This window comes from Cnephaeus nilssonii (assembly GCF_951640355.1).
Source record: "Cnephaeus nilssonii genome assembly, chromosome: X".
NCBI classification, from domain to species: Eukaryota; Metazoa; Chordata; class Mammalia; order Chiroptera; family Vespertilionidae; genus Cnephaeus; species Cnephaeus nilssonii.
In genome coordinates, this window is record NC_137071.1 from 111755846 (window position 1) to 111827934 (window position 72089).

The window sequence follows — 72089 nt, forward strand, 5'->3', positions numbered from 1 at the left end:
AATTGTATTTAAAGGTGAGTGGAGAGGGATGTACAGTACAGCTTTTGTGAAAAGTAGGTATAGAGTGTTGACATATTCATCATGAATTCTCCTTTGGTAATGTACTTTTGCGAGTGTTAGTATGATAGATGACAAATCTTTATGACTAATTGTTGCATTATAACATTTTATATAATTTCTGCATAGATGATATTTCAGTAAACCATCACTCATCTGTGTGAATCTAGTACACATAAAGTACAAAGTTAGCCTCTTAGAAAGTTCTTATGCTAAGGTAGTGAGGAAACTACATCAAAGAACAAAGTTACCCACTTTTCTCCTTAATAAGGTATGGTGGGAAGATTGATTTCTGATGGAAATTTTTAACATGGGTATTTTTTTTTCTCAGTGAGTAGATAATATTATCAGTTCCAGTTACTTAGTAACTTAGTTAAGTTATATTCCAATAAAGAGTCCATTGAAACCAATTAACTTTGACCCTTAGTTTTAAAGTAAAATATGTCAGGTCAGGTATTTCATGAAACAAAAATATCTCTATAGGGTGCCCTGAGCTCAATACAATATGTCACTAATGCCCTGGGCAGGAAATACTTAAGTTCAAAATGATGACCCAATAAGAGCCTGAGACAACAAGGAATGATACAGTTTTATCCTTTAGATTCTAGCTTCTAAAGCAGAGAAGTATACTAAGATATTATGGAAAGATTTTCCAACAAAAATAAAGGGTGAAATTAAAAAGAACTTTCACAGGGTGTGACAGAATCTTAGCAGGTTAGAACAGTGGACTGAAACTAACAAGATGAAGTATAATTAGGACTAATGAAAAGCTCTACACTCAACTTCTCCCTCTCTCAAAAAAAGAAAAAAAAAAAGACTCAAGTGAGGAAACCAAGGTTGAAGTGACTGCTTGTGAAGAAGCCTAAAGGGTTTAGTTTACTGTAGTGGCAAAACCAATTAGTCATAACAAAAAAAACTAATATAATCTGTGAATACATTATATATTTTCTAGAAGGTTACAGTCCCACTATTATGGATGTTCACTAGATTACATACATGACGTGGTGTTTTATGGGGATATTTTAGGGAGAATATTGACAAATTGGAGTGTGATAAGCAAAGGTGACCAAAGTGGTGAATAGTTTCTAAAAACAATGGTTGAAGGAACTGAGAGTGTCAAATAGGAGTCGAGAATAGAAGGCATAATAGCTCTTTTTGTGACTTATGAAGTGGTTACATGTAGAAAACAATGGATTTATTTTTTGTGGCTCTAGAGACTGTCACTATGACCAAGTGACTTTAAAAGATAAAAACATTTATGGGTTTTATGAATTGATTCCTGCACTCTGCCAGGAGTTGTACTAGATGACCTTGCAGATCCCTTCGAATTACAGCAAAAAGCTTCTGAAATATATCCAGCTGATTGTTAATCCTCTCCTCACCTTCAAACTTCACTATACAAAATTCAGTTGTCTGTAAAAGAACAAAATCACATCAAATCAATTTGAGCTGGATTTTATATCTATACTTTTAAGGTAACTGTGTTGCTTTGTCTTCATCTATTTGATTTTTCTCTATATCTTTGTCCTTCTTTCTTTCTTCCCTAATTTTTAAATTACTCTCTGAAGCTGCCATTATTCAAACTCAGTGAGACCTAAATTATAATGCAGTTATATGGTATATATGAAGGCCAACTCTAGTGTTGTGGGCTAACTATGGAGACATAAATCTATGAACTGTGGATTTCAAAAGTTGAATTCCCTTTTTGTTCCTGTATGGAAACTAAAGTTTAAGTCCTGGAAGGAAGAACAACCTTTGGGTTGATTTGTAAGATATCTAAGAAAGTACAACTACAACTCTGAGTCCTGGGAAAATAATTGCTCCAAAAAAAAAACACGACTATTATTTTGCCATTTTATTTATTTATTTATTTATTTGCTTACTTACTTACTTACTTACTTACTTACTTATTTATTTATTATTGATTTCAGAGAGAAAAGAAGAGGGAGATAAAAACATCAATGATCAGAGAGAATCATTGATTGGCTGCCTCCTGCTCTCCCCCTACTGGGGATTGAGCCCGAAACCCAGGCACGTGCCCTGACTGGGAATGCAACCATGACCTCCAGATTCATAGGTCAATGCTCAACCACTGAGCAACACTGGCCAAGCTATTTTGCCATTTTAAAGGTAGCTGTTGAAGCAACAGCAGTGGCAGCCAAAGAAGTTGGGTCTTTGCTTGGAGAAGACACAATGAGGATGGCAAAAGGTTGCTTGACAGAGGGGCATTAGATCATCCCATAATCTCGATTAGCCCTACTGTGCCCAATACAAAAACTCTTCAGGGTAATAGAATTTCAGCTTAATTGGTAGAAGATATGTGCAGTCTATCACTATAAAAATAGTATAAACTTACTAAGCATATGGAAAGATGATTAATGTCACTACTCATCAGGGAAATGCAAAGTAAAGCTGTATCACTAAACACCCACCAGAATGGCTAAAATTCAATATATTGACAATACCAAAACTTTGTGAGTAGGTGAAGCAACTAAGATTCCTATATTTTGCTGGCAAGGGTAGAAACTATTATAATCAATTTGAAAAACTATTTCACAGTTCCTTATGATTAAACATACATTTTATCCTGTGACCCAGCATTTTTCCTGCTAGGCACGTTTTCTAGTAGAAAAGTAAATTTGTGTACCCAAAGAGGCTTGTAAGAATGTTTAAAATAGCTTTAATTATAATACCCCCAAGATGGAAACAATCCAAATGTCCCTCAACAGGAGAATGGATAAATACATTATGCTATATCTATTCATTGCAATGTTTATGAAACATGCCACTGAGTTGGCTCTGACTCGTGGAGGCTATATGAATGATTTCCACAATGTCCTATCCATAGACTCATACTGATGGCTTCTTTTATGGAGTCAATCCATCTCATATTTAGTCTACCTCTTTTCCTTCTGCCTTCTATTTTCCCCAGCATTATTGTCTTTTTGAAAAAGAACCCTGTCTTCTCATGATGTGCCCAAAGTAGGACAGCTTTAGTTTTGTAATTTTTTCCTCTAGTATATTTCAGGAGTAATTTGCTCGGGGTCTCTAGTATTGTTCTAGTACTCATTGAATTAAAAAAGAATGAATTATTGATAGATACTAAAACAAAGATCAAGCGTTAAACCACTTTATTGAGGTACTAGAGGCTTGGTGTATGAAATTTGTGCATGGGTGGGATCCCTAGGCCTGGCCGGCAATCAGGGCTGATCAGTTTCCCTGCCTCCCTGCCTCCCCCCTCCTTCTTCCCTTGCTGCCCGCATCTGCTACCACCCAACCCCGGTTCCCTGGCCCAGCTCAGGGCCTTGCCCCAATCGGGCGATCGGGACTTGCCAACCAGGGGGAGGGACTGGGAGGTTGGTCTGCAGGCCCTTACAAGGGAGCAGGCCCTTGGCCCCTCTGGGAAATGGACTGCATCTGCCACCACCCACCCCTGGTCCCCTGTCCCAGTCCCGGGGCCCAGCAATGATCGGGTAATTGGGGCCTGCCGGCCAGGGGAAGGGATTGGGAGGTTGACCGGCAGGCCCCATCGGCAATTGGAGCCTGTGAGCTGGGGGAAGCTCCTGCATTGAGCATCTGCTCCCTGGTGGTCAGTGCACATCACAGTGACTGGTTGTACTGGTTGTTCCGGCCATTCTGTCGTAAAGGTTGCTTAGACTTTTATATATAGAGATTATTGACATAAATAGTATACATATTAAATGTATTCAATTTAATGAGTTTGGCGATACGTACACATCCATGAAATCATCACCACAATCAATGCCATAAACATACCCGTTGCCTCCAAAAGTTTCTTCCTGCCCTCTTTATTGTATTGATAAGATAGATTGTGATAAAAACATTTAACATTATTAAAGCCCACTCTTTTAGTAGATTTTTTTTTATTTTTAACATATTTTATTGATTTTTTACAGAGAGGAAGGGAGAGGGAGAGAGAGTTAGAAACATTGATGAGAGAGAAACATTGATCAGCTGCCTCCTGCACACCCCCTACTGGGGATGTGCCCGCAACCAAGGTACATGCCCTTGACCGGAATCGAACCTGGGACCCTTGAGCCCGAAGGCCGACGCTCTATCCATTGAGCCAAACCAGTTAGGGCAGTAGATTTTTAAGTATACAATTTAGCATTATTCACTATAGGCACTATGATGTGCAGTAGATATCTAGGACTTATTCATCCTGGAATACTCAATTTATACCATTTGACCAATATTTCACTCTTTACCCCACCCCAGCTCCTGGTGGCCACTATTCTGCTTTCTGCTTCTATTAATTTGACTATTTTATATTCCTCATATAAGGGGGGTTATACAGTATTTGTTCTTTTGTGTCTGGTTCATTTCACTTAGTGTAATATCCTATAGGTTCTTCTATTTTGTTGCAACTAATAGGATTTCCTTCTTTTTCTAAGACTGGCCAATAATACACAATGAGGAAAGAATATTCTATTCAATAAACAGATGAATCTTATATACACAAGGTTGAGTGAAAGAAATCAGATATCAAAAAAGTATATATTGAATAATTCCATTTAAATTAATTTAAAAAACAATCATGACAGTGGTGGCGTGGGCTTAGGGATTGTAGTGAGGGATTGATGGGGAAAGGGTAATAAGAGAAATTCTTCTGGGATTATAGAAATATTCCATATCTTGATTTGGGTTTTGGTTACATGGGTGTATACATTTGTCAAAACTCATTAATTTTTTACACTTAAGAAACATGCATTTCTCTATCCATAAATGTTACTTCAATAAAAATGTTAAGACAAATAGGCCAATAATTAGGAAGTGGAAACTTTCATATAAATCAAAGCAAGAACCATGTTCTTAGTAGCTTGATATGGAGATGCAGACAGTCTCCCTAGGTAGGCCCCCAACACATCACCACACCTAAGTACCCTCAGCATACAGAAACTCTGGAGTTGCCACTGGTTGGCTTATATGGAAATTAACAGCTTAGAAGAGGATATGCTCCTCAGAGGTCAAGAGATCCATGGATAGTCTGGATATTTGACCATTGAAACATGTACCCAATCTAAAGGAGGATCTAAAGAATGAAAGGGAGTCTCATATGGAAACATGTAAAGAGTAGGGAGAGTTAGGAGAGATTAAAGCCTTCCATGTGGTTTTATATGGCAGCCATTTGTTAGGAAGGAAAAATTATGGCTTTAGAACCAGGCAGGCATGGTTATAATTCATGCTTTTTCATGTACTCAAGACTTCATCTGTGCACCAAAAACGTTGCCGGTTCAATTCCTGGATAGGAAATGTTTTCAAATGAATGGGACTCTATCAAACCAAAAAGCTTTTGCATAGCCAAAGAAAACATTAACAAAACAAAATTTGCAAACAACAGCTTCAACAAAGAGGCAAATATCCAAAATATATAAAGAACTCATACAATTCAACACCAACAAACTACAATCCAATTAAAAAATGGGCAGAGGCCAAACAGACACACTTCTCCCAAGTAGACAGACAAATGGGCAATGGATATATGAAAGGATGCTCAACTTCACTTCATTAGCTATTAGGGAAATGAAAATCACAACTGCAATGAGATATCCCCTCACACCTATTATAATGGCTTTTTATCCACATGACAAGTAGTAACAAGTTTTTGGAGAAGTTGTGGAGAAAAATTGAGTCAATCTTGATTCCTCCATTGCTCTCATCCCTTCAAACATAATGAAGTTTTGCCAATACTCTCTTGTATTTATCTCTTAAAATCTTATCTTTCTCTCCAACTCCCCACTAATAGTTTATCACCACCAGTATGAAATCCAAAATGCTTATCACAACCTTCCTATGCTCATTTACTTAACCAATATTTTTTTGTGCTGCCAACTCTTTTCTAAGCATGGTGAAACATGTTTTTCATATTTAAGCCCTGGCTATTACTGCACTGTCATCTCTGTTAACGTGATCCAACCTCCTTCCCTTTTTCATGCTTGAATCATAACTGTTCTCTTGCTTCTCTGTCTTTGCAGAGACTGCTGTAATTCAGGGTTGTTGTTTTTAAGAATCATTTTAAGTGTTAAGTGGAAATAATTATATGCCATGTGACCCTATATTGTTTGTGGCCATACAAGGGTAACTGGATAAGTTATTTGATTTTTTCTTGTGGACAGTACATCTGCATTTTTATCAGTCAACATAAGGAAAGGGCTAAATTGGCCTGAGGAGTTCTTATTGAAGTTGGGGAATGGTGGGTTAGATGGACTTTATGTGAGAAATGGAGCCAAGGGTTACATGTCTGACCAGGATGTCTTCCAGCCTAGCCAAGAAAGGTGGACTATATTGGGTTTGATTTACCCAAATACATTTGGAATACACTTACTCAATATTTTCACCCAAATCCCGAGTTAGGCCAGTAAAGGAAATATTTTGAGGCTCAAATATTTTTTGACCCTCATTACAACATGAGGATGGTCCCCTTGTCTTTATGGGTAGTGTGCTAATACTGAAAAGAGGAAAGAAAAGAGGAAGAAATTTTAACATCTTTTTGTACTTTTTTGTGTTTCTTTAAGCTTCTGATTGTGTAACACTACTGCTAGTTCATCTTCTTTACTAAAACTCAGCTTGTTTTATCAATATATCCTTTAGTGGGTGTTTCCCAAAGGCTGCAACGTCTATCTTTAAAGAGATTATTTTTCAATCTAATTTTCTAGCCTAATACTCCACTCTGACAATTCCTGAGTCTTTTGCTATCTTGTTCCACTCTCATTTAGGAGATCTCCTCAGGATTTTAAAAGCAGCATGGAAATAAAAACATATCAATTTCCTCCACTCCTAGGAAAGCTAAACAAAATCCTAAGTGTAAGACATGCGACCTGATGTTTGGTTCTTTCCTCTAACATTATACATTTTTAAATTATTATGAAATCTTTGTTTTTCAAACCACTGTTTCATCTCCTCATAAAAACTGTATTGCTGGCAAGCAATTGCTCTACAATCCAGTTTTTAAAACAAGAACAAGAACAGCAACAAGAACTATGTATATAAGACTTATTATGCACTGGGCACTGTTCTAAATTGTGTGTGTGTGTGTGCGCGCGCGCATGTGTGCAATATAGTCCTCATATGAGTTTTCCTATGAGTCAGGCACTACTATTACTCAAACTTTACTGATAGAGAAATAGACACAGAGAAACTAGGAGACTTACCCAAGGACACATAGCTAGTAAATGTCAGAGGTATGCATTTAACTTAGGTCATCTGGCTCTCAAGTCCATTCCCTTAACCATTATGTTTTACTGGTCTCCCTTTGACTATCAGGCTGAGGTAAATTCATCTGACATTTCACATTCTCTCCCTAGCAGACCTTCAAGATGCTATTATTAAAAACACAACTTATAATGTCCTAGTCTACACCCCATATTTAAACTACAATACAGTAACCACTAGCCACATGTGGTTATTGAGCACTTAAAATATGGCTAGTGAAACTGAGCAACTGATTTTTTTATTTCATTGAATTTTAATTAATTGGAATTAAAATGAAAATAGCCATACATGGTAGTGACTACTAGATTGGACAGTGATGTAGAAGTGGCTTTTCTTTAATCAGAAAAGAAATGTTGACCAATCATATACTTGCCACTAAAAAGAACAACAAATACATAAAGAGTGTGGCCCCGTTTCTTCCTAATAGAATAGGACATATTTGGGAATCTAAAACACAGGAAAAAGTAAAGAGCAATTAAATGTTGGTGTTGAATTGAAAGTGATACTGGGACAAGACAGGCCAAGAGAAGTAAGGGCACTGAGGTAAGTCACAGATAGGCCATGTTAGGGCCTTGGCAAACAGGTACAAGTTTACAGCCAGAGTGCCAGGGGTGAGGACTAAGAGGAAAAGCAGGTATTAGAGTTTTGGATGTGAACTAAAGCAGAAGGAATATAATATTGTATTCTGATTATAATTAAAAAATAAATTTAAAAAATTATGCCCTCGCTGGTTTTGCTCAGTGGATAGAGCATCTGCCTACAGACTGAAAGGTCCTGTGTTCGATTCCGGTCAAGGGCACATACCTCGGTTGCAGGCTCCTCCCCAGCCCGTGCCCTGGTTGGGGCACGTGCAGGAGGCAACTAATCGATGTGTTTCTCTCACATTGATATTTCTCTCTGTCTTTCCCTCTCTCTTCTACTCTGTCTAAAAATTAATGGAAAAACATCCTCAAGCGAGGATTTTAAAAAATATATTAATAGATAATCTAATTAAAATCAGATCTTATTTTATTGGATATATTATAAAGAAATATAGAGCAATGACATTTTAAAATGATAATATGAAATATGAAGGCATGTAATATAGAAAATCAAAATGATATGATTTGATCATATTTTCCCTTCAGTTTGGTTATTGGAACCATCCTATACCACTGCTTGAATCCCTATGGGCAGTGCTAATAATTTGAGATAGTTTTTTACTTACTTTAGTCTAAATTTGTAAGTGCTACTAGAAAATATCAGCTGGCTTGAATAAAATTGCATTCTCGGTACCAGCTAGCTATGAAATTATTGGCTTTTTGAGGGTTTTCAGAATAATAGATGAGATAATGGTAGGTTTTTAAAATCCCAGTTTAGATTAGATTTTGCTGCATTTAACACCAATGATTTTGCAGAAGCTTTTATAATTCAGTTCTATTCTTTATGAATTCCCCACCTTTAATCCTCTTTCTCCATTTTCTCAGCAAATAAAATCTGTCCCCTTTTCTCTCTCTCCTTTTCTCTTTCCTTTCCTCCCTTCTTCCATCCTTTTCTTTGTCTCTCTCTTACACACACATAAAGACATGCTAAAACATAGTCAGATAGAAAGTGGACGGACCACAAGCCATCCTTGTTGAAAGCTCAACCCTCAATCTATTTATTGCAGATTGTGGAAATGCATGATAGACCTCTGTGTTAAAAGTTATTCGGGGCAAACCAACACAATGATTACTTAGTCATATAACTATCACATTCATTTAAAAGTCTTACTAATGTTGCCAAACTAGCTCAAATATTTGAAAGAATGCTATCAGTCTCTCTACTCTAAGATCCTTCTGGGGGGAAAAAAGCCAAAATATATTCATGCATTCTTGTTGAATAAACTCTTTTGCCATGTTTCCTGAAATGTTTATAGTTATTCCTTCGGTTTAAATCATTTCTTAAAATGAAGAAAGACTAGGGTGGGAAGTGTTGCTTTAAAGAAATATGTATGTGAAAAAGATTTATAATTTGTAAAGAATTAGGGGATGTGATATTTTTATAATGAAGCATTACTCATCATTAAACCCCTTTCTGGAATAATGGATTCTTAAAACTATGGATGAAAATTGATAGTTTTGAATGGTCAGTAATTTGGATTTATGATATGAAAGGCACGGACTTACTAAATTTTTATCTATTATGCATTTAGGGCTTCTATATAAGACTTTGTTAAACCAAACACTCAACTAAGGGCTAAACAATGTTTGACAATCACTACTCTAACAGGAAAGTCATACTAGTAAAATTTTGCATTGGAAATTATCATAGAAATTATGTCTTCCAATCATCCTCTATAATAAAACGGTAATATGCAAATTAACCATCACTCCGCTACATAAGCCACACCCACCAGCCAAGCCACGCCCACCAGCCAATCAGGGTGAGTATGCAAATTAACCCCAATCCAAGATGGCTACAGCCACAGAGAGCAAGGTTTCCCAGGTAACAGAGCAAGCCAAGCTTTCCATAGCCATTGCAGGCCTAAGCCTCCACTCAAGCTACAAAGTTTCAATTATAGAAGGTAAACAAATTCAAACAAATGGCGGCAGAATGGAGCTTGAGAGAGCAGGCCAGGGTTGCCGGCGGCAACAGGGGAAGCAAAGCTTTCTGCACACCCTAGCTGGGCCCACTTAAGGCTACAAAGTTTCAATTGTAGAAGGTGAATTAACTGCCACAGAAATGGCTGCCGCCCCAGGCTACAAAGTTTCAATTGTAGAAAGAAAATAAATTCCAGATACCAGGGCCTCCCCTTGGGTTGCCAGGGGGCGTGGCCGGCCTGCAAACCACCACAGGCCCCTCGCTCAGGCCGCCCCACACCCCAAGGGAACCCCCACCCTTATCTGTGACACGTTTCAGGGCAAACCAGCTGGCCCCCACCTGTGTACCAGGCCTCTATCCTATCTAATAAAAGAATTATATACAGATTGATCATCACTGCAACACACAATATAGCTGCCCTCATGTGGTCAAAGATCCTGCCCCCATGTGGACACAAGATGGCCACTACAAGATGGCCAGCAGGGGAGGGCAGTTGGGAGGCACCCGGCCTACAAGGAGGGCAGTTGAGAGGGACCAGGCTTGCAAGGGAGGGCAGTTGGAGGTGATCAACCCTGCAGGAGAGGGCAGTTAGGGGTGACCAGGCTGGCAGAGGAGGGAAGTTGGGGGCAAACAGGCTGGCAGGGGAGCAGTTAAGCATCAACCAGGCTGGCAGCGGAGTGGTTAGGGGGTGATCAGGCTGGCAGGCAGAAGCGGTTAGGGGCAATCAGGAAGGCAGGCAGGCAAGCAGTTGGGAGCCAGCAGTCCTGGATTGTGAGAGGGTTGTCCGACTGCCCGTTTAGGCCTGATCCTTGTGGGATCGGGCCTAAACGGGCAGTCGGACATCCCTCCAGGAGTCCCAGATTGGAGAGGGTACAGGCTGGGCTGAGGGACAACCCCCCGCCGTGCACGAATTTCGTGCACCGGGCTTCTAGTCTCATTTTATAAGGAAACTGAAGTATAAACAGATTATGTCACTTACCCCAGGTCATGTACCTAGCCAGTAGCCATAACCTCATGATCTTGGCTTGTAATGTGTTCCCATTTCCCAGAAAGATTCTTCCTGTGTTTCTTGGAACCATTAGATACTAAATTCTACTAGAGAACCATGACATATAGGCCAAATCTAGCCTCCAGAAGTTTTTATAAATAAAGTTTTATTGGAACACAACCACATCCATTCATTTTCTATTATCTGTGGCTATTTCTGTGCTACAAAAGCAAAGTTGAGTAGTTGTGACAGAGACCATATGGTTCGCAAAGCATAAAATATTTCCAACCTGACCTGAAGCCTAAAGTGTATTCTATCCTGTAACATCCCACTGAATGGAATCAGAAGGAATAGGAAAAATGAATTCAATGACATGTTTTGTGGCTTCACGCCAGCAGAGCAAATCCTTGAAACGACCATCTTCCAATTAGCCTTTTCCTTGAATGCCAGTTTTCTAGTCACTCAAGGTTGCTAAAGCCTCCCCTTAACACACCATTTGCCAGGCCATCTGCATACAATTGGTCTCCCTAGTAATAGTTCCAGCATTATTTCTGTTCACTCTTAGCCTAGCTTCTGATTTTTAAAGGCCCTGCATGCATTTTTATCAGAAGAAATTTTGCAAAACACAGATATTCAAAATATAGGAAGATTTTTATTTTATTTTTTAATGGAGAAGCTGCTTCTTCACAGGGAGCCAAACTCCAGATGGTGAGATGCCTCACTTGCCTTATGGCCAGTGGGATATTTTGCAATAAATGCAGAGGTAGGCCTGCTGACACTAATCAGTGTCCCAAAAGCCTCTAAAAGCTTAAAGGAATACTCCTGCCTATGTGAAAGCAGTTGTCCAGTCTTGGTCCCTGACTAAGGAAGTACTGTGGGGATAAGAGTGGGTGGGGATTTAAAGGGCTACATTGAAACTATAACTGTGCTTCATTCAGAACCTGTGTCTGTTTTTTTCTGGGATATATACCTTGATAATACTTTTCAATATTGTTAGCTAATGCTAATAATAGCATTTACTATTTGACAATTTTTGGTACAGATTGAATGTGGGAAATAAGCATTGTTTTTCTTCACATTGTATATGTGATAAAGTTGATCCTCAGAGAGATCAGGTGACTTGCCCAAGGTCACCCAAGTAATAAACACCGATTTTTTAAAATTACAGTTTACATTAAATACTATTTTCTATTATTTTCAGGTGTACAGCATAGTCATTAGACAATCATATACTTTACATTCTGATCTCCCTGGTATTTTCAGTTCCCAACAGGAACCACACATGTTTATTACAATATTACTGACTATATTTACTGTGCTGTACCTTACATTCTCATGAACAAACAAAATAGAAATAGACTCATAGATACAAATAATAGACTGATGGTTGCCAGAGGGGAGGGAGATTGGGGAACTGGATGAAATAGGTGAAGGGATTGAAAAGTACAGATTGGAAATTACTAGCCTGATTTTTTTAATGAGCAATGATAGAAAATCTTATAATGCTAAGATGCAGAAACAGAAAATAATATTTCTGTGAAACAAGATGCATTTTAGAATTGCCTAAAGGCTGTTCTAAAATCATTGTACTTGCTGGTCTTTTATGTATAAGACATTCAGGTTATAGTCAGAAGTTGGTAATTTTACAATTGTTTTAAACCAATTCAACTGATATATTCTGGGTGTGTTCCAGGGTCTGTGCTGGGTTCCAGTCACCTAGAGGTGGTAATAATACAGTCACTGTTCTCAAGGAGTTCACAGATTATCCATGAAGATAGACATAAATAATTAACAAACATTTGTTGAATGACAAATGAAGTGCTGGGATTACTGTGATGGCTGAGAAGGACATCGGACCTGTCTTCATACATCTCACAGTTCAGTTGGTAAAGCAAACATATAGACAGATACAGGATGTGTTTGATGATGAATAAAATAATAGAAGTGGGTATAATGTGGAGTTAGGAATTTGGCAGATATACAAATTGGGGAAGGACATTTCTGTCAGGGAAACCTAGAATGTGCAAACTCATGGATATTTGAGAAAGCACAATGTTTAAAGGGATTTATAGGTAGTTCAATTCTCCTATAGGATAAAAGGGGTGAGAGAACATGTACTAGTACCTGGACACAGACAGGTGGAACCAAGGTGTTACCTCCCCCCACATTTAACCAGCATTTACTGAGTATCATTTGTGTAGGGCACTGGAATATGATCAGTAGGATCCAAGAGAAATAGAAGATATTTCTGTAAAATCAAATTCTAAAGATAATAGTTTGCTTCTGCAGGTAAAAAACAACTAGGGTACATAAGCAAGGGCATGCATGTGTGGTCCACATTGAATATTTGAGTTTGGGGTTTTGGAATGGGCTTTCCTGACTTGGATGGAAAATTCTTATTTTTTTTCTCTCTTCTCATAGTCTTCTACTTATTTTACTTTATGCCATACCCCTTTTTTCTGTTTTTAAATCCTTACTATTTATCTACCTCTTGTTTGTACTTTATCCTCTCCCTTTTCTCCACTTTTTCCCCCTGGGGAGTATTAGGGAAACCCTCAGAGTTAATCTCTTTCTCCATCTCTTCTCTCTTTCTCCTTCTTTTCCTTCCCATCTCTATCTATAACAGGTAAGGACTTGGAAGGATAATTAGAGAGAAAAGAATAATCTTTTCAGTTATTTTTCATTCTAGCCTCAAACAGAGAAATGGCACAGTCCCCTCATGTGCTAAATAGAAGGTTTTTGGACTTAAATCTAAGCTGTGCTCAATTATGCCAATGTTATGGAATGTGTCCATGTACATGTTCTCTCACATTCTTTTAGAAGTTCATTGCTCCCCCATTTCCCCCTGTAAATTGAAAGGGACTTACATTTTTATTATTATTATTTTTAGTTAATCTTTATTGTTCAGATTATTACAGATGTCCCTCTTTCCCCCCCTCCTCCCAGCTCCTCTCCACTCGGTTCCCACCCCACCACAGGCCCTCACCACCCTATTGTCTGTGTCCATAGGTAATGCATACATGCATATAAGTTCTTTGTCTAATCTCTTCCCATACCCGCCCACCCCCTTCCCTCTGAGAATCATCAGTCTGTTCCATTTCCATGCCCCTGATTCTATTCCATTCACCAGTTTATTTTGTTCATCAGATTTTTTATTCATTTGATTTTTAGATTCAATTGTTGATAGGGATGCATTTGTTGTCATTTTGTTGTTCATTTTTTTTTTATCTTTTTCTTTTTCTTCTTCCTCTTCTTAAAGAATACGCTTCAGCATTTCATATAATACTGGTTTGGTGGGGATGAACTCGTTTAGCTTTTTCTTGTCTGTGAAGCTCTTTATCTGACCTTCAATTCTAAATGATAGCTTTGCTGGGTAGAATAATCTTGGTTTTAGGTTCTTGCTATTCATTACTTTGAATATTTCTTGCCACTCCCTTCTGGCCTGCATAGTTTCTGTTGAGAAATCAGCTGACAGTCATATGGGCACTCCCTTGTAGGTAACTAACTGTTTTTCTCTTGCTGCTTTTAAGATTCTCTCTTTGTCTTTTGCCCTTGGCATTTTAATTATGATGTGTCTTGGTATGGTCCTCTTTGGATTCCTCTTGTTTGGTGTTCTCTGTGCTTCCTGGACTTGTAAGTTTATTTCTTTCACCAGGTAGGGGGAGTTTTCTGTCATTATTTCTTCAAATAGGTTTTCAGTATCTTGCTCTCTCTCTTCTTCTGGCACCCTCATAATTTTGATGTTGGTATGCTTGAAGTTATCCCAGAGGCTCCTTACACTATCTTCATATTTTTGGAATCTTTTTTCTTTTTGCTCTTCTACTTGGGTGTTTTTTGCTTCTTCCTATTTCAAATCATTGATTTGATTCTCAGGATCCCCTAGTCTACTGTTGAATCCCTGCATATTATTCTTTATTTCAGTTAGTGCGTGCTTAATTTCTGACTGGTCCTTTTCCATTCTTTTGGCATTCTCACTAAGATTCTTGAAAGTCTCACTAACATCCTCAGAGGTTTCTGGAAGATTCTTGAGTAGCCTTATAACTGTGATTTTGAACTCTATATTCAGTAGTTTGCTTTCTTCTATTTCTTTCATTTGTGACATGTTTCTTTGTCTCCGCATATTGAGTAGCTTTTAAGAGTTGATAGAGTTGCCTTGTGTAGTAGGTGTCCTATAGGGCACAGTGGTTCAGGCTCTCCAATCACCTGAAGTGGACATTCTTGGTGCACCCCTTTGTGGGCTGTGTGCACAGTCTTGTTGTAGTAGAGCCTTGATTGCTGTTGGTATCACTGGGAGGAATTGACCACCAGGCCAATTGGCTGTGGGGACCAGTTGTGACTATAGTGGGAGAGCTGCTGTGCAGTAGACACCTTTATGTGGCAGGACTTGCTTCAGGGGGGCTTTGGTGCTCACTGAGTCTGCCCCTTGAGTGTGTCACTTATTGATGTGAAGAGTTGTAATCTGGTATGGTCTCACACTGACCACTGGGTACACTGGCTCTTGGGTTTTCAGGGAGGTGCAAAGTCACCCACTGCCTGGGGACACCCAGCAGAAGCTACAGAGAGATATGCATATTCCTCCTCTTTGTATTGGGTTCGGAAGTGCCAAGATGAGGCCCAACTGTGAAGCAAGGCAGGCTGGTCCTATTGCTGGGTCGTGGGCTTTTTATTGATAGGTTTGGGGTTCCCTGACCCTGCTGCAGTTTGTTTGACAAAGTTTTAGCCTGATTAAGGACAGACCATTCATATGCAAAAGCAGCTGTGCACAGCTTGGGTGGGGTTTTAAATTGGGTGGGGCGGGATTTCAGGGAATCACCAGGGCAGAGCAAACAGAAATTGCTGCCAGTCAGTCCTGCACTGGGGAGGTCCCAGCATGGGAAAAATGACTGCTGTGAGCACCTCCATCTGGAAGAAAGTTGCCCCCAAGTTCCTGCCCCAATGCCAGACAGTCCACTTTCTCCCTGTATGTGTTTGGGTCCCTCAGAGGCCTCTCCTAGCGCTGGAGCTCAGAGGAAGTGAGAGCTTGTGAATTCAGTTCATGGTGCCAGCCTTTTAAGAGGAGCAGCTGGGTCTCCAGCAGCCTGTGTGTCACTCAGCCCCAAACTGTACTGATTTCTATAGTCCGTAGTTCTTACTGCCCATAGGGACTTCTTTCCCCAGCTCTGGAACCCTGGGCTGGGGGTCTGGTGTGTGGCTGGGACCCCTGACTCCTCTGGGTGGCCTCCACAGAGGCGATCTCCCTCCCAATTAAAAAAGTGGCACACCTGGGTGCCGGACCAGCCTGTTCCGTGCCTCCATAACTCCTGCCAGTCTCCATGTGCTTTATTCTTTACCTCTATAGTTGTAGTACTTTCACTCAGCCAGCTTTCCAGTGGTTCTGGATGATAGTTGTTCTGTATTTTAGTTGTAATTTTGATGTGCTTGTGGGAGGCAGCAAGTATAGGCGTTTGCCTATGCCGCCATCTTGGTTCTCTCTACAGGGACTTATATTTTATTATCACTTCTAGTTCTGAATTTTTCTTTCCACTGACTTCTCATTCTCACTGGCCTCTTTCTCACTGTACTTTTTTCCATGTCAATCCAGAGCTTGGAGCCCACTCATGTTTCTTTTATTTCCACAACAAATACCTACATAAGCTTTTGTATGTGGCCAAATGTCACAGTATCACAAATAGCCTTTTTCCTCTCTTTCCCATCACAAACTTTTATCAATTTTAATGCATGAAAGTTTAACTTGCTTTTTTTAAAAAAAACTATTTTTTCCAATCCAGGCCCTACTGGTTTCACCTTTTTCACCTAATTTACCATTAAGATAATTTGTTAAAATATTACTTATTTTTGGAAGGATTCTGTCCAGTTATTAAAATAACACTTCATCATGGTACAATAATGGTTTAAAAGCATACCTTCTTTCTGAGGGTTCTGCAAAGCCCCTCAAGGAGTCCCCAAGGGACTAGGCAGAAGATTGATGCTGAGGCAACAGGGCTGTAGACATCCACTTTAATCTCTTATGTTTTTTAAATTTTTGTTTATTGTCTAAAGTTTTACATATGTCTCCTTTTTCCCCAATTGACCCCCCCCACCCATTCCCACCCAGGGCAAGCCCCCACCACCCCAGTGTCTGTGTCCATTGGTTATGCTAGTATGCATGCATATAAGTCCTTTGGTTACTCTCTAACACCCCCTCCTCTGCCATTTGTCTCTGGATCTATTCTTGTTCATCAAATTATGTTGATCATTATATCCCACATATTAGTGAGATCATGTTATAGTTATCTTTCTCTGACTGGCTTATTTCGTTTAGCATAATGCTCTCCAGTTCCATCCATGCTGTTGCAAATGGTAAAAGTTCCTTCTTTTTTATAGTGGTATAGTATTCCATTGTGTAGATGTACCACCGTTTTTTAATCCACTCATATGCTGATGGGCACTTAGGTTGTTTCCAAATCTTAGCTATTGTAAATTGTGCTGCTATGAACATAGGGGTGCATATTTCCTTTCTGATTGGTGTTTCTGGTTTCTTGGGATAGAGTCCTAGAAGTGAGATTACTGGGTCAAATGGAAGTCCATTTTTAACTTTTTGAGGAAACTCCATATTGTCTTCCACAGTGGCTGCACCAGTCTGGATTCCCACTAGCATTGCATGAGGGTTCCTTTTTCTCCACATCCTCGCCAGCACTTGTAGTTTGTTGATTGTTGTTAATAGCCATTCTGACAGGTGTGAGATGGTATGTCATTGTTGTTTTGATTTGCATCTCTCAGATAATTAGTGACTTTGAGTATGTGTTCATATGTCTCTAGGCCTTCTGTATGTCCTCTTTCAAAAAGTGTCTATATAGGTCCTTTGCTCATTTTTTTGATTGGATCATTTATTTTCATTTTGTTAAGTTGTATGAGTTCTCTGTAAATTTTGGAGATTAAACCCTTATCTGAAATATCATTGGCAAATATGTTCTTTCATTCAGTGGGCTTTCTTGTTGTTTTGTTGATGGTTTCTTTTGCTGTGCAGAAGCATTTGTTTTGATGTAGTCCCATTTCATTATTTTCTCCTTAGTCTCCATTACCCTACGAGCTGTGTCTGTAAAGATATTGCTACGACATATGTCTGCTATTTTGCTGCCTATGGAGTCTTGTAGGATTTTTATGGTTTCCCGTCTTACATTTAAGTCCTTTAGCCATTATGAGTTTGTTTTTGTTTGTGGTGTAAGTTGGTGATCTAATTTCATTTTTTTTTGCAGGTATCTGACCAAATTTTCCAGCACCATTTATTGAAGAGACTGTCTTGAATCCATTATATGTTCTTGCCTCCTTTGTCAAATATTAATTAAGCATAATGGCTTGGGTCGATTTCTAAGTTCTTTGTTCTATTCCATTGGTCTATATGTCTGTTCTGGTGCCAGTACCAGGCAGTTTTGAGAACTGTGGCTTGATATCTGGTGTTGTGAGCCCTCCAAATTTGTTCTTCTTTCTCAAGATTGCTGTCTCTATTCAGGGTCTTGTTTATTCCAGAGGGATTTTTGGAGAGTTTGTTCTAGATCTTTGAAGTATGCTGTTGGTATTTTAATGGGGATTGCATTGAATCTGTAGATTGATTTGGGTAGAATGACACTTTAATGATGTTGATTCTACCAATCCATGAACATGGTATGTTCTTCATTTGTTTATGTCTTCCTCTATCTTTGTTTTCAATGTCCTGTAGTTTTCTGAGTACAGGTCTTTTACCTCCTTAGTTAAGTTTACTCCTAGGTGTAGGTGTTTTAATTTTTTGTGCAATGGTAAATGGAATTGTTTTTTTTTTGTTGTTGTTGTTTGTTTGTTTGTTGTTGTTGTTGTTGTTTTTTTCATTTCTCTTTCTGTGAGTTCATTATTGGTGTATAAAGAGGCCATAGATTTCTGGGTGTTAATGTTGTATCCTGCTACATTGCCAAATTCATTTATTAGGTCTAGTAGTTTTTTGTTGGAGTATTTGGGGTTTTCTATGTACAGTATCATGTCATCTGCAAATAAGGACAGTTTTACTTCTTCTTTTCCAATTTGGAATCCTTTTATTTATTTTTCTTGTCTGATTGCTCTGGCTAGCACTTCCAGCACTATATCAAATAGGAGTGATGAAAGAGGGCATCCTTGTCTTGTCCCTGTTCTCAAGGGAAATGGTTTTAGTTTTTTTTCCCATTGAGTATGATGTTGGCTGTAGGTTGACATATAAGGTTTTTAGTATGTTGAGGTTTGATCCCTTTATTCCCACTTTGCTGAGAGTTTTTTTTCAAGACAGGGTGTTAGATTTTGTCAAATGTTTTTCTGCATCAAATGATATGATTATGTGATTTTTGTCTCTCAATTTGTTTATCTGATGTCACATTTTTTGATTTGTGGATATTGTACCATCCTTACATCCCCGGAATAAATCCCACTTGGTCTTGGTGTATGATATTTCTAATGTAATGCTGAATCTGATTTGCTAGAATTTTGTTGATGATTTTGGCATCTATGTTCATGAGAGATATTGGCCTGTAATTCTCTTTCATTGTGCTGTCTTTATCTGGTTTTGGTATTAGGGTGATGCTAGCTTCATAGAAGGAGCTTGGAAGTGTTCCTTCCTCTTGAATTTTTTTTGAATAATCTGAGGAGGATAGGTTTTAGTTCTTCCTTGAATGCTTGGTAGAACTCTCCTGTAAAGCCATCCATATAAGGGCTTTTGTTTGCTGGAAGATTTTTTATCACTTCTTCAATTCATTGGGTAATTATAGGCCTATACAGGTTTTTTGATTCTTCCTGATTGAGTTTTAGGAGCTCATATTTTTTCTAATATTATGTCCATTTCATCCAGGTTGTCCATTTTGTTGCAATAGAGCTGTTCATAGTATTTTTTCATAATCCTTTGTAGTTCTGTGGGAATGGTTGTTACTTCACATCTTTTATTTCTCATTTTGTTTATTTTGGTCCTCTCTCTTTGCTTCTTGGTGAGCCTGGTTAGAGGTTCATCAATCTTGTTTATCCTTTCAAAGAACCAGCTATTGGTTTTGATGAACTTATACATTTTCTTTTTGGTCTCTATGTCATTTATTTCCATCTGACCTTTATTATTTGCTTCCTTCTGCTTACACTGGGATTTTCTTGTTGCTCTCTTTCTAACTCATTGAGATGTAGAGTTAGATAATTTATTATTATTTTCTCTTATTTTTTTTGAGGTAGGCCTGTAGAGCTATGAATTTCCCTCTCACTGTGTCCCATAGATTTTGGATTGATGTGTTTTCATTTTCATTTGTTGCCATGATGCTTTTTATTTCTTCTTTGATCTCTTTGGTATCCCAATAATTGTTTAATAGCATGCTATTTAGCCTCCAGGTGTTTTGTTTTTTTCATTGTTTTTATTGTAGTTGATTTCTAATTTTATGCCATTGTGATTTGAGAAGATGCTTGATAAGATTTCTATCTTCTGGAATTTGAAGAGACTTTGCCTGTGTCTCAGTATGTGGTCTGTCTTTGAAAATAACCCATGTGCACTTTAGAAGAATGTATATTCTGTGGCTTTGGAGTGAAATGTTCTAAAGATGTCAATTAATTTCATCTAATCTATTGAGTCATTTAGGATTGATGTTTCTTTGCTGATTTTTTGTTTAGAGAATTTGTGCAGTGCTGTTAGTGGGTTAGTAATGTCCCCTACTATGACTGTATTGCTGTCAATATCTCCCTTGATATCCTCCAGAAGTATTGTTTTTAATGTATTTGGGTGCTCCTGTATTGGGTGCATATATGTTTACCAGAGTTATATCTTCTTGTTTGATTGCTCCCTTTAGTATTATAAAGTGGCCTTCCTTATCTCTTGTTATGGCCTTCAGTTTGAGATCTAATTTGTCAGATATAAGTATTGCTACCCCGGCTTTTTATTTTATTTTTTCATTTCCATTCGCCTGAAAAACCTTTTTCCATCCTTTCACCAACAGTCTGTGTGAATCTTTTGTTCTGAGTTGGGTCTCCTGTAGACAGAAGATATATGGGTATGTTTTCTTCTGCACTCAGCTACCATATGTCTTTTAACTGGGGCATTTAATCCATTTAAAGTTATTATTATTATTATTATTATTATTATTAATCAGTCTATAGTGAGTTTCTTTCTGGGCCAACAGTTCTTTTGAGTCCTGGTTTCTATGTCCAACAGTTGTTAATGTGTTCATAACAGCAATGATATTTCAGTTCTGGATGGTGGACAAATGGTGGTATTGCAGGTCCGACCCTCTCTGGTTTGGTCCTGGGCAATCTGCAGTGACACATATCTGCTGACTGCTAGTATGGCAAGGCATCATCAGCGTCTTCCATCTCTGGACTGTTTCTCTTCTGACTTCATGGCTGGAGCACTCCTGTCAATTCCTCTCTGTTGCAGGAATCCACATGTCTCGGAGTTGTTTTCTGAAAATATACAAACATATTCTCGACCAAAAGTTAATAAAGGAATATTTTCTATAAATTTGACTTGCGATCCTTTTTCATTTTTTTGCCCAAATGATTTTCCTTTGGCTTGTTTTGACACCATGTATGTTTTACCTGGGTGACTTGCTGTTAGCATTACAAATGAAAGTTAATTTTCTAAAGTAAAAATTTTCTAGATGTAATTTATTTGCAGGATATTTTTCCTTACATGATATTCTTCTACTATCCCCCCTTTTTTGGTTTAAATATTGGGAGGCTTTTGGAAATTTTATGCTGTAATCTTGATAGCTTTTAAATTTTACTTTTTTGGACTAAAATGTGACTGTTTTAGGTTCATTATATGTTACGCAATTTTACCATGAGATGAACTACCAATAAAAATTTTAGTTAACACTTTAGTAACAGCTTTTTTGTCCAGTACGATTGATTTTTCTAGAATATTCGCTTCTTTCGATTGGCCAATTTAAATTAGTCTGAAAACTTGACTACTATTTTACTGTCAAATTTAATACTCTAACAACCATCTTGTTTTACCCTGTAATTATTAGTGGAGAGGATTATTTGCCTTCTTGAGTAGGCCCTGAGCATTCCTGGTGCTAGGCTGGATTTAGATATCCTAGACCCCAGTTCCCCGGATCATGGGTGCAAGACATCTCCATCAAGTCTTGTTGCAGTGAGAGGGCATCTGCTGTCGGCCAAGTCTCTGTTACCTGGGTCCCGATTTGAGCTGGGCATGGGAAGCTGAGCAGCCATGGGGGCAGGAGATCTCCTTCAGCAGGGGTGAGGGTTCAGGCCCCTGCAAACTTGGGGGGGTGAAGGTCTGTGCCCCACTTCTGTTGACCCCCAAGTTCTCTCCTGATGGCCCCTGTGCGACTGTGCCTGTCTTAGGTTGTTCCTTCCCTGAGGAATCTTACCCGTCTCTGGCTAACCAGCCATCCTCTGGGGCCAAGCAGGGTGATGTGAGGTTTAGTTCTGTCTATTTGGTCGCCTATGCCCCCATGGCCTTCATGCCCAGCACCTGCCTTGGGATCCCCTCGCCTGCTGGCAGGGTCCCAGCACTGATCACATATCTTGTGGAACCCAGGTTTGTTCTCCAAGGAGGCCCAGCTCACCCCACTGGGCGAGAGACAGATCCATGGTACCATCCATCACGCGGTTTCAACCTTGGCATGAACAGAAGCTCAGGCAACAGCTGTGGACAATTGGATTGTGAGAAGCAGGTCCCTCTTTGCCCTTTAGAATGCTCAGGTGCCTTCCCAGGGGGCCCTCTACATAGTGGAAGGGATTAAACCCTTTCATGTCCTTTTTAAATTGCTGCCAGGCATTCAAAGAATTAGTTTGTAAGTTTGTTTGGGGTAATTATATAATATGCTGTTGTAATTCTAAAATATTTAGAGATGTGTTACATTTGTCTCCAAGCACCAAACAGATGATTCCCCCCCCCCCACCATGGGTGTGAAGAACTATTATAAGTAATGGGGGTGATCCAAATCTGGAAAAAAATTTAATGACAGTGTAGAATAATATCATGTAAGGATATTCTTTGTTCTAGTCCATAGCAATACCCTTTCAAACTGGCTGTCTATTTCTTTTTGTATAGACAAGGTCTTAGTTACATTTTCTGCACTTCTACTGCGGGCAAGTAGTGATAGTAGTGACACCCTTTCTTTGGTGTCCACACAAGCCAGAAACCTCTCTTTAATTTTACACACAAAGGGGCATTCTTTTGATTTTGTGTCATACAAAAGGGAAGCTGGGTGGAGACTCCTGTGTATTTATACTTTCTTGCCCCACCCATGGACCTCCTGGATGACCAAGGTGTTTGGTATTATTAGTAACTACATTAGTCAGGGGATCAGCCCACATGAGTGGTCTTACCCATGAAGAGTCAGGAGCATAAGTCCAAAATACTTACCCTCTTGTCCCGGGTAAAATTACCTTACATCTGATGATTGCTAGCATGGCTGGAAAGGCGTTCTCGTGCATTCTTGGGTTTCTGGTTACCTCACAATTTCTTCCCTGAGGTTTGACATTCTGATTGATGTTTCTCTGTTTCTGGATCTATTTTCCCCCCATCAGTTTAAAGTTATTATTGATTGATACTTGTTTGTCCCTATTTTTATTCTTTATGCCTGTGTTCCTTCTTCCCTTCCTATTTCTTCTTTTTACAGCAGACCCTTTAGCATTTCTTACATTGATGGTTTGGTGGTAATTAACTCCCTTAGTTCTTTTTTTGTCTGTGAAGTTCCTGATTTCACCCTCAACTTTAATTGATAGCCTTGCTGGATACAGTATTCTTGGGTTCAGACCCTTGCTTTCCATGACTTTGTATATTTCATTTCATTCTTTTCTGACATGATGTGTTTCTATTGAGAAATCAGTCGACAGTCTGATGGGAGATCCCTTGTAGGTAACTTTCTGTCTCTCTCTGTCAGCCTTTAAGATTCTTACTGTGTTGTTGGTGTTTGCCAATTTAATTATAATATGTCTTGGTATTGGTCTTTTTGCGTTCATCTTGTTTGGGACTCTGTGAGCTTCCTAGACTTGTGTGAGTTTTTTCTTCTTCCCAATATCAGGGAAGTTTTCTGTCATTATTTCTTCAAATAGGTTTTCTATTCCTTATTCATTTTACTTTCCTTCTTGTAACCCTTATTATGTGGATGTTGTTTTGTTTCATGTTGTCCCAAAGTTCCCTTAGGCTCTCCTCCTGTTTCTGAAGTGTTTTTTGTTTTTTTTTCAGTTGCTGCTCTGCTTGTGTATTTTTTCCTACCTTGTCTTCTAGCTCACTGGTGCGGTCCTCAGCTTCTTCTAGTCTACTGTTGATGCTTTATATTGTTTTTTTTATTGCAACAATATTATTTTTCATTTCCTCTTGGTTCTTCTCCATTTTCTCTTGGTTCTTACAAATATTGTTGAATTTTTCTTCCATCCTTTTCAGCATCCTTATGGCTATTGCCTGAATTCTTTCTCTGACATATCGCTTGCCTCCATTTCATTTACTTCCTTTTCCAGTGATTCCTCCTTTTCTTTTGTATGGGGGCTGTTTCTTTGTCTCCCCATGGTTGCTCCTCTCAGGGTGTCTGGTTATGTAGCTCTCTCTCTCCTGCATTGACTTAAAGGCACAAAATACAGCATGACAAGACACAATGCACAGGGTACCAAACACAAATGTATTCATGATACCAATAATCCCAAATAAAGGTGACCACCAGAGAAAAGAGAGTTAGGGGAGAGAAAAGAGTGCAAAAATGAGAATGAGAAAAGGAAAAAAAAATGTAAGAGAAAATAGAAAGAGAAGTAAAAAGAAAGGGGAAAATATATGTACTAGTATATGGGGAGAAATCTCCAAAAAAAACAACAACTAATCCAAAAAATGCAAACAACAAACACCCAAATAACAAACACCCAGATGAATCTGAAGAGGAAGAGCTTATTTCTAGAAGGTAAGGTCAAGGAATTGAATGAATGAGGAAATGGCCACAATTCAGTATAGAGGAGGTAGAGTGAGAATGAGTGTATAAGAAAAGTAAAAAAAAAAAAAAATACGAAAAACAAAACAAAACAAAAAAACCTTAGAAACAATCAAATAAACAACAATAACAAGACAGAAAGAAAGAAAAAGGAAACCAAATTGGCTAGTTAAGAAAGAGAAGACAGAAGTGTGCCTGGACTTAATGCAGGGGAGAGAAAATTAGATATATGAGTAAGATAAATTTTTAATAGGGAGTAAAAAGAAAGGATAGAGAAAAATTAAAGGAGTAACAGGATAAGAGAAACAGAACAAAAAAGGGGAAAAGTGAGGAAGAGAGTGTTGGCATAAAGGAAAAAAATTGAGATTAAGTAAAATAATGCTAAGAGAACAAGAAAAATAGAATGTAGAACACTAATCCCAAAATAAAATAAAATAAAATTAAATTAAATTAAATTAAATTAAACTCAAAAAAGGTAAAATAATGGTAGTAATAATAATAATAATAATTCTGTCTAATAAAAGAGTAATATTCAAATTGACCGTCACTCCAAGACACAAATGGCTGCCCCCATGTGCTCAAAGATGGCTGCTCCCATGTGGACACAATATGGCTGCCACAAGATGGCCTGCAGGGGAGGGCAGTTGTGGGCAGTTGGGGGTGACCAGGCTGGCAGAGGAGGGCAGTTGGGGCAGACCCGGCCAGCAAAGGAGGGCAGTTGAGGGGGGACCCAGGCCTGCAGAGGAGGGCAGTTGAAGGGGACCAGGACTGCAGCAGAGGGCAGTTGGGGGGGACCAGGCCTGCAGGGGAGGACAGTTGGGGAGGACCCAGGCCTACAGGGGAGGGCAGTTGGGGGGACCAGGCAAGCAGGGGAGGGCAGTTGGGGTGGGAACCAGGCCTGCAGTAGAGGACAGTTGGGGGGACCCAGGTCTGCAGGCGAGGGCAGTTGGGGGATACCAGGCCTGCAGTGGAGGGCAGTTGGGGAGGGGAAACCAGGTGTGCAGAGGAGGACAGTTGGGGTGGGGACCCAGGCCTGCAGGACAGGGCATTTGGGGGGACCAAGCCTGCAGGGGAGGGCAGTTGGGGGGCCAGGCCTGCAGGGGAGAGCAGTTAAGGGTGACCGGGCCAGCAGGAGAGGGCAGTTGGGGGCACCCAGACTGGCAGGTGATGGCAGTTAGGGGTTACCAAGCTGGCAGGGGAGGACAGTTAGGGCAATTAGGCTGGCCAGGGAGCAGTTAGGCATTGATCAGGCTGGCAGGGGAATGGTTAGGGGGTGATCAGGCTGTCAGGCAGCAGTGGCTAGGGGCAATCAGGCAGAGGCAGGTGAGCGGTTGGGAGCCAGCAGTCCTGGATTGTGAGAGGGATGTCCAACCACCTGTTTAGGCCCAATCCCTCCCCCCACTCCCCCCCCATGCATGAATTTCATGCACTGGGCCTCTAGTTAAAAATAAAAATGTTATAATAAAAAAGTAAAATCAAGTGAGAAAAAAATTTAGTTTCTTATGTAAAAGATTAAAAAAAGTGAAGTAGAAAAAGTCGTTCACTTCCTATACTATTCTGCTTGGCACATCTGTTTTCTGTCAGTTAGTCAGCTCAGTGTTGAAGTTTCCTGCGATCCACAGCTCCTCTGTGTCATAAGCCACAACTTTATTTTCAAGTGGGCGGGATCTCTCTGCTCACTTTGTTTCTTGGCCTGCCTTCAGTTGTATTTACACAAGAGTCAATTTCTGACACAACCCCTGGGTGGCAATGTTTCTGTATTAATTTCCAGGAGTAAATGGCCCCTCTACCTAGTGTTTAGATTCTTCTTTCCCTGCCGCACTTAATACTGGATTGGAGGGATGGACTGATCCAGAACTGGTTTCCTGCTCATCTCTCCTTATTATGATCCCGTTTCTACAAAAACAACTTTCCCCTGCAGTCTTGGTGAGTGTTTTTAATTGGAAGATTGCATGTACTGGACATAGTAAGCAAAAGCAAGGAGGTAAAAAAAAAAAAAAAGACAAAGAAACCACATGACTCACGTCTTTTCCCCCTGGCACTGCACTGCCGATATAGAACTTCAGGCTGCCTTTCTGGGCACAGTTTCCCACAGCTGTGGGCTTATATCTATAGTCCTCATCTGCCAGCAGCCCTGTGGACCCACTTCCACTTTTGAGGGCTACACTGACTCCAAGGGCCATGGGTTTGGTGGGTCGCAGTCTCCTTCTGAGACTGTAGTCCCTGTTGTACATGTTTCTCCCTCCAGCCTGGATCCCAGATCTCACCACTCTCTAGGTCAGTGGTTGGCAAACTCATTAGTCAACAGAGCCAAATATCAACAGTACAATGATTGAAATTTCTTTTGAGAGCCAAATTTTTTAAACTTAAACTTCTTCTAACACCACTTCTTCAAAATAGACTCGCCCAGGCCGTGCTATTTTGTGGAAGAGCCACACTCAAGGGGCCAAAGAGCCGCATGTGACTCACGAGCTGCAGTTTGCAGACCACAGCTCTAGGCGATCTCTGACCTTTCTGTCCACAGATTGCCTCACCAGCTGTGTTTAATTCACCAATTCAGGGTGGATGTTATTCGATTCAGCTGTTCCTTCTATCTGCTCTGTGAGAAGGTGCAGGACCTGTCCGCATATTCAGCACCACTTTGTCTCCCCTGGACAAACTTTTTAGGTGCCCACAGCCGGGGAGGCTGGAGTCTTAGTGTTCATGGGTTCACAGCTGAGGCAGCTGGTCCATGGGCAATGTGGTTGTAGGGTCCCGAGAAATATCCATGGTCTCCCCAGTTGAAGGTAAGGCTGGGTTTCTGATCACAGCCGCTCTTCCCTTCAAGATGGTGTGGTCTCTGCAGCAGAGCCAGCCCCTCTAGGAGAGATTTCAGCAGTAGTACAGGCTTCCTGGCCAGAGGAGCCTGTCTGCTAGTCCCCAACAGTCCTGTGGAATGAAGCTGTCCCTCACTCTCAAATACAGACTCTCCCGGCACGTCCGTGCACTCTCCTTTCGCTCTCTCACTCACATACTATCTTGCATCCTGCTGTTCCATCAGCCGCCATCTTTCTCTTCCACTTTAATCTCTTTTACATATTCAATTTCTTGACCACTGGGGGTAAAGAATAATTTTAATTCCTAAAATAAAATTTGAAAATCACTGCTTTAACAGCTGAACTTATTAACTCTAAAAGATAGTATGCATTCCAAAAATATAACTTTGTTCCAAAAGAAGTCAGAAAACATCAAGGATGTTGGATCTATCCTATTTATTGGAAAATGATTCAAGCTGTTTGGAGGTCATGACAAATCCCCAAGGTTGACATAAAAGGGAGCAATAGATCCTTTGGAGAACTCATCAGAGGCTAAATCATTGGTAGAATGGACTCAAGGGCATTATGACATTTCTAGGAAGAGAATCACTTTCGATTTATGGCATACTTTGGAGTCCTGCTATATCATGTGATTGCATAGGACACGAAGACTTGCCAAGGGGGAAATTAAAGATACAGCTGTACTTGAGAAGCCCAGTTCTTAGTTCCTGCTTTTACTTTCAGCTAAATGTGAGTGATGGACAGTTTGGCATTTGAGTTCAAGATGATTTTAATCTTTGATGCCATCCTAAAATATTTTTTCCTTGCTTCATATATTCCCCTGACTATGAGTGTACTTGGCAATGTGAGATGGGACTCCAGCTGTCTCTCAGATAGATTGGTTTGATATGCTATCATTTAAGAACAAATATAATTCTATTAATTATGCATTTCTTTTTCTGATTAACTCTTGTGTGTAATTAAAAATAACTGATGAGTTTCCTGGAATTTAATAGAATTTCATGGTGTTTTGATTTGTTACTTAAATTGAGGTAATTTATACACATCTTGTCTCATTTATGGATTAGTATCTCATCTAAGATAGAAGTTGTGTTGGCTATATCTTTGTGTCCTTCATAGTACTGGGAAGATATTAGGTGTGCAGAAATAATTTGTTGAATTGACTTTGTGCCAAACTGGACCATGGCCCACCATATTATTTCATGTGAAAAAAGGGGGGTCCTGTTGAAAATAAGTTTACATTGTTTAAGGGATTAAGAGGAAGGGAACTGACAATTTTATTAATTTGCTTTGTGTTACACTTTATCTCTGGAATCCTATGTCATCTCATTTAGTATTGTGCTTATACACCAATACCTCAGGTTTTATGGTAGATAATAGGATCTTCCTTGCCATGATGTTGGATTTTTATTCAATTTAATATGCATACTATGTCGTTCATATCTTGCCTTTGCTGCTATGACTTAATCATTAGGGCTTCCTTTAGGGCTGAGATCTGAGAGATAGGGCATCCATTCAGTCCCCAGTAGTTTGGTACCACCCATTTTGGCTATTTTTATTGGGTTTAATGAATCTACTTTACTGTATTCTGAGATCATCACAAGGCACAGAGTATTAAAAAGGAAATTAATGAGACATACAAATAACTTTGATACTGTGTCCTTGAAGTAGCCTCCAAATATAGCTCCTTTCTGTCATACATCCTTCCCTTCCTGGTTCTCTAACAAGTCCTCGTTTCCTAGTTTCTCTATGATCATACCCGAGATCAGGTTAGAGATTTCCCTATTAACCTTACCATTGAAAGAACTGGTGACTCTGTCTTGCCCTTAATTTCTTCTCCAACATGCAAAAAGCAACACCTCAAGCCTAAGGCTCCTGAGGTTCATGGATATATCTCATCACAGTTCTCAGTGTTACAGAGTCCTTCTCTTAGTTTTTACTTCCTCCCTTTTACTTTAGTTTTCCTTCCATACAGAGGCCTGAGATCCTTTTATCTCTTGTCCTGCTGGCCCCTGGCAGCACTTAAACCCAATAACTCTAGTTAACATGCATCTCTACTCATTTGCTTCTCTGAATAGTTCCACGTAAATCACAGAATGGTGAGAAGGTCACATATTGAACAGAAGGACCCAGACAATAGGGAGAACATTTCTTCCCAGCAGGTAAACTCAGATATGAAAATCTGTATTTATGCAACAACTAAATCAAGGGATAATTTTTCACTTTACAGAAGGATTCACCGTGGGTTGTTTTCTTTTTTTTTTTTTTAAATAGCTGGTTCCCTTAATGCATGTTACAATGGTATTCTATTGTAATAAAATAAAATAAAATGAAAGTGCAAGTTTTCAAAAATAGATAATTATTATAATGCCTGGGAAATCTTATAGATTTTTTTCTGTTTTGAAAATATTTTTTAAATAGGCTCATAGTTGATATATATGACATGCTAATACAATAATCCTGAAGGGAGGCAGGGTCTTGAATGAGATCAGTTTTCTTCCCATAAGCCACCCACAGCAAAATCTCCTATGATATTTTTTAAATAAAAACTCTCCAGTGGAAAGACCTGAAAATCTGTGCTTTAACAAACATCTCCATGTGGTTATAATTCACACTGATGTTTCTGAGAACCATTGGACTAGATTATTTTTTTCCTGCCTGAATCTTTCCTGCTTATCTTTCATTGGCTTTAAGGAAAAGCATATGTGATCTTAACTGTCTTGTCAAAGAGGAAACAGAGATACTAAAATTGGAATTTTAAAGAAGGGGATATTAAAAGCAGGAATATGTGTTATTATATGTTTATTCCTAGGTTTAACAAAACAAATGTCTTTAAAATATAACGAAAAATCTGAAGAATGTTCTTATGTACAATCTTCTTTTTCTTATTTGTTTAATCGTTTTTTATTTTTTAATTATAGCTGACATACAATATTATATTAGTTTTAGATGTACACTCTAGTGATTAGACATTACATAACTCACTAAGTAATCATCCTGATAAATCTCATACCCATCTGAAACCTTACATAGCTATTAGAATATTATTGACTATATTTCCTATGTTGTACTTTAGATCCCCATGACTATTCAATAACTACCAATTTGTACTTCTCAATCCCTTCAGCCCTTTCACCCATCTCCTCAACCCCCCTCCCATCTGTCAACCATCAAATTATTCTATCTCTAAGCCTGTTTCTGATCTGCGTGTTCATTTATTTTTTATTTTTAGATTCAATTGTTGATATATGCATTTATTGCTATTTTACTTTCATGTTTTTATTTTTCTTAAAGAAGACCCTTTAACATTTTATGTAACACTGGTTTAGTAGTGATGAACCCTTTTAGCTTTTTCTTATCTGGGAAGCTCTTCAATTGTCCTTAAAATTTAAATAATAGCTTTGCTGGTAAAGTAGTCTTGGTTGTAGGTTCTTGGTTTTCATGACTTTGAATATTTCATGCCAGTGCCTTCTGGCCTGAACAGTTTCTGTTGAAAAATCAGCTGAGAGTCTTATGGGAGTTCCCTTGTAGGTAACTAATTGTTTTTCTCTTGCTGCTTTTAAGAGTTTCTCTTAATCTTTGGACTTTTGCATTTTAATTATAAGGTGTCTTGGTGTGGGTCTCTTTGGGGTCATATTGTTTGTGACTGTGCTTTCTGGACTTGCATGTCTATTTCCTTTGTCAGGTAAGAGAACTTTACTGTCATTATTTTTCAAATAGTTTTTTTTTAATTTCTTGCTTTCTCTCTCCTCCTTCCAGCCCTTCAATGACGCAAATGTTTGTATATTTTAAATTGTCCCTGTAGCTCCTTACAGTGTCCTCATTTATTTGGATTCTTTTTTTCTTTTTGCTGTTCTGGTTGGATGTTTTTTGCTCCCTTATATTCCAAATCACTCATTTGATTCTCAGTTTCATCTGCTCTGCTGTTGATACCCTGTAAATTATTCTTTACAGGTTCTTTTTTATGGTTTCTATGCCTTTTCCTGCTGTGAAAGTTCTCACTAAGTTCCTTGACCATCATTGTAAGCATTGTTTTGGCCACTTCCTTGTGTATATTTCTATGTATTAATAGAGCTACTATGTCTCCTGGACTTGGAAGAGTGGCCATGTATAGGAGGTGTCCTGTAGGGCCCTGTGGCTCATTCTCTGATGTCACTCAAAATGGAAACTTCAGGTGTACATTGTGGGGGCAATATGAACTGTCCTGTTGCAGTTGAGCCTTGATTGTTCTTGGCATCACTGGGAGTGATTGACCCATAGGCCATTCAGCTACAAGGACTGGCTGCAACTGGAGCCAGTGGAGGAGCTGCTGTACAGGAGTTGACCCAAAAGAGGAGGACTTGCTTCAGGATGCTTTAGTACTCACCGAATAAACCTCTAGAATGTGTCACTTATGAAGGTGGTAGGATTGCAACCCAGCATGATTTGAAACTGTCCACCAGGTGAACTGGCTCTCAGACTTTCAGGGAGCTACAAAATCAGCCACCACTTGTGCCCTATTTGGGGTCACTTGACAGAAGCTACAGAGCAATCTGCAGATGGTTGCTTCTTGTGCTGGGCGTAGAGGTGCCCAGGAGAGGCCAAGCTGTGAACCAAGGTGGGCTGCTGCTAGTGCTGGGCCTGGGGCCACTTAGCAATAGGTATGGGTATGCTGAGGCCAGATGCTACTCATTTGAGACTATAGAAAAGTCTGAAGCATGAGGCAAGAGAAGCCAATTGTATGAAAAAGCCACTGGAAACAACTTGGATAAGCCCACAAGTTGGGTGTGATAGGGTTCTCAGGTAATCACTAGGGCAGGGTAACAGTGTTAGCCATGTTAATGGAGTCTCAGGTATGGCACCTGCATGTTGGCTCTTTGGGTGGGGTCTGAGAAAAGGAACAATGGCCTCTGCCAGCACTTTTGTCTGTCAGAAAGCTGCACCTCCTCCCCAGCTCTCACCATGATGCTAGACAATTTAGTTTCTTCCTATATATCCTTGGTTCATTTCAAGCTGCTGTCCCAGCAATGGCGCACAGCGAGAGTGAGTCCAAGTAAGTCCATGTAAGAGCCCTTAAAGGGGAACTGCCTGGGACTCTAGCAGTCTCTGTCTCCCTCAGCCTCAATCACTGCTAATTTTTTTTATTTTTTATTAAGGTATTATATATGTACATATCTTACCATTGCCACCCTCACCCCACTCCCATACATGCCCTCAACCCCCAATGTTTTGCATCCATTGGTTATGCTTATATGCATGAATACAAGTCCTTCGGTTGATCTATTTCCCCCACCTCTCCCTAACCTTCCCGCTGTAATTTGACAGTCTGATGCTTTACTGCCTCTGTATCTATCTTTTTGTTCATCAGTTTATAATGTTCTTTATTATCCACAAATGAGTGAGATCATGTGGTATTTTTCTTTCATTGACTGGCTTATTTCACTTAGCATAATGTTCTCCAATTCCATCCAGGTTGCTGCAAATGGTAAGAATTACTTCTTTTTTTATGGCAGAATAGTATTCCATTGTGTAGATGTACCACAGTTTTCTGATCCAGTCATCTGCTGATGGGCACCTAGGCGGTTTCCAAATCTTAGTTATTGTAAATTGTGCTTCTATGAACATAGGGGTGCATATATCCTTTCTTATTGGTGTTTCTAAGTTCTTACGATATATTCCCAGGAGTGGGATTACTGGGTCAAATGGAAGTTCCATTTTCAGTTTTTTGAGGAAACTCCATAATGTTCTCCACAGTGGCTGTACCAGTCTACATGCTCACCAGCAGTGCACGAGGGTTCCTTTATCTCCACATCTTCACCAACACTTGTCTTTTGTTGATTTGTTGATGATAGCCATTCTGACAGGAGTAATATGGTACCACATTATCGTTTTGATTTGCATCTCTCAGATAATTAGTGACTTTGAGCATGTTTTCATGTGTCTATTGGCTTTCCTTCTGTCTTTTTTTTGAAAAGATTCTATTTCGGTCCATTGCCCATTTTTTTTATTGGATTATATATCTTCCTTTTATTAAGTTGTATAAGCTGCCTGTAGATGTTGGAGATTAAACCTTTATCAGTGATAACATTTGCAAATATTATCTCCCATACAATGGGCTTTCTTGCTGTTTTGTTGATGGTTTCTTTTGCTGTGAAAAAGCTTTTTATTTTGATGTAGTCCCATTTGTTTATTTTATCTTTAGCTTCCACTGCCCTAGGAGCAGTATCAGTGAAGAAGTTCTTTCAGCATATGTCTGAGATTTTGGTGCCTATGGATTCCTCTAGTATTTTTATGGTTTCCCATCTTATGTTTAAGTCCTGTATACATTTTGAGTTTATTTTTTAGTATGGTTTACATTGGTGATCTATTTTCATTTTTTTTGCATGTATCTGTCCAATTTTCCCAACACCATTTGTTGAAGAGACTGGTTTGGCTCCATTGTATGTTCATGTCTCCATTATCAAATATTAATTGAGCATAGTGGTTTGGGTCGATATCTGGATTCTCTATTCTATTCCATTGATCTATATGTCTGTTCTTGTGCCAGTACCAGGCTGTTTTGAGAACAGTGGCTTTGTAATACAGCTTGAAATCTGGTATTGAGATCCCTCCTACTTTATTCATTTTTCTCAGGATTGCTGTGGCTATTCTGGGTCTTTTTTTATTCCAGATGAATTTTTGGAGAGTTCTGTCTAGGTCTGTGAAATATGCCATTGGTATTTTAATGGGGAGTGCATTGAATCTATAGATTGCTTTGGATAGTATGGACATTTTAATGATGTTGATTCTACCAATCCATGAACATGGTATGTTCTTCCATCTGTTTACGTCTTCCTCTATCTCTTTTTTCAGTGTCCTGTAGTTTTCCATGTATAGGTCTTTTACCTCCTTAGTTAAGTTTATTCCTAGGTATCTTAATTTTTTTGGTGTGATGGTAAATGGGATTGCCTTTTTAGTCTCTCTTTCTGTAAGTTCACTGTTGGTGTATAGAAATGCCATAGATTTCTTGGCATTAATTTTGTATCCTGCTACATTGCCGAATTCATTTATTAAGCATATTAGTTTTTTGATGGAGTATTTCAGATTTTTTTATGTACAATATCATGTCATCTGCAAATAAGGACAGCTTTATTTCTTCTTTTCCAATTTGGATGCCTTTTATTTCTTCTTCTTGTCTAATTGCAATGGCTAATACTTCCAGTACTATGTCAAACAGGAGTAGTGGGAGTGGGCATCCCTGTCTTGTTCTTGTTCTTAGGGGAAATGGTTTTAGTTTTTGCCCATTGAGTATGATGTTAGCTGTGGGTTTATCATATATAGCTTTTATTATGTTGAGGTATGATCCTTCTATTCCCACCGTGTTGAGAGTTTTTATCAAGAAAGGGTGTTTGATTTTGTCAAATGCTTTTTCTCCATCAATTGATATGACTTATGTGATTTTTATCTCTCAATTTGTTTATGTGATGTATCACGTTTATTGATTTGCAGATATTGTACCATCCTTGCATTCTTGTTATAAATCCTACTTGGTCATGGTGTATGATCTTTCTGATGTACTGCTGGAGCCAATTTGCTAGAATTTTGTTGAGGATTTTGACATCTATGTTCATGAGGGATATTGGCCTGTAATTCTCTTTTACTGTGTTTTCTTTATCTGGTTTTGGTATTAGGGTGATGCTAGCTTCATAGAAGGAGCTTAGAAGTGTTTCTTCCTCTTGAATTTTTTGGAATAGTCTGAGGAGGATAGCTTTTATTTATTTATTTATTTATGTATTTATTTATTTATTATTTTTATATTTTAATTACTTTATTGATTAAGGTATCAAATATTTGTCCTCAAACCCCCATTCCCATCCCAAACCCCTCCACATGCATGCCTCCACCCCCTTGTTGTCCGTGATCACTGGTTAGGCTCATATACAAGCACACAAGTCCTTTGGTTCATCTATCTCCCTTATCCCCACCCTCCCCTACCTTCCCTCTGAGGTCTGACAGTCTGATCAATGCTGTTCTTGTTCTTCAGTCTTTGCTGTTCATCTTTTCCCCTAGATGAGTGAGCTCATGTGATACTAGGAATATACTTATAGGGACCAAAAATGAGACAAGCAATAATGGTTATGCTGAGAAGCAAATGAATCGGTCTATAGTGAGTTTCTTTCTGGGCCAACAGTTCTTTTCAGTCCCAATTTCTATGTCCAACAATTCTTTATGTGTACATAACAGCAATGATATTTCAGTTCTGGATGATGGACAAATGGTGGTAATGCAGGTCCGACCCTCTCTGATTTGGTCCTGGGCAATCTGCAGTGACGCACATCTGCTGACTGCTAGTATGGCAAGGCATTGTCAGCGTCTTCCATCTTTGGACTGTTTCTCTTCCGTCTTCATGGCTGGAGCACTCCTGTCACTTCTTCTCTGTTGCAGGAATCCACATGGTCTCAGAGTTGTTTTCTGAAAATATACACACATATTCTTGACCAAAAGTTAATAAAGGAAACTTTTCTATAAATTTGACTTGCAATCCTATTTCATTTTTTTGCCCAAACGATTTTCCTTTGGCTTGTTTTGACCACATGTATGTTTTACCTGTGTGTCTTGCTGTTAGCATTACAAATGTAAGTTAATTTTCTAAAGTAAAAATTTTCTAGATATAATTTATTTACAGGATATATTTCCTTACATGATATTCTTCTACTATCCCCCCTTTTTTGGTTTAAATATTGGGAGGCTTTTGGAAATTTTATGCTGTAATCTTGATAGCTTTTAAATTTTACTTTTTTGCACTAAAATGTTACTGCTTTAGGTTCATTATATGTTACGCAATTTTACCATGAGATGAACTACCAATAAAAATTTTAGTTAACACTTTAGGAACAGCTTTTTTGTCCAGTACAATTGATTTTTCTAGAATATTCGCTTCTTTCGATTGGCCAATTTAAATTAGTCTGAAAACTTGACTACTATTTTACTTCAAATTTAATATTCTAACAACCATCTTATTTTACCCTGTAAATATTAGTGGAGAAGATTATTTGCCTTCTTGAGTAGGCCCTGAGCATTTCTGGTGCTAGGCTGAATTTAGATATCAAAGACCCCAGTTCCCCGCATCATGGGTGCAAGACATCTCCATCAAGTCTTGTTGCAGTGAGAGGGCATCTGCTGTCGGCCAAGTCTCTGTTACCTGGGTCCCGATTTGAGCTGGGCATGGGAAGCTAAGCAGCCATGGGGGCAGGAGACCTTCCTCAGCAGGCGTGAGGGTTCAGGCCCCTGCAAACGTGGGGGGGGGGTGAAGTTCTGTGCCCCACCTCTGTTGACCCCCAAGTTGTCTCCTGATGGCCCCTTTGCGACTTTGCCTGTCTTAGGTTGTTCTTTCCCTGAGGAATCTTACTCGTCTCTGGCTAACCAGCCATTAAGGAGGATAGTTTTTAGTTCTTCCTTGAATGTTTGGTAAAACTCACCTTTGAAGCAGTCTGGCCCCGGGTTTTGTTTGCCGGAAGCTTTTTGATGACTGCTTCAATTTCTTCCATAGTTACTGGCCTATAGTTACTGGCCTATTTGTTTGCTGGAAGCTTTTTGATGACTGCTTCAATTTCTTCCATAGTTACTGGCCAATTTCTTCCATAGTTACTGGCCAATTTCTTCCATAGGCCAGTAACTATTTCTTCCATAGTTACTGGCCTATATGTTTAGATTCTTCCTGATTGAGTTTTGGAAGGTTATATTTTTCTAGGAATATGTCCATTTCCTTGAGGTTTTCCAGTTTGTTGGAATAGTGTTGTTCATAATATTTTTTAACAGTCCTTTGTATTTCGACGGGGTCTGTTGTTATTTCACCTCTTTTATTTCTGATTTTGTTTATTTGGGTCCTCTCTCTTTGCTTCTTGGTGAGCTTGGCTAGAGGTTCATCTTGTTTATCCTTTCAAAGAACCAGCTCTTGGTTTTGTTGATCTTTTGTATTGTTTTTTTGGTCTCTATGTCATTTATCTCTGCTCTGATCTTTATTATTTCCTTCCTTCTGCTTACACTGGGCTTTTCTTGTTGCTCTCTTTCTAACTCTTTGCATTGTAAGGTTAGGTAATTTATTACCATTGTTTCTTGTTTTTTGCAGTAGGCTTGTAGAGCTATGAACTTCCCTCTCAAGCCTGCTTTCGCTGTGTCCCATAGATTTTGGATTGTTGTGTTTTCATTGTCATTTGTTGCCATGATGTTTTTTATTTCTACCTTGATCTCTCTGGTAACCCAGTCATTGTTTAATAACATGCTGTTTAGTCTCCATATGCTTGATTTCTTTGGATTGTTTTTATTGTAGTTGATTTCCAGTTTTATGCTACTGTGGTCTGAGAAGATGCTTGATATGATTTCTATCTTCTTGAATTTGAAGAGACTTTGCCTATGTCCCAACATATGGTCTATCTTTGAAAATGACCCATGTGCACTTGAGAAGCATTTATATTCTGTGGCTTTGGGGTGAAATGTTCTGAAGATGTCAATTCCATCTGGTCTAGTGAGTCATTTAGGATTGCTGTTTCTTTGCTGATTTTTTGTTTAGAGGATTTGTCCAATGGTGATAGTGGGGTATTAAAGTCTCCTACTATGATTGTATTGCTATTAATCTCTCCCTTGATATCCTCCAGGAGTTTTTTTTTATGTATTTGGGTGCTCCTGTATTGGGTGCATATATGTTTACCAGAGTTATTTCTTCTTGTTGGATTGCTCCCTTTAGTATTATGAAGTGACCTTCTTTATCGATTGTTATTTTCTTCACTTTGATATCTAATTTGTCAGATATAAGTATTGCTACCCCAGCTTTTTTTTTCATTTCCATTCACCTGGAAAACCTTTTTCCATCCCTTCACCCTCAGTCTGTCTGTGTCTTTTTTTCTGAGTTGGGTTTCTTATAGATAGCAGATATATGAGTCTTATTTTCTTATCCAATCTGTTACCCTATGTCTTTTGATTGGGACATATAATCCATTTACATTTAAAGTTATTATTGATAGGTACTTATTTGTCACCATTTTTATCCTTTACCCCTGTGTTCCTATTTCACTTTCTATTTCTTTTTTTTACAGCAGACCCTTTAGCATTTCTTGCATTGCTGCTTTGGTAGTAATAAATTCCCGTAGTCCTTTTTTGTCTGTGAAGCTCCTGATTTCACCCTCAATTTTGATTGATAGCCTTGCTGGGTACAGTATTCTTGGATTCAGACCCTTCCTTTGCATGACTTTGTATATTTCATTCCATTCCCTTCTGGCCTGATGAGTTTCTGTTGAGAAATCAGTTGCTAGTCTGATGGGGGTTCCTTTGTATGTAACTTTCTGTCTCTCTCTGGCTGTTTTTGAGATGCTTACTTTGTCGTTGGTGTTTGCCAGTTTATTTATAATGTGCCTTGGCATAGGTCTTTTAGCATTCATTTTGCTTGGGACTCTGTGAGCTTCTTGGAATTGTTTGGGGTTTTTCTTCCCTATATCAGGGAAGTTTTCTGTCATTATTTCTTCAAACAAGTTTTCTATTCTTTGCTCAGTTTCCTATCCTTATGGAATCCCTATTATGCGGATGTTGTTTTGTTCCATGTTGTCCTAAATTTTCCTTGGGCTCTCCTCTTGCTTTTTAATTTGTTTTTTTCTAGAAGCTGCTCTACTTGGGTATTTTTTCCCATCTTGTCTTCTAGTTCACTGATGCAGTCCTCTGCTTCTTCTAGACTACTCTTGATGCTTTCTATTGAGTTCTTTACAGCAGCGTTGTATTTTTCTTTTTTTCTTAGTTCTTCTTCATTTCCTCTTGGTTCTTACTCATATTGTCAAATTTGTCTTCCATTCTTTTCAGCCACTTTATGACCATTTCTCTGAATTCTTTCTCTGATAGGTTGCTTGCCTCTATTTCATTTACTTCCTTTTCTGGTGACGCCTTCTTTTCTTTCATATGTGGGCTGTTTCTTTGTCTCCCCATGGTCTCTCTTCTTCAAATGTCTAGTTATGTAGTTCTCTCTCTCCTGTGTTGATATAAAGGCACAAAATACAACACAACCAGGTACAACACACAAGGCACTGAACAGAAATGTATTCATGATATTAATAACCTCCAATAAAGGTGACCACTAGAGAAAGGAAAATTAGGGAATAGGAGAGAAAGAAAAAGGAAAAAGAAAAATAAAGGAGTGTCAAAATGAAATTGGGGAAAGGAAAAAAAAAGTAAGAGAGACAAGAAAGAGAAAAGAATGAAAAGGGGAACAAACTATATATATGGGGAGAAAACTCCAGTAGAACAGCCACTAATCCCAGCAAATGCCAACAACAAGTACCTGGAGATTAATATAAACTACAACACCAACTAATATCAAGTGAAGTGAGGGAAAACAGAAGCAAAAAACAAACAAAAACAAAGCAAACAAAAAAAAAACAAAAAAAGAATAAGCAAAACAATCTCACAAAAAGCATAAAAATTCGATATAATCAACATTCAAGCAAACAACAACAAAAAGGACAGAGAGAAAAACAATTTTTTTGGATAGTTAAGACAGCAACGAGAGAGGTGTGTATGGACTTGGAGCAGGGGAATGGAAATTAGATATATAAGTAGGATGAAATTTTAACAGGGGGTAAATGGAAAGAATAGGGAAAATCTAAAGCAGGAAAGAGGTAAGAGAAACAGGACACCAAAAGGGGAAAGGTTAGGAAGAGAGTGATGGCATAAAGGTAGAGTTGAGATAGAGTAAAATGATGCTAAAGGAAAGATGAAAATAGAATGTAGAACACTAAACCCAAAGTAAAATAAAGAGAATAACATGACACTTAAAAAAAAAGGTAAAATAGTAGTAGTAATAATACTGATTGAGAATAAAAATGTAATAATTAAAAAGGTAAAATCAAGTGAGGAAAAAATAAAAAAAATAGTTTTTTAAGTAAAAGATGCAAAAAATGAAAATAAAAAAATAAAATAAATAAAAAAAATAAAAAATAAGAAAATAAAATGTGCAGTAGTGAAGGTCATTCACTTCCTGTATTGTTCTGTTTGGCATTCCTGTTTCCCAGTCCAGACAGTATTGCAGTTCCCTGTGTTTTATTGCTCCTCAGTGTTGTAGGCCAGTCCTGATTTTTAAGCTGCAGGTGTCTTAATTTCTCGTATTACTTTATTTTTGATTACACAAGAGTCGATTTGTGATTTAGCCCCTGGGTGGCAGTGTTCCTGGATTGACTTCCAGATCTATTTGGCCTCTCTAGCCTGAGTTTAGATCTTTCTTTCCCTGTTGCACTCAATACTGGTTTGTGGGAGTGGGCTGCCCCAGAGCTGGCTCTCTAATGGTCACTCCTTGCTCCGATCCCCAGGCTCCAGAAAAACAACTTTCCCCTGCAGTCTCCCAGGGTGTCCCCAACTGTGTGATCCTATGTATTGGGCTTAGTAATCAGAAGCAATGATTTGTAGAGGAAAAAGCCCAAGTGTGTGAACAATGGGTCTGTGCGCAAGTCTGCGCAGTCCCCTTTTTCCTCCCTGGGTCCAAGCAGCCGGCACACTAGTGATATTCTTATGCTGTACCCCTGTGTCAGATCAAAATGGGTTGCTTTTTAGAGATCCTTTCTGTTAGCAGCTCTGAGGACCCCCTTCCACATTCATGCATCATGCCAGCCCCAACAGCCATGGATTTTTCTAGGCACAGACTTCCCTGGTCCTCCAGCTCCCGCAAAGCGTGCATTTCTCTCTCCCACCTGGACAGAGGCCTCACCTTATCCCAGGCGAAATCTGACCTTTCCATTGTGGAGTGTAGAGCTCCTCTGAATCAGCGTGTTTGTGGCAATTAGGGACCAGTGTTCTGGGGCTCGCAGCTGTTAGGTGGTTGCCGCAGTTGTAGATTTTCAGGCTTCCAATAAGATCCACTTTCTCCTTCAAGATGGCGTGGTCTCCGTGTCTGAGCCCATAGCTCTGGGAGGGCACCCAGCAGCAGTGGGGGCTGCCTGGTCAGGGGAACCCCGTCCAGCAGTTCCCCACCTTCTCCTGGAGTTTAGCTGTCCCTTAACTTGCCAACAAACACTCACCATGCAACCCTCAGCTGTTCTTTCTTTCTGCTCCAGGACAAGGCTCAGAATACATCTGTCTATTCCGCCGCCATTTTCTGAATCTCAGCACTGCTACTTTTTATAGCCAGAAGTTATGAGGACTTTTCTTCCTGTCACTGGAACCCTGGCCTGGTGTGCCTGTTGTATAGCTAGTACCCTTGGCTCCTCATGGGGACCTCAGCAGGCATGATATCCCTCCTGATTTTAAACTGCCATATGTGGCTGTGTAACCAGCCCAGGCTGTGTCTTTTCCCCTCTTAACAGTCTTGCTATGGCTTTTTAATTCCCTAGTTGTAGTATTTCCATTCAGTTAGATTTCAGATGGTTTTGAATAATGGTTGTTCTGTAGTTTACTTGCATTTTTAATGTGGTTATGAGAAGATTCAAGTACCATGTTTACCTACTAGAGGCCCGGTGCACAAAATTCATGCACTGTTTGGGGGCAGTCCCTCAGCCCAGCCTTCACCTTCTCACATTCCGGGAGCCCTGTGATCATCACCCCCACAGAGGGAGGCCCCGCCCACCTGCTGCAGTGCTGCTGGCCAGGTAGCCTGGGTCTCCCTCTGCGGGGTGATCATGGGGTGATGGTGGAGTCCTTGACCAATTGTATCACACCCACCTTGTCTGGCTTGGCACCAGTAGATGTCATAGCATGGTCATCCAGATGGTCTTCCGCTGTTTGGCCATTCGGTTGATTTGCATATTATGTTTTAACTAGAGGCCCAGTGCACAAAATTCGTGCATGGAGGGGGGTTGTCCCTCAGCCCAGCCTGTACCCTTTCCAATATGGGACATCCCTCTCACAATCCAGGACTGCTGGCTCCCAACTACTTGCCTGCCTGCCTTCCTGGTTGCCCCTAACCGCTTTTGCTGCCAGCCTGATCACTCCCTAACCACTCTGCTGCCAGCCTGTTTGCCCCCAACTTCCCTCCTCTGACGGCCTGGTCACCCCTAACTGCCCTCTCCTGCAGGGTTGATCACCTCCAACTGCCCTCCCTTGAAGGCCTGGTCCTTCTCAACTGCCCTCCCTTGCAGGCTGGGTGCCTCCCAACTGACCTCTCCTCCTGGCCATCTTGTGGTGGCCATCTTGTGTCCACAAGGGGGCAGGATCTTTGACCACATGGGGGCAGCTATATTGTGTGTTGCAGTGATGATCTATCTGAATATTACTCTTTTATTAGATAGTATAGAGGCCTGGTACAGGGGTGGGGGCCAGCTGGTTTGCCCTGAAGGGTGTCCCGGATCAGGTGGGGGTTCCCTTGGGGCATGGGGCGGCCTGAGCAAGGGGCCTGTGGTGGTTTGCAGGCGGGCCACGCCCCCTGGCAACGCAAGCAGAGGCCCTGGTATCTGGAATTTATTTTCCTTCTACAATTGAAACTTTGTAGCCTGGAGCGGAGCCAAGCCTGGGGCTCCCTCCGAGGCTGGCAGCCATTTCTGTTGGGGTTATAATTGAAACTTTGTTGCCTTAAGTAGGTGGGCCCGGCCAGGGTGTGCGGAAAGCTTTGCTTCCCCTGTTGCCGGCGGCAACCCTGGCCTCCTCTCTCAAGCTCCATCCTGCCGCCATTTGTTTGAATTTGTTTACCTTCTATAATTGAAACTTTGTAGCTTGAGTGGAGGCTTAGGCCTGGCAAGGGCAGGCGGAAAGCTTGGCTTCCTCTGTTACCTAGGAAACCTTGCTCTCTGTGGCTGTAGCCATCTTGGTTTGGGTTAATTTGCATGCTCGCTCTGATTGGATGGTGGGCGTGGCTTGTGGGCATGGCTTGTGAGTGTGTTGGAGGTATCGTCAATTTGCATATTTGTCTATTATTAGGTAGGATTATTATAGATGCCTCTATCTTGACCAGAAGTCTTTCTCACTTCTTTTGTATATAATCCTATGTGATAGGTGAGCAGACATTATACACTGGATATGGCTGTTCAACATTTTGGCTTCCTATGCTTTTTGACAATTTGTTCTCAAATAGTGTTGTATTAAATGATGCATTCTTTGCTTCATAGATCCATACCGTTTTGTTGTCATTTGCTCTACTACTCTCATTTTCTCTCATTCATGTCAGTAAAAATTAATTCACCCTTTGAATGTTAAGCTTTGTGCTAACCATCATGTCAAGCTTCTAATAGAGAGATGGTCATGGTAGTGAGGTAACTGAGTCAACCAACAAGCTATTAGCAGTTCAATGTGATTTGAAGTGACTCTCTGATCCAGACATGAAAAATGACAATGAATGAGCACAAAGTGGAAACACCTGTTATGACTATTACATAGATCAGTAAAGATGACATTACAAGCTCCCAGAAACTCTCTTTAATCATATGCACATTATGCTCACTCACTTCCAAAAAGGTAACTTATCCTGATTTCTAACTCCATAGATTAGATTTACTTATTTTGAATTTTATAAAACTTGAATCATATAATTTTTACACTTTTGAAAATGGATTATTTCATTCAATATTTTTGATAATATATTTATATTCTGGATGTACATTCTTTATCAGTTACATATTGCAAAAGCACCATTTAGTGGCTTGCATATTCACTTAATGGTTATTCCTTTTGAACAGAAGTTAGTAATTTAAATATTTGCCAATGATACATCTGATAAGAGGTTAATATAAAAAATTATGAAGAACTTATACAATTCAACACCAAGAGAAAAAAACAATCTAATTAAAAAATAGGATAGGGACCTGAATAGACACTTCTCCATAGGGGACATACAGGTGGCCAATAGATATATGAAAAAAAAAGCTCATTGCCACTAATCATCAGAGAAATTCAAATTAAAACCACAATGAGATATCACCTCATGCAAGTCAGAATATGGCTATTATCAATAAATCAAATACGTTTTGGCCAGGATATGAAGAGGGAACCCTTATCAACTGTTCATGGGAATGCATATTGGTGCAGCTACTGTGGAAAACAGTATTGAGTTTCCTCAAAAAATAAAAAATGGACCTGCCAATGACCCAGTGATTCCACTTCTGGGAGTATATCTGAAGAAACCCAAAACACTAATTCAAAAGAATATGTGAACTCCTATGTTCATTGCAGAGTTATTTATAACAGCCAAGATTCGATAGCAACCCAAGTGCTCATTAATAAATTAGTGGATAAAAATGTGGTATATTTATACAATGGAATACTACTCAGCCATAAAAAAGGAAATATTACCTTTTGTGACAGCATGGGTGGACCTGGAGAGTATTATGCTAAGTGAAATAAGCTAGTCAGAAAAAATAAATACCATGTAGTTTTACTTATATATGGAATCCAATGAACAAAATAAACTAACAAACAAAATAAAAACAGATATATAGATAGAACAGTCTGACAGCTGTTAGAGGGGAGTGTTGTTGGAGGGCTGGGTGAAAAAGGTGAAGGACTTAAAAAATATATTAACAGACATACACAACAGTATGGTGATTACCAAAGGGGATGAGGGAAAGGGCGGATGGGGAGAGGTAGACAAGGGTACAGGGAGAATAAATGGTGATGGGAAGAGATTTGACTTTGGGTGCTGAATGCAGGATGCAATATAAAGATGATGAATTCATAAGTAAATAAATAAATAAATTCCCATTCATTATATTTTCCTTCAGGTGAAAAGTCTTTCCTTATTCCTCAAGGTCTCAAAGCTATTGCCCTAAGCTAGTTTTTGGATGTTTTGTTGTTTCTTTTTTACATGTTGGTCTATAAATCTATTTTGAAATGATTTTTGTGCATGCCATGTGTCAAGTTTCACTTTTTCCCTCTGGTTATCTAAGTGTCCCAACACTTCATTTTCCCATTGCTATCCAGTGCCACATTTGTCATTAATCAAGAAACCACATACATACTGGCCTGTATCTGGATTCCATGTTATGTTCCATTGATTTCTTTGTACCAATACCACACTCTTAATTATTGTGGTTTCATGATAAGTACTGGTAATCTGGTAGTGTAAATTCTCCAACACTCCCCCCCCCCCCGCCCAAAGTTTCTTTGACCATTCTTGGCTCCTTGTATTTCCACTTAAATGTTATAATTATGCTGCTAATATCCACCAAAACAATAGCATTTTTTAAAAAAAATGTATTTTATTGATTTTTTACGTAGAGAGCTAGAAACATCGATGAGAGAGAAACATCCATCAGCCACCTCCTGCACACCCCCTACTGGGGATGTGCCCGCAACCAAGGTACGTGCCCTTGACCGGAATCGAACCTGGGACCTTCCAGTCTGCAGGCCAATGCTCTATCCACTGAGCCAAACCGGTTTCGGCAAAACAGTAGCATTTTAATTGGAATTGTAATAAATCTATAGTTAGATCAATTTGGGAACATCAACATCTTTAAAATATCGAATCCCCCAGTCTATGAACTCAGTTGTATTTCTCCATTTATTTCAGTCTTCTTTAATTTCTACCAATAATGCCTCAGGGTTTTCCTGATTAGTATATATATTTAATTAGATGTATTCCTGTGTATTTGGTTTTTCTTTTTTTGTGTTGCTTTTGTAAATGGAGCCTTTTAAAAAATCTGTATTGTTATTTGTTGATACTATATAGAAACACAATTGATCTGTGTATGTGAACCTTGTATCTAGTCATAGTGCTAGTTATTAATTTTCATAGTTTACTTTTAAAGTTATTTATATTTTTATATATACAATCCTGTCATATAAAACAAATTAAGAGTTAGATTTCTTCCTCTGTAGTCCTTAAACTGTTTTATTCCTTTGACCTCTTGCTTCAATGAGCATCTTGAATACAATCCTGAATACAAGAACTTCTTAAAGTATTTATCTTGCTGTAAGTTCTATGTAAGACTTTTGTTAGACTGAAGATGTTTCTTTGTATTATTAGATTAATATTTTTAAAAATCATGAATGAATGCTGCATTTTATAAAACGTTTTATCTACTTCAATTGATATTATTTAATTTAATTAATTTATTTAAATTTATTTTTATTGTTGAAAGTATTACAGATGTCTGTCCCCGCCCCCACCAACTCCCTCCTCCTCCCTAGGCCTTCACTGCACTATTGTCTGTCCATGTTTTATGCATATATGTATATAAGTTCTTTGGTTAATCTCTTCCCACTCCTGCCCCCTCTGTAATTTGTCAGTCTTTTGCATGCTTTGTTCATCAGTTTATTTTGTTCACTAGATTCCACTTATAAGTGATTTCATGTGGTACTTGTCTTTCTATTTTATATTTTCCTTGGTTTTGCTAATGTATTTGTTTTTGAAAGTTCCATGAGCCTTGCATTCCTTGGTTTTTATTTCCCCTTTTAATTCTATTAATTTTTGTTTCACATATTTTGATGCTATATTTTGTGTACACAAACTGAAACTTATTATATTTTCTTGATATAATGTTTCACAAAAATATAGTGTATTTATTATTAGTCATGTATCTTGCATTAAAGTCTACTTTTTTTTGTTTTGGAAGTACACCAGCTCTCTTTGTCTAATGGAAGCATAATATATCTTGTCTATCTTTTTACTTTCAATAATTCTTTCCTTTAACTTTCAGCTTTTCTGCATCCTTATATTTAAGGTACATCTCTTGTAAGCAGCACATAGTTGTTTTTAATCAAGTTTGATCATCTATATATTTTATTGGCATGTTTATGCCATTTATATTTAATGAAATTATTTATCTATTTAGTTTTATGTATACCTTCTAACTAGTTGTTTATTTTTTATCTTTGATTTGCCCCCACCTATTCTATGCTCCCTTATCTCTCCTTTATTACCTTATTTTATATTTTTATTTTTAATCCTCACCCGAGAATATTTTTTTCATTCATTGTTAGAGAGAGTGCAAGGGAGAGAGGAGGTGGAGAGAGAGTGAGATAGAGAAACATTGATGTGAGAGAGACACATCGATTGGTTGTCTCCTGTACTCTGGGGATTGAACCTGCAACCAAGGTATGTGTCCTTGACTGGGAATGGAACCTGCGGTCCTTCAGACTGTGGGCTGACGTTTCAACCACTGAGTAAAACTGGCCAGGGTTATTGACTTATTTTAGATTAAGTATATTTCAAATATTTTATTCCTGCATTTTATTAGCTTATTGGTTATTGATTTTTATTATTATTTTTTAATGGTGATGACAAATTATAACATGCATCTTTGACTAATTAAAGGTTAATTTTATTTTTATATTTCTGATTTCATAGACAAAACAATGTCCTGAGGATAATTTAGCTGCACCTACCACCCCAAGCTTTGGGTTATTATCATTGTACATTTTAATATTTTAAACCCCCCCCCCCCAAATATATTATTACTATTATTTTGCATAGTCAATACTCATTTTGTTTTGGCAATATATTTAATATTCCTTTTGTTTACTCTTAACTGCATCTCCATTAATGAGGGGTTTTGATGATTATTTCCCTCAACTGATTAGTATTAAAATGTTTATTTTGTCATTTTACTATTTTAATTAATTTTTAAAACTTTAGAAAATTTTGTATTTACAATGAATTGTTAATACATATAGAAAATACCCATATACCTCACATCAATTTTTCACTATTATTAATATCTTACATTAGCATGACACATTTGTTGCAATTAATGAACCAATATTGATATATTATTATTAAAGTCAATGCTTTATCTTATTTCCTTCTTTTTTCTTCAGTGTATGGAATTTCTGCAGAGATTTAGAGAAATAGCATTCCAGAAAGAATCAACGAACAGTAGGAGTAAGCATATTAAAAGTGTAGGACAATGATTCCCAAACTATATTGTGCATCAGAAACAGTTGGAGAACTTTTAGAACATGCACGTAAGATGATTCTATCTGCAGAGCTTTGCACTTAGTAGGCTTGGGGTAGGTCCAAGAATTTGCTTCTTTCATAGTCTCACACAGTGATTCTATAGCAGGTGGTCTATGGACCACACTGGGTGTAACATGAGTTCAAATGGAAAAGTAAAACAACTATTCTATATGAAATAAGTAGAAAAGATTTCAAATGCTGTTATTTTGTTCATTTCTGCATAAATAAGAAGGATATCACATATTAACAAAAGAAAAGTTATCTGTAAGAAATAAGTCTTTTTTTTTTAATCCTCATATGAGGATATTTTTCCATTGATTTTAGAGAGAGTGGAAGAGAGAGGGAATGGCAAAGAGAAACATCGATGTGAGAGAAACACATCAATTGGTTGCATCCTGCATGAGCTGTGTCCAGGGCCGGGGCTGGAGAGCAGCCTGCAACTGAGGTATGTACCCTTGGTTGGAATCAAATCTGCGACCCTTTGGTCCGCGGGCCGGTGCTCTATCCACTGAGCCAAACCAGCTAGGGTGGAAGGAAATAATTTATGACATTTGAGAGTAATTAGTAACTTAAGAAAATAAGTTTTGTTTTAGGTAAATTAGGTGTTCTTTGCCCACAAAAAAAAAAAGATGAAGCTTTCAAAAGCATGGTGTATACCAAGCATGTCAAACTCAAAGGCTAACATGGGCCAAATAAACAAGGTTTAAGTTTATATGGGCTGCAAAAGAAACAAAAGCTTCAATTTTCATAGAAACGTAGGTTTATTTCGATAGAGACATGCTGAATACAAAGGGCTGAAATAAATGAGTAATTGTTAACATAAAATAATAAAACATTTTAATAAAAATTAATATTTTTCTTGAACATTCACTTACCTGACACTGAATAACTGCACAAATTAATAAGCATAACACAAATAAACCTATTTTTCTTGTTCTCCGAAAGCGAAATATTTCCTGTTGTGCACACTGAACAAGTCAGTCCAAGACTAGTGACATGGAAATCGGCTGCTAAAATATTCACTGCTAATATTAGTTCTGCCACATTAGTGGAGAGAAATGGTGCGCCTGCATGTAAGGCGCGTAGGGAAACGAATTCAACACGATTATAATAATCAGTCAGCGAACACTGTAGTTCATTATTAATAATTATGTATAACAGGATATTGTAAAAATTAAGTTACAAAATTTTTATTAAAACTCTTTATATAAAATTCTTATATACTGTTATATTGGCTGGGCTGCAAAAATATTCATTGTGGGCTGACATGCTTTGGTGTACACTCTCAGGAGCTTTCTTCCACTCTCCTTTTGAAGAAAGTGAGATTCATGGACTAATGTATTGTGATTCACATTACTCTTGAAGCTTCTGTATGAACTGCCCCCTGCCTGGGTCTCTCACCTCATATTGTTTTTATTTTTCAAAAAATGTAAATCAGATTATGTCACCCTTTTGTTTAAAACCCTCCTAAATCTAACTATTAGAATTAACTCCAAATCCCCTTTTCTTTGCCTAGGGTTCTATCATATTACCTGGCCCCAGGCTCTTCTGCAATCTTATACCCTACTACTCCTTTCCTGTTCTCTATAGTTCAGCCACATTGTTTTCCTATCCGTTCCTCTAAAATTTCAAATTTATTCTCCTTACCTGGCCTATGAATTTGCTATTTTCCCTGCCTGGAGTAATTTTTACCATAATTCTGATCTCTGCCTGGCAGGTTCCTTCTCACCATTCAAAGCTCAAGTCAAATATCATTACCTCAAAGAAACTGTCTCCTTAGCATCCTAGCTAATAAAATAGTAATATGCAAATTAACCATCACTCTGCTACACCCACAAGCCACGCCCACCAGCCAATCAAGAGCAAGTATGCAAATTAACCCAACCAATATGGCTGCAGCCACAGAGCGAACAGGAGGCTTTGGTTTCCCCGGCTATGGAGGAAGCCAAGCTTTCTGCACACCCTGGCCAACCTAGGCCTCCACTCAAGGCTACAAAGTTTTAATTATAGAAGATAAATAAATCCCAACAAAATTGGCTGTTGCCACGGAGCAAGCAGGAGTCTTGGCTCCACTCAAGGCTACAAAGTTTCAATTATAGAAGATAAATAAATACCAGATACCAAGGCCTCCTTGGGTCGCTGGGGAGCGTGACCAGCTTGAAAACCACCACAGGCCCCTCACCAGGCTGCCCCACACCCCAAGGGAACCGCCACCCTGATCCAGGACATCTTTCAGGGCAAACCATCTGGCCCCCACCCATGCACCAGGCCTCTATCCTAGCTAATAAAATAGTAATATGCAAATTGACCATCACTCCAACACACAAGATGGCTGCCCCCATGTGGACACAAGATGGCCACCACAAGATGCCCAGCAGGGGAGGGCAGATAGGAGGAGCCAGGATCTACCGGGATTGGGCCTAAATGGACAGTCGGACATCCCTCGAGGGGTCCCAGATTGGAGAGGGTGCAGGCTGGGCGGAGGGACACACACCCCGGTGCACGAAATTCATGGACTGGGCCTCTAGTACTATATAAATTTTCAAACACTCTCATTCCTGTTACCCTTTATCCCATCACCCTGTTAAATAAATGTCCTTCATATTGCTCACATAACCTAAAATTATATTTTTCTTGATTATTTTCTTCCTTACTAGAACTTAAAGTCCTTAAGTTCAGGAACCTTTTTTTTTGTTTGTTTGTTTGTTAATTGATGACGTTCTTTTACCTTAGAAAGAATTAACATATAATATTAATACATATCTGTTAAAAAATAATGAATTCAATAAGTGCTACCAAAGGTCTCCCTTAGTCTAATCTCTTCCCATATCTCCATCTGTCAAAATATTCCTTGTTGCTGTTGTGTGTGTTTTTTTAATCTCAGAGAGACATTTTCCTAGTCTAAAGCTCCTAGAGGCTTTTAAAATGAATTATACCCCTAATGAAAGTATTGCCTTAAGATCGGATCAGCCTTGTATATTCCAGGTCAGATAATGAAGTGGTAGAATTTTGGGTTAGGAGCAAGATAGGAGGGAGTTAAGAGGGAACATTCTGGAGAAAGGGTCCCTTCTAGGGAAGATAGATCAAACTGAAGTAGCATAATAGCCAATCCAGTCATTGGGTACATTGAGAGAACAGAATTAAGGCACCAAATATACTGGTAAATTGTGTGGACTTCCAAATTGGCTAAGGGCCAAATCTGGAATTTTTCCATCTTCCCATTTTTAAGCAGTTCTCATTTCACATCCAGGCTCAGTACCTGCCCTCCCTTCAGAAAACCGTCTTTTCAAATTCCTGGAACTTATTTGTCATTTTCTTAACATGCTACAACCAGTTGTATCTATTGTTGTATTGTCCTGTTGACATAACATAATCTGCCCTGACAGATGCAACTATGGTATCTCAGTGACTCATAAATGGGAGACGACAGAGGGTTGGATTCTGAAGTGTGATGGCACATGCCTTTGCTGACAGAATCTTAATGACCAGATGTGGTTCCAAACCTCCATTTGTGAGCTGAAGCTTTAATGGGTTTTGGAACACAGACTGAGAACATGCTGTGAACTGAAGGCACCATTGGGATCTGTGTGCCAAGCACTCAAGATGTTTACCAAAATACCGATAATAATAGCTAATATTTACATGGCACTTACTATGTGAAAGGCACCATTTCTGAGTGTTTCACATATGCTAGCATATTTAATCTTCATAATCCCATGAGTCAGAAAAAACTGTCACCACAAAGGCACAGAGGAAAGTGAGATACAGACTGGGTAAGTAAACTGCCCAAAGATACACAGCTTAGAGCACATCTTGAAGTTCAGTTCTGGCTGCCAAACCTGAACTCTTTTTTAAAAAAAATATGTATTTTTATTGATTTCAGAGAGGAAGAGAGTGAGAGAGAGATAGAAACTTCAGTGATAAGAAAGAATCATTGATTGGCTGCCTCCTGCACGCCTCTTACTGGGGATAGAGCCAGCAACCAGGGCATGTGCCCTGACATAACCTAAATCTAACTGTGACCTCTTGGTCCATAGGTTGACACTCAACCACTGAACCACACCAGCCAGGCCAAACCTGAACTCTTAATAATAACTATCCTATACTCTCTTGGTAACCTGGTGAGAGCCATGTTATAGTAGTGGTGGTAATAATACCAACAATGACAATAACTGTTACTGTTTTGTGCTCTGACCTGTGCTCAATACTTTACCTACATTATCAAATTTAACTCTCACACTAGTTCTATAAAATAAGTAACATTAGAATCCTTGTGTGTAGATGGGGAATGTGAGGCTCAGAGAGTGTACACTGTCTTGCCCAAGGTCTTGTACCTAGGAAGTTGACCCACCAGCAGTTGAACCCAGGTTTCTCTAATCATGGTTCCTCAAAAAATCAATTCCTCTTACTACAAGACAACACTTCAGTTATGGTATAGACCAACATGTGAAGGTTTCCTTTGTCTTACAATGAGGCTCTCTGACAAAGTGGGAGAAATCCGTGACTTCCTTTCCCTCTGCTGTGTTGTGGGGGAGGGAGCCTTAGAGTACACACATTGACATTGCATTCCACACATCTAGCCAAATAGTCAAAAGCAGCAGTCTGCCTAACTCTGAGCCAGTGAGAGCAACTTCTGTCAGATTTCCAAGTCAAGCCTTCTTTGTCCTTTAGACAACCCCAGTTTTCTCTTTGCTATTCTTCACATACAAATATAACACATTTTACCTACTGTCCCTAAATGTTACTTTGAATTAGTTCTATTGCTTTTGGGATGGAGCAAACTGATGCTTCCCATTTTATCCATTTCCTATTGTGATATTTAAATCACAATAGTTTATCAAGATTTAACATTATCAAGATTAGGGACTCAAGCAGGGCTGGTTTGGCTCAGCAGTTAAGCATTGACCTATGAAACCAGGAATTCATGGTTGGATTCTCAGTCAGGGCAGATGCCCAGTTGTAGGCTGGATCCCCAGTTGGGGGCTTGGAGGAGCCAGCTGATCAATGATTCTCTCTCATCATTAGTGTTTCTAACTTTCTCTTCCTCTCCCTTCCTCATCTCTCTGAAATAAATTAAAATATTAAAAAAAAGATTAGAGACTCAGACTGTGGTCAGAATTTAGGGTCCCAGCCCTATGTAAGGTTAAGGTCTGAAGCAGTGATGAGGATAAGAGCAAACTCATTGTCACACATGGGGATTATACCCAGACTTAATAGTACTGCCCTTTAACAAGACCATTCCCAGAAAGGCAGCAGGGACTTTAATATGCTGGTCTTGGTGCTATTTGCAAGGCAATTCAAATCCCTCAATACAGTTTTTTTCTGCTCCCCACCTGCTGCCATATATTTGAGTTTCCTGCTAGTTCTACTCCTCTGTGAAGTGTGCAAGGAAATGAACCTGTTTTATTTCCTTCAGACACAGCAGTCATTGATTCCCTGTTGGTGGAGTGAGACAAGGCAAGGATAGGCTGCCCCAGCCACCTGCCAATTGAAATATGGCTTTTATAAATACATTTGACCCCCAACCTCACCCCAGGTCATCACCCAGGTGACTTGGTAACATCTGTAGAAGGCTTATCAAATTTAAAAACCAACTCTTTTCCCCACACCCAATGAAGAAATATTGTCCCATCTATCAGGAGGAAAACTTAGCCATGAGCTCAGTTGGAAGCTGCTCTTTGCATGCCCCCTGCTTCTGTTTCTAATGACTTTCCTTTGACATTAGCTGCACTCCACTGCCATGGAACCCCTGCACCCACTGAGGATGGACTGAGCTGGGCATGCTGCCTTGGTTTTATGAAGTCACAGCAGTGTTGTCTTCTTGCCATCACTGCAATATTAAGGTCAGTGCTTTCACAGGGAAAACACAGTCTTTTATGCTTTTTTTTTTTTTAAAAAAGCATCAAATCTTACTATAGCTTCTGTCACAGCAGTACAAAAGACGGCAGACCTGGCAGAAAGAAGGGATTGTGGAGAAAGCAACCCCAGGAAGATGGGTGGGGGAGATGACATGTTCCCTTTACAGGAAATGCACCATTGTCAACTTTGGCTATTTAAAATATATAGCATTCTGTTCACTTGGAATGTTTGTCCTGCTTTATAGCCTACACCTCATGTGGGGCTTTGTCTAGGCCAGTGAGTTTCAAGGGATGGGAAAGGTTTTTACTCCATGTGTGTTTGGAGAATAGGAGGGCAGGGGGCGGGCAGGGTGAGGACAAGAGTGAATCAAAATAGGGCAGGGAACAGGCAGGACTTAGGAAAAAAATATTAAATATTTTTATTGATTTTAGAGAGGAAGGGAGAAAGAGGTAGAAACATTAATGGTGAGAGATAATCATTGATCAGCTGCCCCTGCATGTCCCACACTGGCGATTGAGCCTGCAACCCGGGCATGTGCCCTGACCAGGCATCGAACCTTGATCTCCTGCTTCATAGGTCAACACTCAACCAATGATCCATGCTGGCCTGGCAAATCCAGGTCTTTTTGACTTCAGATCATATACTCTTCTGTTTTGCCTCACTGACCCCTGCTTTCCCAGATTTATTGCTTTTACTTAGTAATGTTTCTGTATAGTCTTGGTAAAGAATTGGTGCTTCCCTATACTACAACACAACTCATAACAAATTGTTGCAGGATCTGAGAGGGAAGTTATTTGCTCATGGTACTTCCTCAATCAGAGCATCTTTATTTCCCATGGAATCCAAGCAAGTTATTTCCTTTCTGAGGAGCATGTGTACCAATGCAGCCCTCTATGTGATGCAAAGACCTGAGTTTGATTAAATCCATCCTGCCCCTGTGCACTGCATGTGTTATAAGTACATAAGGAATAGAAAGCAAAGGATTTGAGGGAGGGACTAGAAAATGTAAAATAGTTGATACAAATATTAACAATAACAGCTTTTGGGAGCAAGTACTAGTAATGTGCCACTGAGTACACTTACTTCTTGTTCTTTGATTGTGGCCTCATCATCCAAAGATGGCACAGAGCTTTGTGGACATAGTATATGAATCATATCCTCTCCCCATCCCAACTTTCTTATGAGGTTCCTTCCTGGAAATATTTCATGCTGTTATCTAACTTATCTATCCATTAGCCTGTCCATTACTGAATGTCTGCTATGTGCCAAACACTTTGCACTGAATGTTGTCTTTGTAATTGCTCATTTGCTATTGCATAGCAGGTGGCAAGATTAGAATGGGGCATGAATCACTACAGGAATACATCTTTATAGATATTTATTGCAGTGTGTGCTGCTTTTGCCAACTTCCTTTGGTTAGTTGGTCTGCCATGTCTGGATCACCGTTGCTTAGGCTGTGTTTTCTCCAACACAGTCAATGACATCTTCCTTTTCAGATAGCTTTGTTTCCCTTGATCTGAACTGATGTTACCTCTCTTTAAATGAATTTTCTGAATTAAAACTTTCTCTAATTTTTCTTAGTGTGATCATGAGACCACTGCTTCAAAATTGCCCACAATAATTCTTGTTTAAGTACAGATTCCTACAGTCCATCCCAAATTTAAGAAATTGGAATCTCTAAAAACTTGGGCCCTGGACTCTGAATTCCTATCACACTCATGTTAAAGAACTCTTGCTCTAATTATTTTTCTTCTTCCATTCTGAACAGACACCTGAGTCTTCTTCCATCTTATTGTTTTCTACCTTCAGAGCAGTTTAGTGTCTCCAGGAGCTACTTGAGAAGATCTTTTATGTTCCCAGGAATTAACTGCTAATCATTTAAGAGAAATACTTGAAGCCATTAAGGTAATTAAAGCAAATGTATATCATCCATGCCCTGAGGATTGCAGGGGCAGTTAAGAGGGAAATGTGTGGACAGTGCCTCTCATATACACAGGACGGACGACCCTATAACTAGATGTGAACCCCAGCCTATAACCCATTCACTAATAGCACGTTTCTCATTTCAACCTCAAGTTCACAGGTTTGTCAGTGGGGTGGCTTTTTACATCCCAGTTCATCAGCTCCACTGAAATGTGCTGATACTTTTACCTACACAATAAACTTCAAAACACCTGGCCCTAAAGGCAGAGTTGGGAAAGAGAAATTGATTTCAATTTCCAAGTGTAATGGCTAACGGTTGCCAGTGTGCAGTTAGGGTGCAGGATAATGTTATCATGGAGTGCATTCTGGCTCTCAAGGTCAAGCTAATGAGATGCTAAGAAATAGTAATCTCATATGGGAGAGTTTCCAATCTGTAGAGGTGCCCTGAAGATGTATAATGCAGTTTGTATACTCAAAAATCATCACTCATTTTCACTTGAAGTTACTGGCCTTGAAAATATCTAGTGTTGCCCTGACCGGTTTGGCTCGGTGGTGGATAGAGTGTCGGCCTGTGGACTGAAGGGTCCCAGGTTCAATTCCAGTCAAGGGAATGTACCTTGGTTGTGGGCACATCCCAGTAGGGAGTGTGCATGAGGCAGCTGAATCGATATTTCTCTTTCATCAACGTTTCTAACTCTCTATCCCTCTCCCTCTCCCTCCCTCTCTGTAAAAATCAATAAAATACATTAAAAAATATCTAGTGTTGGATACAGAGACAGAAGTCCAAATATTAATTAAATTCGAAAAAATAAAAAAGCAATTGACCCAATGAATCACTTACTTTATCTCAGGTAACCATATTATTTATAGTTCAAACTGGGAAAATTTTGAGAATGCAAAGGGCTGCTATTAATCAAGCCAGGACAATAGGCAGAAGCTGGTATGTAATCAAACCTTATTCACATTCATTTAGCCTTAGCAGGCAAACTCTGACATATAGTCTTATTTCCTATTGCAAGGAACTACTGGTATACAAGTCAGTATTTTGGGATTCAGAAACACAAATAGATTTAGGGAGAAGCTAAATAGAAAATCAATCTTTTTTTTTTCTTTGTTCTGAATGATGAGTCACCTTTTTTTTTTTTTTTTTGGTCAAAAGTAAACAATGGATTCTTAGGATATACATATTCCCCTATGTTCATAGAAGCAATATTTACAGTAGCCACGATCTCGAAACAGCCCACTTTCCCACCAGTAGATGAGTGAGTAAAAAAAGCCCTGGTACATTTTCACAATGTAATACTGCACGCGGCCACGAAAAGGAAGGACTTTTCCCAGTAGAGGGTGTGCAGGAGGCAGCTGATCAATGATTCTCATAATTGATGTTTCTATCTCTCCTTTCCTCTCTTAAATCAATGAAAAACATATTTTTTAAAAATGATGTAGAAATTAGCCAAAGAACATATATTCACAGCCCATGGTCATAGACAACAGTGTGGTGAAGGGCAGGTGAGGGGGAGGTATGGGCTGGGAAGATGTGGCCAAAGAGGGGGAGAAATGGGGGACATAGGTAATAGAGTCCACAAAAAAAATAAATTAAAAAATAAACACATTTCAAAATGTGAACACTGGGAAGATGGTGATAGGTGACTGAGTGACCCTTCCACCATGGCAACAGTCAGCGTTTCTCTGCCTACAAGAGCCAAGTAAAACGTTATGAATATTACTCTATTTGAGACTATCTGCTAAGAATTTCAATTACAAAAAATAACCTTAGAATGCATATGTGCCATTTTAGGCTCCAGTTTGGCTTTAGGATTTGGGAGATTTGTAGCCCAATAAATCTCAGGGACATCCTTTACCCTTCAATTATTTTCCTATATTATTCCAGACACATAATAACACACTAAAAATGTTCTCAAAAACACAAGAGTTCATGCACATATGTGCATATGGATGCACACACATGCATACTGTGTAACACCAGCAACCAAACTCAGCCTGAGGGGGATTTCAGGAACTGGTGACAAAAGAGTGTGGCCCCATGTTAGATTCCAACACAAAGGGATATCATTCTGTTTCCCCTCTTCTGCAGTGTGCCACCTGCTTAGTGGGACAATCTATATCCCTATAAGGAATGGAGGGAAGAACATAATATGAATCATCTCCTTTATTTAGACTGTTCCTCATTCTCCACTGCTTTTACTACTTTCTTCCTGTTAAACCAGATGTTCAGATTTAGGCAAACTGACTCAAAAATTTCCTGCGAATGATTGCTAGCCTTCCTGGCACATATAGAATATAATAGAAGTGGTTATTGTATGCAAATGCAGTGTTGAATGACCCCTTATAGAGCCCCAATGCCACACAGTAAAAATCATTGATAGTTCCTGTTCTTTGACTTCCGTGGGTCCCTTGGGGACCCTTCAGCCTGTGTGTCACCAACCCATATGAAGGTTGCCCAAGATTTAGCTGCCTTTTGTAGAGGATCTTTTCCTGAAGTTGATAGTGAACTTTTAGGAAATGATGTGCAAAGAGTATTTAATATTGATTTCTTGTCTGTACTATTGGTCCCGAGGGCTTAGACTGCTTCAAGAGTATGAACTAAGATATTGCAGATATTTTTTGACTACCTAATCACCCCTTTCATTCCCAAGGTCTTCTCTAGGGAGTAGCCTAAGGTTGGTAGGTGATCAGAATATCCCCTTGTTTGTATTCTTTTTTTATTTTTTAATTAAATTTATTGAGGTGACATTGGTTAATAAGATTATATCAGTTTTAAGTGTGTGTATATTTCTATGATACATGATATGTATATCGCATTGTGTGCCCACCACTCAAAGTTAAATCATCTTTCTTCACCATATAATTCACTCCCTTTATGCTTTATTTTCCCTCACCCCCCCCCTTTCCTCTGGTAAACATCCTGTTGTCTGTGTCTATGAGTTTCAGTTTTATATCCCACATATGAGTGAAATAATATGGTTCTTAGCTTTTTCTGATGGACTTATTTTGCTTAGCATAATAATCTCAAGGTTCATCCATGTCACAAATGGAATTATTTCATCTCTTCTTGTCTGAGTAGTATTCCATTGCATTTATGTACCACGTCTTCTTTATCCAATAATCTATCAAAGGACCCTTTGGTTACTGTCATATCTTGGCCACCATGAATAATGCTGCAATAAACATAGGGGTGCATATAGCTTTGCAAATACGTGTTTTCAAATTTTTCAGGTAGAAACCCAGGAGAGGGATTGCTGGGTCATATGATAACTCTATCTTAATTTTTTGAGCAACCTCCATACTGTTTTCCATAGTGGCTGTACCATTTTACATTCCCACTATCAGTGAATGAGGGTTCCTTTTTCTCCACAACCTCTCCAACACTTGTTATTACCCATTTTGGTGATAATAGCTATTCTAACAGGTGTGACATTGTATCTCGTTGCAGATTTGATGTGCATTTTCCTAATAGCTACTGAAGTTGAGCATCTTTTTATACTGTATATCTCTTATCCATTTTTATGTTTTCATAGGAGAAGTGTCTGTTCAGGTCCCCTGCCCATTTTTAAATTAGATTGTTTGTTTGGTATCAAGTTGTGTGAATTCTTTATATATTTTGGATATTAACCCCTCATTGGAACTGTTGTTTGCAAAAATCTTTCCAATTTGGTTAGTTGCTTTTTTGTTTTGATGGTAGTTTCTTTTGCTGTACGGAAGCTTTTTTAGTTTGAAATAGTCCCATTAATTTAGTTTTACCTTTACTTCTCTTGCCTTTGGGGTCAAATTTATAGTCTTCTCTAAAACCAAGGTCCATAAGTGTAGTACCTATGTTTTCTTCTATTTGACTTATTGTTTCAGATCTTATAATTAGGTCTTTAATCTATTTTGAATTAACTATTTTACATAGGGACAAACTAGTATAGTTTCATTCTTTTGTATGTGGCTTTCCAATTTTCCCAGCACCATTTACTGAAGAGACTTTCTTTTCTCCATTGCATGTTCTTGGAACCTTTGTAAAAATTAATTTGCCCATATACATGTGTTTTTATTTCTGAGCTCTCAACTGTGTTCCATTGGTCTGTGGTTTGTTTTCCTGCCAATAAGTTGCTGTTTTGAAAATCATTGCTCTCTAGTATAATTTGAAATCAGGTAGTGTTATACCTCCATCTTAGTTCTCTTTTCTGAGGATTGCTTTGGTTATTTGGTGTCTTTTGTGGTTCTGTACAAATCTGATAATATTTTTAAAAATATGTTTTTTAAATTAGTTTTAGAGAAAGGAGAAAGAGAGAGAGAGAGAGAGAGAGAGAGAGAGAGAGAGAGAGAGAGAGGAAGGGAGAGGAGAGAAAGGGAGAGAGCAACACGGATCTGCCACCTCCTACACGTGCCCTACTGGGGATTGAGCTCACAACCCTGGGCATGTGCCCTGACTGGGAATCAGACCAATGACCTTTCATTGCACAGGATGACACTCAAGCAACCGTGACACACTAGTCAGGGACAAATCTGATAATTTTTTGTTCTGTTTCTTTAAAAAATATCACTGGGATTTTGCATTAAATCTGTTATTTTCCTTTGGTAATATGGCCAATTTCACTATGTTAATTCTTCCAATTTATGAAAAAAGATTATCTTTTCATTTCATTGTGTCTTTTTCAATCTGCTTTAATAATGCTTTGTACTTTTCAGTATATAGATATTTTACATCCTTCGTTAAGTTTATTTCTAGATATTTTATTCTTTTTGTTTTAATTGGAAAGGGAATTGTGTGTTTTTATTTTCATTTCTTATTCTGAAATTTCACTGTTAGTATATAGGAATGCAGTGGATTTTTGTACATTGTATCCTGTAAATTTACTGTATTTATTTAATGTTTCTAATAGTTTTTTTTTGTAGAATCTTTAGTGTTTTCTATATAAAGAATCATGTCATCTGTAAAAAGTGACACTTTTACTTCTCCCCAATTTGAATGCCTTTTACTTCTTTTTTTTAAAATATTGTTTTTATTGATTTCAGAGGGGAAGGGAGAGGGAGAGATAGAAATATCAGTGATGAGAGAGAATCATTGGTTGGCTGCCTCCTGTATGCCCCCTATTGGGGATCGAGCCCACAACCCAGGCATATTATTTTATACTTCGTTTTGCTAATGTGATGTATTACATTAATCAATTTGCTTGTGCCCTTGGAATGAAATCCATTTGATCTTGGTGTATTTTTTAATGTATTATATTTGATTTGCTAGGATTTTGTTTAGGATTTTTACATTTGTATTCATCAAAAATTCTGGTCTATCATTTTCTTTGTTTTATGTTATCCTTGCCAGGTTTTGTTATTAGGATTATTTTGGCCTCATAAAAAGTGTTAGGAAGTATGGCCTCTTCAATTTATGGAAGAGTTTGAGAAGGAAAGGTATCAAATATTATTTGAATGTTTGGTAGAATTCACTAGTGAAGCTATCTGGTCCTGGACTTTTATATTTGTGAGGTTTTGATGGTTGTTTCAATTTCCTCACTGTTGATCAGGCTATTTATATTTTACAATTCTTCATGATTCAGTCTAGGAAGGCTATATATTTCTAGAAATGTATCCATTTCTTCTAGGTTATTGAATTTGGTGTCATATAGTCTTTCACAGTATTCTAGTGTGATCCTTTGTATTTCTGTGATGTCTGTGGTAACTTCTCTTTCATTTTTTATTTTATTTATATGAGTCTTTTCTCTTTTTTCTCTAGTGACTCTAGCCAGGGGTTTATAAATTGTATTAATATTTTCAAAGAACAAGCTCTTATATCACTTTTTTGTGTAGTCTTTTTGTTTCTATTTCATTCAATTCTGTTCTAATTTTTATTATTTCCTTTCTTCTGCTGACTTATAAATTGTATTAATATTTTCAAAGAACAAGCTCTTATATCACTTTTTTGTGTAGTCTTTTTGTTTCTATTTCATTCAATTCTGTTCTAATTTTTATTATTTCCTTTCTTCTGCTGACTTTGGGCTGCTTTTGTTCTTATTTTTCTAGTTCTCAGGATGCAATATAAGATTGTTTACTTGAGGTTTTTCTTGTTTCACTTTTCTGTGGATGCTTTTGGCTTGGAGAATCATTTTCTACTATTTTGAATTGAGTCTATCTTTGTCTTTGCAGCATAGATATGTCCTCTGAAGGCAGCATATGGTTTGGTTTTGTTGTTTGATCCAGTCAACTACTCTGCCTATTTATTGGTGAATTCAGTACATTTACATTTAGGATTATTATTATTATTATTATCTGTTGCTGTTGAAAAAAGAAGACAAGTCCTATCAGTGTTTGATTCCATTAGTGTGAAGTTATTCTGTTTAAAAAGTGGTATTTTGTGGAAGAGCCACACTCAAGGGGTCAAAGAGCCGCATGTGGTTCGCGAGCCACGGTTTGCCGACCACTGATTTAAGGTAATTATTGATGTATGAGGATTTCCTATATCCCTTTTATTTTTTGTTTTCTGGTAGTTCTGTGCCTCCATTGGTTCTTTTTCTATGTGTTTCTGTCTGTTTCTATCTATTGTTTTCATTTGGCAATAGTCCATACTTTTTCCCCCCTTCGTTTTCCATTTTTTTTTTAAGTTATGTGTCTCAGGTGTGTGTGTGTGTGTATGTGTGTGTGTGTGTGTATCATTAGGTTTCTGAAAAAAAAGTTTTATATGTACAGTAGTCCTTTTTCTTTTGAATGCATCTGATCTCCATCATTCTTTGCAAATTTAGACCCTTACCCCATTCTTTCAGGTTTGGAGAGTTGGAACACATGTAATACTTTTGTTACATCATATTCTGAGCTGAGACAGTTTTACTTTGTTATTGACTAAGCCCCTACTTTGCACTCACTCACATAGCAATCTCAACTAAAATGAGCAAAACTCCCAGAGCACATGTATGATCCTTTCCTCTAGATCTATTCCTTTATAGATCCTCCAATATATCCTTAAACTTCAGCTCTGATATTTCCCCATACCTCACACCACATTGCAATAGGAGAGAAATCATCTACCTTCTATGAGTGGGGGACATAAAATCTAGGAAGACTTTCTTTTCTGAAGGAGGCTGAATTTAAGCTTGGCCTTGAGGGATAGAGATGAAAGGAATAAACAATCCAGAGAGAGATATTTGAAAGAGCAAAGATACAAATAGTGTCTGAAAGTGGTTATGAACTTTACTTTGAATTGTGATTAACTGTGGTTAGTGTTCTTACACTCTCTCTATCTTCAGATATTTTGATTAAGGAAAGGTGTATTTGTGTGTGTGTGTTTTTGCTTTTTTTTTTTTTTTTTTAGTCATCACAATTCTCTTCTTCACATTTGGCCAACTTTTTGTTTTCCATTTCATTGACATTCTTCATACTCTTTCCTAATGATAGACTATCAATTTCCTTCTCCTGTCCCTAACCAAGCTAGACCCATCAATGACACGTCGCAGTTCTCATCTCTTTCCAAAAGCTCTTCTTGACAGAAGCTGCTAGATGTCTGTTCTCCATTGTTATGAACTCTGATCTAAAGCACTGCCCAGCCCTACCAAGCATTTGGAGACTGTTCATAACAGGTTATTTTATATAGTGAAAGTTAAGGTTGAGGAAATACAAACTTCTTTGAATTTGTCATACCTTTTTGCACAGTGCCATGTACATAGTACGTACTCAGTAAATGCTTATTAAGTAAATTTGACTTATTGTAGCACACTGACCTTAACTAATCATTTTCTTTTGGTTGGAATGGGGAGTTTTTGGTCCAGAGTATATTTGCAATCACAAGAATTTCAATAATAGAAACTGAGCATGATGAGAAAGGAATGAACTAAAGCAGACTATCTTACATATATTCTGGCTTGAGTCTGGGCTGAAATAGTTTATGATGGATTTAGAAGCTTTCTTCCTGGCAAGGAGAATTCCATATTTATAATAGTGTTTTCACATTTTCCCTATTAGAGTTGTTAAAAACAAAAAGCTATGCCAAGTACGTGTGTGTGTGTGTGTGTGTGTGTGTGTGTGTGTGTGTTTCTGTGTTTCTGTGTGTAGATGCTTGTCTTTGCATATTAAAAACCTTTGTAAGTGCATTCTTTATGCCTGAAAGCCCATGCAAACTCCTGATCTGGGCATATACCCTATACCTTTAATTTGCCAGTATTTTTTAAATGGAATTTACAGTATGGCCTGGCCGGTGTTGTTCAGTGGTTGAGAATTGACCTATGAACCATGAGGTCACAGTTCTAGTCCCAGTGAGGGCACATGCCCAGGTTGCGGGCTCCATCACCAGTAGGGGGCGTGCAGGAGGCAGCTGATCAATGGTTCTCTCTCATCATTGATGTTTCTATCTTTCCCTTTCTCTCTTTTAAGTCAATAAAAATATATATATATAATAAAGCTTACAGTATGTTTGTAAACCTCTAGTAGATACAAAATATTGAAATATAAAGGAATGTTTATAATCTAATGATAAAAATCCATATTCATTCTAAAGGATAGGGAGAGAGCATAGTATAGGTTTCCTAGGAATGGACAAAAAGTCATTTGAAATTGAATTTCTACATCCTATGCTGAGTAGTCCCCAAAACATGCTTCACTCAGCCCACAGATCATCAGCAGAAGGTAAATTAAAGTTAAAAAGAAACGGTGACTACATGTAGTTGACATGTCCCTTAGCCTACAGTTAAATTATTCTAGTGGATAAGCTCTATCATTTTGACAGTACAGGTGCACAGCATACAATTAAACAGAGCAATACTCTATGTATTTATCTCCCTCTCAAAGACTTCAAAATTTATCATTTACAATTTCAAACGAGTTTCAGCAATCTTTACATCTCTAAGTATAAGTAAAACATTTATTTTGGCTATTTGGGACAGTTCATCAGAGGAAGACCCTGTGGAGACTTTGAACTGTATCATTTAAAGGGTCTGATGCCAAAAAGTCTTTGTAATTCTAAGTGAAACACACCAGATACATCCAAGCGCAGAAATGTGCACATGGCAAGGATTTGATTGTTAGTTTACTTTGATGAGTGTGGGAAAATGCAAGACGCTTCTAGAAATTTTTCCTTTTAGTCTAGCACTAGGGAATGCTAAAACAACCGATATTTCGTGTCAGATAGCAAAGCTAGTATAGAAGCTCTTTTCCAAAACACAGACTAAATAAGAAATGTTATTAACTCAAATATTCATCATTCAATTTTTAAAAAAGAAACTACCTCACTCTGCTCAGAACCTTGACTTCCTTGGCCTCTATGTCTGGGAGGGCTTTGGTGAAGTTAAGGACATGGAAGATAGGTCATTTGTCTTCTGGCCAGAAGCTGGCCATATATAGGAATAAATAAGCCCAGCAACAGCAATTCTGCTATCACAAACCCAGCGTTGGGCATAGTCATTTTCAGAGCTCTGTCACCTCGAAGCATGCAAAGTCACTTTTCCTTTGATGAAGATGGGCCAGGGTAGCTGTTTTAGAGAGGCTTGCTTCTCTACATTTTTTCTCTACAAATATTTCCTGCAGCTGACCATGGATAAGGACTAAATTCCTCTAAGAGACATGAATTTTATTCTCAGCAGTCAGTATTGTTGCCTAAGTCCAGAATCCAGCTCTAGGGTCCAATGAAGCCTAGATTCTGAGCCCTCAATCACATTTAAGTTCCTGGCCTGTGTTGTCCATTGATTGCAGGATTTTTTTCCTCACTGACTTCTGTGCATTTGAAAAGTCCTCAGTGGGTGAGTATGGGAATCCACATAACGGGATCAGCTAGTGTATAGTGTGCTCTTTTTAGTCTATATGTAAAATAACTCTAGGTCTTGGAATAAGGTAATAGACTCTCATTTCTTATACTCTTGTGAGTGTCCTTAAGGGTCTCATGGCCTTACTGTGAAATGTGTAGGTCAACATATAATCCACCTGCAGAGACAGCCATATGTGGTTCTTAAGATATAGCACTGGTTTACATATCAACATCGACACATGAAGTCATTCCCTGACCTTTATCCCTATCTTGGGAAGGACAAGATAGGGATAAAGGTCATGACTTGTCATGGTTCAACTAGGCAAGTCAAAGCTTGCAACTCAGGGCCAATGGCAGTGTACACATTGCTGAAAAAATATAAGAAATAGTGAAATCCCTTTCAAATAAAGTAATATTGTGTTACCTGGTGTAGAAATTTCCATAAATAACTTCTATTACTTAAACATGTTTTTAAAAATCCCTCTTTGTAGTCAAGACTTTTAGGTGTTCTTTATCATTGGAAACCTGTGCTGCTTTATTTATAGTGCAGCTTATATTTCATGGCGTAATTCATACATGCATTTTGAAGTGGTATCTGCCAGTGCATACATGTATACTCTGTACACACATTTGTATATTCCAATACCATGTGTATAGAAAAAAGAAGAGCTGTCATTTGATTCACAGGTATATGTGTGTTTAAATGTATGTATGTGTGGGTGTAAAATCTTTTAAAAATTTAGCCAGTAATGTGATTTGACAACAAATTGCAGCAGTTAATGTTTTGGTGCTTATAATTTGTACCATAAACACGAATGACTAGCACTTGTCTGTAAGTGAAAAGGTAGTTAGTTACTCCTGTGGTTCAAGAAGGAAAGAGAGACATACCTTGCCTGTTGCGTAAAGAGCATAAAATATTGTATATGCAGTATATGCTCTTACTCTGGAATTGTTACTGGAGGGGGTTGGAAATGGAGAACAGGACTTATTTTTTCCTCCTGTTTTCCATTCAGTTCCATCATTTTCTTAACCTGTTCCTTGTCACCTATTTTTTTTTTTAACATGAGTAAGTCTTACAGCAAAGGTCTTCCATTCTGTCTGCCTGCCTTTTGGGATTTTGGCCGTTCTCTGGTATGCTGATACAGAAGATCTCACCACAGAAAGTAAGGTTTGATCTTTCAATCTGATCCTTTTTGTTTTTTAAATCTTGGCATAATGAGGCTTCTGTGTCTTCATCCTTCAGGGGAAAAGTCCTTGGTTCTCACCAAAAAGAATTAAAGAAAAAACATGTTCAATTAAGTTTCAGCTAATTTGTTTTGCTTAAATTTATGTATCAAGTAATATGTAAATGTCAATTTTGTAATAACTATTGTGTTGTTCTTTAGCACATAAATGTACAAATTTTCATTTGGAAAAAAACCCAAACAGAAATAGTGAAATCCCTAGCATGCAGTGTAATTGTCACCTAACTCTTGCCATGCTGGGTATTCTTTGTCCCCTAGCAAAATCCATGTGTCACCTACTTAAAAAGAACCACTAGTGCTAATTCTAACTGAACTCCTTATTCTACTTAACACCTTTCAAAAGAAAAATGAAACAAATTCAGGTGCAGTGTTAATATGATCATATTAAAGGAAGAAAGCACCTACCCATTTTGCTTCCAGAGCATACCCACTTCTTCAACAACAAATCTAATACTTCTGACTTGATGGCGCTGGTCATGGTGCCCCATGAAACCAAACTAATGGTACATGGGGTTCCTGTCATGCACTGAACATGTTATAGGTTTCTATATTTTTTAGCAGATGAGGTGAGCCTGACAGAGGATGAGGGTTTGTGACAGCTGGTGGCCTCTCCTTCTGCTTGGCATGCCTATCTCAGCCAGAAACTCAACAGGAAAGCTGCTTGAAACTGGCACTGGGGATAAGACTATGATTAATATTATCCAGCTCCCAATTAGAACCTGGATATGTCACCTGACCATCTCTCCTTTATTACTAATATATACAGTATTTCCTATATAATAAAGAGCTAATATGCAAGTGGTCATCATGCCCTCATGCCCTTGCGCCGGCGGACCTGAGGCTGGGCAGGGGACCTAAAGCCGTGCCCCCCGCCCTGGGGCCAGGGCCGGGGGATCTGAGGCCAAGCCAGGGGACCTGAGGCTGCACCCCCCACCCTGGCACCGGGGTCAGGGGACCTGAGGCTGTGCCCCCTGCCCTGTGGGACTTGACTGGGGTGGGGCTGGCTGGGTCTGGGTCTCGTGCAACTTTGAGGCATGCGTGGGTGGGCAGGGACTTGATTTTGGGTCCCCCAGTGCTCCCCAGACTCTGACAGGAGGGAGATTTTCACATACATTTTACTCATTTTCTTTTATCTTTGACACTTCTATTATAGAGAAAGGGCAAATAGCAATATTAAAATATTTCCTCTAATTAATTCCCTTTTAATGTGCACAAATTTCATGCACTGGGCCACTAGTATGTGTGTGTGTGTGTGTGTGTGTGTGTGTGTGTGTATAACTTTCTTTAGCTTTTTGAAAACAACAACAGACAAACATCACTTTCTACTTTATTATTTCCAATGTCCCAGGAGCAAACAACCTTAGATAATAAAAGTCAGCTGGTGATTGAACCTATAAAATAATAATACCCTGACATGAGCTCAAAACCACTTGGAGAAGTGAGATACATAGGAGGAATAGAAGTTCTCCACTTCCTGATTTTGAAAAATGCATCCAGCTCTTTCTCAGTCATCCTGGGAACTATACAAGCTAACAGGGAAGTTGCTAGCTCTACACACCCAATCCTTTTTTAATTGGGGGTGATACAGTGTCATATGATCAAATTGTGTCACTCTGTCTGCTCTTCTCATGTTTCCTCCCACCCAAAGAATAAGGTAATATTTTAAACACCCTCTCATTCATTTCCTCTACACATACATACCCTTGGCTACTATGATAAACATATTTGAATAAAGGTGTTAATGGAAAAATATTACAGTTCATTTCTATTACCGGGCATTTTTCCAATATTTTTGATGGGCCTTTCAAGCCTTAACTCAGAGAAAGAAGACATTTAGAGATTTCAAGTCAATGCAGTAAGGACTTGGATTAGCAGTATTCTGGAACAGAGGATTTCTTAACTATCTTCTCCAGCTACTCAAGAGTCAATTATTATTTTTTTAAATGTATTTATATTGATTTCAGAGAGGAAGAGAGTGGGAGAGAGAGATAGAAACATCAATGATGAGAGAGAATCATTAATTGGCTGTATCCTGCACACACCCTACTGGGGATCAAGCCTGCAACCCAGACATGTGCCCTTGACCAGAATCAAACCCAGGATCCTTAAGTCTGAAGGCAGATGCTCTATCCACTGAGTAAAACTGGCTAGGGAAAGAGTCAATTATTTAAGAGCTTTCCTAGATCCCACCCCTCATATAGCACCCCATACTCCTGCAGCCCCCAAGTCCCATTGAGCAGAAAATGAATGAAAGTCAACTCAGAGTTTAAGTCTGCAGGTTTCACTGCCCAAAGCCTTGAAATTCAGAGTGAGGGAAGAGTTAATTTTAAAATTTGTATATCCTAGTATTCCTCACTCCTAGTTCTTTCCTTGCAATTTAAACAGAGACTAATTAGGAAGTTTTACATCCAAGCAAGCAGAATTTACCCCCAGCTGGGAAAACATGGCTTAGTAAGAGTTTGACATCAGCCCTCATTGATCTGAAGATTATCTCCTGTTTGAGACTGAAGAGCCTCTGGGAAAGTGGGGAGGGGAAACAAATGTGGGAAAGTGTGCGGAAATGCTTTCTTTGACTTCAGTGTTAGGTGGATAAAGTCTGGCACACAGAGATTTGGGAGCTGAAATGGTTTTCTTTCTTCCCCTTACTGCATCCTTCCTCCCCGAGCTCCCCTTGTCAATATTTCAGATCTGAACTTGTTGATCACAGCCATCAGAAAGATTTTCACATTGTTTTATATTCACTGACAATATGGCTTATTGCTCTGTGGTTTTCAGAGACTTAGTGAGGCTATTACAAGTTGTTAAATTAAATAGGGAGAGTTCTCAGGAAAGTGAATTATCTCAATTTCTCTCCAGGACCGTGTATTAGGGCTTCTAACCAAAGTTATTGTCATTGGGAAGTTTATCTTCAAATTGAGAACTATATAAAGTTTCTCTTTATTGTATTTTACTTGATTTCTTCTGTTGGTATCTTTGACATACCAGGATTTCCCATTACCCAATATCTTTCCTCTGTGTCCTTGGGACTTCATGTCATATCCTTTATGTACATACTGATAGCCTATGACTTAGCTCACTTCCTCTACAGGATGCATAATGGCAAGATGTAGCTCCCTTGTACTGGAATGTCTTCATTACTACGGAGAAAACTCTGGTTCCCAAACCCCTTAGGTCAAGTGTTTAGGTGCATCTCAGGGAAGTAGAGTCCATGCTTCTCATTATAGACCTATCTAGAGGCCACTCTACTTTCTCTTGGGAACCACCATGCTGTATTCCTTATCATGCTATCACTATGGATGGTAATGTGACATCATGGTTAGCTTTTTGTTGAGCTCCACTGCATGGCTGTTCTTCTGTGGACTATACTCCTTTAAGTGCTAGAACTTGTAAGGCTGTTTGACTCCCATACCCCAGAGTTGTCCTGAGAAGTCTTTTCAGGGTCACCACACTCAGGGTTCTATTTGATTCCCAAGAGAGCTTGACATTGTCTTGAGGCAGGATTTGTAAGGGTAAGATCTCCCTTTGCTTGGTATGAGTTTTTATATGGCCTAAGAATTATAATATTCTTTTGGTTACCCCCTTCTAGAAGATTATCTTAACTTTTACATAGGAGATATGACAAGATTACCATCTTCAAGTCTCTAACAAACCCTAGGATCTTTATGCAAATTGATGTAGTGTTCTATAGTTCTAGAAAAACATGCAAATTTTTGATCCCAAGTTCCTAGGCTTAAACTAATAAACTTATTAATGGAAGAGGTCCTTGCTACTGCTGAGTGTCTTATAAGTAAACTTTAAGAGATAATTACCTTGCCTTTGAGTCATAGCTTTATAATAGATAAGATAGTGGGGAGTTTTTATACAGAAGAGGCCTTATAAGGCTTTAGAAGTTCCTTGAACCAATTTAAGTAGTTAGCCACCTGAATTTCCTATACATAAGAACACCTTGGACCTAGAGACAAAAGGCCTGAGGATGAAATAGATGATAGAAGTGGTAGCAGCAGATTGGGTGCAACAAGAAAAGAGTCACAATCATTTTTTGAGGGGCTCAGGGTCAGATGGGTATTAGAATTCAAGGCAGACTATAAGTCAGCATTAGGTGAGAAATCCAGTGTTGGAACAGTCATGAGAAGAAAAGAGTTGGTCAATTTCTGAGTAGGAAGCCAGTTATACATGAACCAGTTAATAGAACCATCAGGGAGCTAAATCCATGTCAAGGTCATAGCCTTGGAGAATGCTTAGCTATGAGGTGGTCTTCGGGAGTTAGAAGAACAGAGGAAAGTGGATGGTATAATGTTAGCCAACTAGTTAGGAGCCAGTAATCAGAGGCATCTAAACAAGTGAGTCAGGTAGAAGAAGATAAAATTTAAAGCACCAGTGTCATGAATCAGCGCTGAGTCAGCCTATGTATGAGCTTTGATATATTTTCTATGAAGCAAGAGCCCATTTTATAAGTCTAGGTATTGAGTTAGAAATAATTGAAAGCTGCTGATTAAAGTGGGAAGTAAAAACCTAAAGTGACAGGCAGTTCTGAGGGAACTTGAGTTACCTATTTTCTCTCCCTTCCAAATGGAAAATTTCCCTTTGTCCAGAGCTTGGTACATAGTGGGTATTTGATTAATGTTTAATCTATAATAATAAAAGCATAATATGCAAATCGACCGAACAGCCGAACAGCAGAATGACCGTCCTGATGACCATGCTATGACACCCACTGGCACCAGGCCAGCCAAGGCAGGTGCAATGCGATTGGTGGGGGGCCTGGCCATCGCCCCATGATCGCCCTGCAGAGGGAGGCCCAGACCACTGGCCGGTGGGGCAATCAATCGGGGGGCTCCACAATTGTCCCAAAGAGGGGGGACCAGGCTACCCAGCAGCGGTGCTACTGTGGGTGGTTGGGGCTTACTTTTTTGGGATGATCAATTGCAGGGCTCCTGGACTGTGAGAGGGCACAGGCTGGGCTGAGGGACTCCCCC